At 47.7% G+C, this 70,911-nt stretch overlaps 1 protein-coding gene across 4 annotated transcripts; it reads right to left on the reverse strand.

Annotated features, from left to right (window-relative positions):
• Positions 1 to 28,481: 28,481 nt before the first annotated feature.
• Positions 28,482 to 57,592, reverse strand: RHOBTB2 (Rho related BTB domain containing 2). Of its 4 annotated transcripts, XM_044225152.1 has the most exons (12): positions 49,201 to 49,288; positions 48,793 to 49,068; positions 47,944 to 48,621; positions 43,705 to 43,906; positions 42,909 to 43,012; positions 42,213 to 42,398; positions 40,571 to 41,589; positions 40,155 to 40,273; positions 37,573 to 37,723; positions 33,518 to 33,606; positions 32,418 to 32,523; positions 28,482 to 31,236 (listed from the first exon to the last, which is right to left on the reverse strand). In XM_044225152.1, the coding sequence occupies exons 4-12, from the start codon at positions 43,894 to 43,896 to the stop codon at positions 31,019 to 31,021; spliced, it is 2,184 nt and encodes a 727-aa protein (XP_044081087.1). In that variant the 5' UTR covers positions 43,897 to 43,906; positions 47,944 to 48,621; positions 48,793 to 49,068; positions 49,201 to 49,288; the 3' UTR covers positions 28,482 to 31,018. The 4 variants fall into 4 exon arrangements, with proteins under 4 accessions (XP_044081087.1, XP_044081085.1, XP_044081088.1 ...); XM_044225150.1 differs by lacking the exons at positions 47,944 to 48,621; positions 48,793 to 49,068; positions 49,201 to 49,288 and adding exons at positions 51,481 to 51,559; positions 57,503 to 57,592; XM_044225153.1 differs by lacking the exons at positions 42,213 to 42,398; positions 47,944 to 48,621; positions 48,793 to 49,068; positions 49,201 to 49,288 and adding exons at positions 51,481 to 51,559; positions 57,503 to 57,592.
• Between the last annotated feature and the right edge of the window lie 13,319 nt (positions 57,593 to 70,911).

Consider the following 70,911-nt stretch of genomic DNA (forward strand, 5'->3'; position numbering starts at 1 on the left):
TGTCCTTCATGTTATTTCTTGTGTTCCACAAATAAATGAAACCATATGATAATTGACCTTCTCTGGTTGACTTACCTCACCTAGCACAATCTCCTCCAGTTCCAACCATATTGATGCTAAAGTTGGGTATTCATCCTTTCTGATGGTTGAGTAATATTCCATTATATATATGGACAACATCTTCTCTATCCATTCATCTATTAAAGAGCATCTTGACTCTTTCCACAGTTTGGCTATTGTGGATATTGCTGCTATGAACATTGGGGTCCATGTGGCCCTTCCTTTTACTCCATCTGTATCTTTGGGGTAAATACCCAGTAGTGCAATTGCTGGGTCATAGGATAGCTCTATTTTTAACTTTTTGAGGAACTTCTACACTGTTTTCCAAAGTAGCTATACCAACTTGCATTTCTACCAACTGTGTAAGAGGGTTTCCGTTTCTCCACATCCTTTCCAACATTTGTTGCTTTTTGCCTTGTCAGTTTTTGCCATTCTAACTGGTGAAAGGTGGTATCTTAATGTGGTTTTGATTTGAATTTCCCTGATGGCTAATGAGGCTGAACATTTTTTCATGTGTCTGTTAGCCATTTGTATTTCTTTGAAGAAGTGTCTGTTCATGTCTGCCCTTTTTTTTTTTTTTAACTTGATTGTTTTTCGGGTGTTGGGTTTGAGAAGCTTTTTATAGATCTTGGATACTAACCCTTTATCTGTAGTGTCATTTGCAAATATCTTCTCCCATTCCATGGGTTGTCTCTTTGTTTTGTTGACTATTTCCTCTGCTGTGCAGAATGTTTTTATCTTGATGAAGTCCCAAAAGTTTATTTTCACCTTTGTTTCCCTTGCCTTTGGAGATGTGTAATGAAAGAAATTGCAGTGGCCAATGTTGAAGAGGTTACTGCCTATGTTCTCCTCTAGGATTTTGATGGATTCCTGTCTCACATTGAGGTCTTTAATCCATTTTGAGTAAGAGAATGGTTGAGTTCATTCTTCTGCATATAGCTGTCCAATTTTTGCAACACCATTTATTGAAGAGACTGTCTTTTTTCCACTGGATTTTTTCCCCTACTTTGTCAAAGATTATTTGACCATAGAGTTGAGGGTCCATATCTGGGTTCTCTATTCTATTCCATTGATCTATGTGTCTGTTTTTGTGCCAGTACCTTGTTGTCTTGGTGATCACAGCTTTGTAATATAGCTTGAAATTAGGCAGTGTGAAGCCCCCAGCTTTGTTTTTCTTTTCCAACATTTCCTTGGTGATTTGGTATCTTTGCTGGTTCCATACAAATTTTAGGATTGTTTCAGCACTTTGAAAAATGCCTGTTGTAAAGATTTAATTTATTTATTAATGAGAGAGAGAGAAAAAAGAAGCTGAAGGAGAGAGACAAGCAAACTCAGCACTGAGAGTGGTGCCTGAGGCAGGGCTCAATCCACCACCCTGAGATCATGACCTGAGTGAAATCAAATAGACTTTTTATTTATAAGAGCCTCCCCAACTTCCTGCTTTCCTCTGGAAGAAGTTTCCTATGGCTTTGCCCTGACTTGCTTGTTCTGGATTACAATTCTCTTCTGCTCTCAAATAAACTCAGCTTTTGGTGATAAAATAACTAGGAGTTTTATTGTGAAGGTTAACAGTTTAAATTCTAAAATATGTTCACAGTGTCTATTTTTCCCATTGATTTTTACAGAAAAGCAAACTTCTCACCTCCCTTTGATTCAGTAATCCTGAGTGGCCACTGTGAGCAATTTACCAGATTTTTTCCAGTCACTTACATCCATAGAAACACATACAGGGCTCACAAGGTAAACCACCAATAATCACACAGCAGGACACCGGATCTATCTTTAGTTGAGGAGGCTGGTGTAAAGCTCCTGTTTTGATTTTGATTTTGAGATTGAAACTGGTAAGGGTGTACATCCTGAAGACACTTACAAAAATATACACTTACTTACAGAATTAATTTCCAGGTTAATGGATACTCCAGTCAATTACCCTTTCCAAGGTTACTTATATGCTACAAAAATAAAAACACCCAAATCGAGGTTGTAGGAATCACAAAATTGTAAATATTTTCATTGAACAAATTAGCAATAAATTAAGAAAAGCAATAACATTTCAGAATTTATTTTTAAAATATCTGTTTAGGGATGCTCAGGTGGCTAAGTTGGTTAAGCATCTGCTGTTGGCCCAGGCAAGATCTCAGGGTCTTGGAATTGAGCCCTGCATTGGGCTTCCTGCTCACTGGGGAAATCTGTTTCTCCCTCTCCCTCTCCCCCTTCCTGTCCCCACTTGTGCTCTCTCTCTCTCACACAAATAAATAAATAAATAAAATCTTTTAAAAATGCTAGTTAAGAATTTTAAAAGATTAAATAAATAAAATATTAGTCTATATTAGACAGGGCCAATGTTTATACTGCTTGATGAATGGCTTATTTTGAATGGCTTGTATGAGTGGCTTGTATGTCTCCAGGATAAATGTAAAGGATGATCTGTGTAGATAAGGTCAAAATCTGGATTTGATGGTTTGGGGAATGTAAGCCTAAGCTTTCTGGTATTACAAGTACCCCCATCAGCCTCCCATAAGTCTGTCTTTTTCTATGTATTTAAAATGCATAGAAATTTATTTTTATGAATAATTTTTCTAAAATTATAGAGATAATAACAAATTAAGTTAGGTGTTTTATTGAGATTTATCTTAATTTTTAAAATAATGATATAGTATTTTATTGCATGAGAGAAAAACAGTTTATTTTACATTTCCCTCCTGTGCATAGTTGCTTAGGTTATATACTGGTTTTGTTTTTTCTTTTTTTTTTTAAAGATTTTATTTATTTATTTGACAAGCAGAGATCACAAGTAGGCAGAGAGGCAGGCAGAGAGAGGAGGAAGCAGGCTCCCCACTGAGCAGAGAGCCCGATGTGGGGCTTGATCCCAGGACCCTGGGATCATGACCTGAGCCGAAAGCAGAGGCTTTAACCCACTGAGCCACCCAGGCGCCCCGGTTTTGTTTTTTCTAATTCAAACATCATAGCAGTAATTTGCCTGTGTCAATGTGACAAATGATTTTAGGATTTTGCTTTTATATCAATAAATCCCTTCTCCAAAAGAAGTTTGTGCCAATTTTATATGCACATCACAAATGCCTAAGTGTGGACATCCAGATCCAGGAACTACAGAGATCCCCCAGTAAAATTAACCCAAGGAGGTCCACACCAAGACACACAATTAAAATGGCAAAAGTAGTGATAAAGAGAGAATTTTAAAGCAGCTCTCAGAAAGCAGTTACATACAAGGGAAACCCCATTAGGCTATCAACTGATTTTTCAGCAGAAACTTTACAGGCCAGAAGAAAGTGGCATCATATATTCAAAGTACTCAAAGGAAGAACTCCCACAATGAAGAATACCCTACCCAGCAAGATTATCATTCAGAATGGAAGGAGAGACAACAGTTTCCTAGACAAACGAAAGTCAAAGAAGTTCATCGCCATTAAACCAACATTACAAGAAATGCTAAAAGGACTTATTTGAGTGAAAAGAAAAGTCCATAATCAGGAGTAAGAAAATTATGAAAGGAAAAAAATACACAGGTAAAAGCAAAAATATAATACAAGTAGTGGATTAATCACTTAAATAAACTAGTATGGAGGGCGCCTGGGTGGCTCAGTGGGTTAAGCCGCTGCCTTCGGCTCAGGTCATGATCTCAGGGTCCTGGGATCGAGGCCCGCATCGGGCTCTCTGCTCTGCAGGGAGCCTGCTTCCTCCTCTCTCTCTGCCTGCCTCTCTGCCTGCTTGTGATCTCTCTCTGTCAAATAAATAAATAAAATCTTAAAAAAAATGTTAAAAAAAATTAAAAATAGACTAGTATGGAGGTCAAAGCACAAAAGCAGGGAAATCAATTATGTCTACAAAAATCAGTAGAATCCACAAAATAAAAGGAAGTGAAGTGTGACATCATACACATAAAATGTGGGGGTAGTAAAATTCAGTGCTGTTTGAATGGGTTCAAACTAGGGTGGCCATCAACTTAAAATAGACTGCTATACCTCTAAGATGTTATATATGAACCCAAAGGTAACTACAAATCAAAAACCTGTAATAGATATGCAGAAAACAGAGAGAAATTAATCCAAAAACACAACACTAAAGAAAGCCATCAAACCACAAGGGAAGAAAGCAAGAGAAGAACTACAAAAACAACCATAACACAAGTATCAAAATGGCAATATATACAGACCTAATCACTTTAAATATAAATGGATTAAATGCTTTAATCAAAAGGCATAGGGTCACTGAAATGGACAGAAAATCCAGACCCATCTATATGCTTCCTACAAGAGATTCATTTCAGTCCTAAAGACACATGCAGATTGAAAGTGAAGAGCTAGAAAAACATTTGCCATGAAAATGAAAGTGAAAAGAAAGCCAGGGTAGCAAAAACAGACATTAAAATAAAGATTGTGATGAGACAAAGAAGGACACTATGTAATAATAAAGGGAACAACCCAACAAGAGGTTATAACATTTGTAAATACTTATGCACCCAACTTGAGAGCACCCAAATACATATAGCAACTATTAATAGACATAAAGGAAGAAATTGACAGTAATACAACAATTGTAGGGGACTTTGACATTCCACTTACATCAGTGAATAGATCATCCAGGCAGAAAATCAACAAAGAAATAGTGGCTTTGAGTGACACATTGGACTAGACGGACCTAACAGCTATATTCAGAACATTTTGTCTAAAAAATGTAGAATACACATTCTTTTCAAGTGCATGTTAAACATTATCCAGAATAGATCATGTTAGGACACAGAATAAGTCTCAATTTTTTAAAAAAAATGCATAAGTATGCCTATTTTCTTTTACCTTTGTTACACTAAACTTTCATTCTTTGTTAATCTATAAGGTAAAAATCGATGCTCCACAGTGTTACAGTTTTGATTCCTTGGAGCTATGAGAGATTTTTCTGGGGCCCATGAGAGTTCTGGGAATAGATGACCAGGAAACCTTGATTAAGTGGCAGGAAGACTGGAATCCCAGCTGTTCACTTGAAACTATGTTCCTTGGGACCAGTTACTGGCCCCAGTTCCACTTACATTGAGATGTCACCTCTCTCCTCAGGCTGTTGGAAGGATTACATCAGATGCTGAGCTCTTTCCTAACCCCACATTCTTACTCTTTATGTGCTAGAAGGGTCCACTGCTCTTCCAGGCCTTTCCCTTCCAGGTCCCTCTCTCTGTGACAGTAGAAACCGTGAGGTTCAGAGGCTTGGAAGCTTGTTAGGCTGTACTGGAGCTGGACACGGTGGCCCTGCCCTGCTTCTTTCCAGTGTTGTGCCCCTGGTTTGGCCCTGCTTCTTCATGTGTAAAGTGGAGAGGAGAAAAAAGCCAGTAGGACCCTTCGTAAACTGCTGAGAGCTGTGTGAGCACCTGTGTGAGGCCGTGTGGGAGGACACATCATATCCTTGAAGATGTGGGAGGCTCAGAGGGCACATGGTTTCCACCCCAGCAGTGGCTGCCACCTGCTTGTGTTGGCACCTTGGTATGGGCTCCCTGAGGGGGAAGCAGGAGCTTCTGAAAATCAGGGTGCAGAGCCCTGCTCAAGGGGGTCATGGAGGAAAACAGAGGAGCTCAAACATCAAGTGATGGCAGTGATGGCATAGCAGGGCCACAGGTCTGGTGGGTTCTGATGCTTTCGGGTGTCCTGCTGGTGAGTGCTTTGTAGAGAGACAGTTTGAAGAGTGAACAGCAGATGGGGCTCCAGATGGTTGGTCACCAATGTTGTGGCTGAAAAGTCACAATCTGATGCCTAGAGAACTAGCTAGAGAGCCAGGAAAGTGAGTTTAATTTAGTTTAGAGTTTCATTCAGTCAGAGTTTGATACCCTGCGAACCAGAGGAGCCAATACATAGATTCTCGTTTAGGTTAAAGGCCTGAGGACCAGGAGCTCCAAGGGCAGGAGAAGATGGATGTCACAGCATTAGTGATTATGCAGGAAGGGCTGAGCACTCCCTTCCTTCACCTTTCTGTTCTATTCAGGCCCTCAAAAGATTAGATGATGCTCTCCCACTTTAAGAGAGGGCAAACTGCTTTCCTGGGTCCACCAATTCAAATGTCAGTTCCCTATGGAAACACCCTCACAGACACACAGAGAAATAATCCATAGCTAGATATCTGGGCACACTGACCTGGTCAAGATGGCATAAAATTAACCATCACAGTGTGGTTTTCTTTATACATATATTGCAGTTGATTGCATTTCTTGACCTTTGGCTTTATAGTTTATATCCAATTTGGAAGATTTCTTTTAAAATATTTTATTTATTTATTTGAGAGAGAGAGCAGAAGCAGGAGGAGCAGCAGGCAGAGGCAGAGGAGAAGCAGGTTCCCCACTGAGCAGGGAGCCCGATGCAGGACTCCATCCCAGGACCCTGGGATTGCGACCTGAACCAAAGACAACTGTTTAACCCACTGAGCAACACAGGTACCCCCAATCTGGAAGATTTTTGACCATTATTTCTTCACATATTTTGGTAGTCTGTTCTCTTTAATGGGCCTCCAATTGCATTAATGTTAGAATCCCTGATACTATTTCAGAACTAATTTTGGATCTGTTCATTTTCCCCTTCTTTTTCGCTTTGTTTCATTTTGGACAGTTCCTGTTGCTCTGTCTACAAGTTCATTGATATTATGCAGTACTTCATTTGCTGAAACCCATCCAGTGTATTTTTCATTACAGACATTGTACTTTCTTAAAATCTAGAAGTTTTATTGGATGTTTTTAATATCATCCATTTCTCTCCTGATAGTGTTCATATTTTTTGTACATTCTTCAGGGCATTTGGAAGATCTAGCTTAGCCTCCAATGTTTTAAGTTCTTTGCCTAAATTCCATTATTTTGCTCATGTTCTTGACTGTTTCTATTGATTAAATTTTTTCCTGTTTATGGAGATATTTCCTCAATTTTTTTCATGTCTGATAATTTTTTATTAGATGATAAATAATAATCTAATCTAAATAATATAATCTACAAAATAATTTTTTAATAGGTGACTAGCTATTTTACTTTTTTGGGAATTGAACTTTGTAGTATTCATTTAAAGAATGTTGGGTGTTGTTCTCATCAAAGTTAAGAAAACTGAATATCAGTTTGATCATCTGATACTCCCTTTTAAACTTTATGCCTGGGCTGCAGTCAACTTACCTGGACTGATATTAACTACTAAGACTAATAATAAACTTGTAATAACCAGCCAGTAACCCTCTTATGCAATTCATCCATTTTAATGAATGGGAGCAAAACAATTCCCAGCCCTGAGCGAATCTCAACCCTTGTCCAGTCCACTGAATTTTTTTTTTTTAAGTAAGCTCCACACCCAGCATGGAGCCCAGTGCAGGGCTTGAACTTAGAACCCTGAGTTCAAGACCTGAGCCGAGAGCAAGATTCAGACACTTAACTGTCTGATCCACCCAAGCACCCCAGCCTACTGATTTCTGATGATCTCTCCTCAGTCTGGGAGTGGGTCCCTCTCATGCATGCACAGGTCAGCAAACACCCACCTGCTGGATGGGCTCCTCTGCACATCTCCAGAACAGTCTCTGTATAACTTCTTTTCCAGCTCACTGCCCTGAAATCAGCCTCTTGGAACTCTTGCCTGTGTCTCCTCAAGAGAAGTCACAGGGCTCCCTTTAGGTTCTCTCCTTTTGCTGCCCCTTGGAAACTGTCCTTGGGCACTGCGATGAGGTCATCGCTAGGCTCACCTTCTTTGTGTCCTAAGGGAGGGTGTTCTTATTAACCACCAAGCAGTTGATGAGCCCTTTACTCAGGGAAATCCAGGGTCTTGGGGAGGAGAACAAATGACCCATGTTTATCCAAATGACCTATGTTTATCCTGGTCCTGGGAGCTCACAGTCTAATAGAAGAGATGAGGCCAGGAACCTACATACCTAAAGGAAAATGGCATGGAGTCTCATCACCCTCCACTTATCTCACCTCCAGAAAGGCTGTGATGGTGACGGGGAATGTTATTCACCTGTATTTGGACTCTGACAGAGTTGTTGCAAGGCCCAGAGCTCTGATATCACTGGCCTGGAGGATGTGGTTTTAGTTAAAGTCAACCTCATGGCTGACGTTTATGTGTCACAGTGTGTACTTACAAACAACACTTAACATGTGCCAAGCTCTGTTTTCTTCATGCATTCCTCTGTTTTCCTGTCTCTTTCTTTTACACACACACTCACCCCTGAGTCCAAGTCTATAGGTTGGCACAGTCTAGATCTCCATCCGTGTCTCCAGTCTCCTCAAGCAGAGATGAAATGTCTCATCCTCTGCCCTGCCCATTACTTTGACCTCTCTTATTTGATTCTGTCTGAGTGGACTTTCCCCTCTATGTCCCCCAGTGTCCCTGCCATCCATGGTATTGTCACCTTAGCCTGGGAAGCCCTTCCAAGCCCTTTTCACTTCTGTCAACTGTGAGGAGATCTGTGACTCTGCCTCTCCCTGTGACCCACATCTGTCCTAAAGAAAGGAAGGGCCATGTCGTGTCACTGATGCTCTTTGTCCCGTATGGCTGACCAGGCTCCAGACATGCCTTCCCTGGGTGAGTGGATGACTTGGGTCCTAATTCCCTGTACTGATGCTGATGTGATTTTGTCCTGTTCTACAGTATGTTTAATGTGGGTGCTGGGAAACAGGACAGGCAGGCTGAGGACAGAACAGAAGTCAGGGAATATCATCCCAAGGAACTGCCCAAGTCCATGGGCTCCATCCAGGAGCCAGCTGTCAACTTTTCAGTGGGTCATCCCTGATCAAACTAGCTCTTGTAAATATATTTGTTTATAAAGAGAAAATCATTTACCCTTTGGGTGGTGGACTAGAGGTATGAACTCAAATGTGACCTGAAGAGCATTTGGAACAGGTCCTAGTGGTTAAGGTAAGTGGTTAGGTTGTATCAGCCTGAAGAGGAATGTGGCAGCAGACACAGGTGTGAGGGAAACAATGATAGCACTGGCAGAGGATGACTTGGGTTTGGTAAGAGGAGGGAAGGGACTCAAGGTGGATTCTAGGTTTTGTAACCTGAGTGCTGGCAGAGGTCATCAACAAAATCAAAGAGTAAATGGGTGGAAAAGGACCAAAAGGGTCAGGGCAGGTGGCGGGGAGGATTATCAAGGGGCAAGAGAAAACGTTGGGGGTGATGACCCGGCCATTAGCCTGACTGTGGTGGTGGTTTCACAGTTGCAGACGTATGTTATTGTGTGATTAAAATTGTGTGATTTTAATTAGGTGCAGCTCATGGCATGTCAGTTCTTCCTCAATAAATTGCTTTTTAAGAACCTTCCAATAGACACAAAGATTGTGTATTTTATTTACTGCCTGTACCTATTGCGTATTGCCAATGGAAATATTTGTAGGGGCACCTGGCTGGCTCCGTCAGTGGAGCATGGCATTCTTAACCTCAGGGTTGTGAATTCAAACCCCACATTGAGCATGAGGCCTACTTAAAATTTTTTAAAAAGTAGAGAGGGGGACACCTGAGTGGCACAGTCAGTTAAGCATCTGACTCTTGATTTTGGCTCAGGTTGTGATCTCGGGTTGTGAGATCAAGCCCCACATTGGGCTCCACACTCAGCCCAGAGTCTGCTTGAGATTCTCTCTCTCCCTCTGCCCCCCAAGCTTGTGCTCTCTTTTTCTTTCTCAAATAAATAAGTAAATCTTTAAGCAAAATAGAGCTGACAGAAATATGAGTAGATGAAAAGCAAATACACATATAAAATGCAATTCTGAAAGGTAATTAACATCAAATTAAGCAGGGAAGGAGGGATGAGGGGAAAAGACTGGACAAAGGAAATGGTTAACTTAGAGATCTGTTTCAACCATATTAATTTTTGTAATATAACACTACAATTCAAAAGTAGAAAAGATTAGTGGGGTGAGAGAGTGAAACCAGCCACATATTGTCGATTAAAGATGAAATATAGGGGCCCCTGGGTGGCTCAGTGGGTTAAGCCGCTGCCTTCGGCTCAGGTCATGATCTCAGGGTCCTGGGATCGAGTCCCGCATCGGGCTCTCTGCTCAGCAGGGAGCCTGCTTCCTCCTCTCTCTCTCTGCCTGCCTCTCTGCCTACTTGTAATCTCTCTCTGTCAAATAAATAAATAAAATCTTAAAAAAAAAAGATGAAATATAAAAGCACGACACAGATATTGAAAGTAAAATGATAGAAGAAGATATACCACGGAAATAGCAGGGGCAAGAAATCTGCTGGGGCCATCTTAATGTCAGATGATGACTTCCAAAGTATATCACGAAAAAAGAGGGAACTTTATTTGTTCTAATGGGAGGGAAGACAGAAGTTGTGGGCACTGAAGCAGGCCCATGGGGGGATTCCCTGAATGGAGCACAGTTTCTACTTTGTCCCCAAGGTTAAGAAGCAAGGTCATTGGCCAAGAGTGAAAAGCAGTCAGGAAGTGCTGGAGGAAAAGAGAAATTGGGAAATAGTTTTTACAAAGCAGGAGAGTGTCGGGTAAGGTTGAGGGACTCAGTGGCCCCAGAGCACTATGGTTGCTGGATATGTGGTGGGGGGGGTTTGTTTTGTTTTTTTAATTGAACTATAACTGACATATGACATTGTATTAGGTTCAGGTGTACAACATAAAGATTTTCCGTTTGGATAATTGTTAAGTGATGACCATAATAAGTCTACGTAACATCCATCACTACACATAGTAATTTTGTTAGCTGTGATGAGAACTTTCAAGGTCTACTCTCTCAGCAACTTTCAAAGGCAACTTTCATAGGCAAAATAGTATTATTAACTACCACCTGCATACTGGACTTCACATCCCAGGACTTACTTGTTTGATAACTGGGAGTTTGTCCTTTTGACCACCTTCACCCATTTCATCCATCTGCCTTCCCACCTCTGGGAACCACAAATCTGTTTGTTGTGTCCATAAATTTTATTTTTGAAGATTCCACATATAAGTGAGATTTTGAAGATTGCACATAAAAGTGAGATAATATGGTGTTTGTCTTTCTGTCTGATTTATTTCTTTTATCATAATGCCATCAAGGTCCAGCCATGTTGCCACTAGTGGCAAGATTTATACGTATACATGATATGTACAAAAAACAATATAGATATCACAATTTTGTATTCATTCTTCCATCGAATGCTTCTGTGTCTTGGTTATTGTGAATAATGCTGCAGCGAACAGGGTCGGGGTTAAGAGATATGTCTCTTCAAGTTAGTATTTTCCATTTCTCTGGACTAAGTATCCAGAGGTGGAATTGCTGAATTATATGGTACTTTTATTTTTAATTTTTAAAGAAATTTCCAGACTGTTTTCCATAGAGGCTATACCACTGCATAGTCCTACCAGCTGAACACAAGTGTTTCCTTTTCTCTACTTCCTTGCCAATAGTTATTATTTCTTGGGTTGGGTTTTTTTTTTTTTTTTTTTATAATAGCCATTCTAACAAGTGTGAAGTGATATCTCATTGTGGTTTTGACATGCATTTCCCTGATGAGTGATGTTGAACATTTTTTCATGTATCTGTTGACCTCTGTATCTGTTGACCTCTGTATGTCTTCTTTGGAAAAATAGTGATTCAGATGCCCTGTCTACTTTTTAATTAAATTGTTTATATTTTTGCTATTGAGTTGGATGTGTTTTATATATATATATATATATATATATATATATATATACATATATGATTTGTAGGTAGATTTTCTCATTTTGTAGGTTGCCTTTTCATTTGGTTAATCACTTCCTTTGCTGCAAAGAAGCTTTTTAGTTTGATGTAATCTCACTTTTGCTTTTGTTGTTTTTGTTTTTGGTGTCAGATTAAAAAAAGTAATTACCAAGAGTTATGTCAAGAATCTTACCTCCTATATTTTCTTTAGGAGTTTTATGGCTTTGGGTATCATAATCAAAGTCTTTCATCTGCATGGAGTTAATTTTTGTGTATGGTGTAAGAACCATATGGTGTATGGTCCATTCTTTTGCATCTGGTTGTCCAGTTTTCTAAATATTGTTTATTTTTTTAAAAGATTTTATTTATTTATTTGACAGACAGAGATCACAAGTAGACAGAGAGGCAGGCAGAGAGAGAGGAGAAAGCAAGCTCCCTGCTGAGCAGAGAGCCTGATGCGGGGCTCGATCTCAGGACTCTGGGATCATGACCTGAGCTGAAGGCAGAGGCTTTAACCCACTGAGCCACCCAGGCGCCCCTCAATATTGTTTATTAAAGAGACCGTCCTTTCCCCATTGTGTATTCTTGGCTCCTTTGTAGTAAATTAATTGGTCATATATGTATGGGTTTATTTCTGAGTTTTCTATTCTATTCCATTGATCCATGTTTTATGCTATGTCTGTTTTTATGACAATACTATACAGTTTTGACTTCTGTAGCTTTGTAAGAGTGAATTTTTGTAACATTAAGAAGATCAATTCATCAGGGAGTCCCTAATCATACATGTGTATGTGACTAATACAGTTTCAAACTACCTGAAGCAAAAATCTACAGGAAAGAGAGGTTATGACACCCCTTTATAAACCATTGTTGGAATGATTAGAGGAAAACTCATTAAAGTCACAAGAGATCTGAACACCATAAACCACCTTGATTTAACTGAATGCTTGAAAGTGTTCATAATAAAATACTGAGGGAAAGAGTCTGAGGAAGGGAAATGGGGAAGACAGGAGGGGAGCATTATGGGAGAAGAGAAAGGACACCTGCATTACCTGGACTCAGAGGAGGCCCAGCCTGGAACAGGGAGGACACGAGTGACACACAGGAGCTTCGCTGTCACCAAATGCTTGGCAGGTTTTATGCGGGAGTGGACTGCATTTTATCTTGTTTAGATACAGTCGATTGAAATGGGCTCCAAATAAGTTGTTTTTATTGCAAATTTTCCTTTTCTTTCTTTCTTTCTTTCTTCCTTCTTTCCTTCCTTCCTTCTGCTTAATTTAACTTTCTAATTTAAAACACTCCCATGTTAAAGAAAAGTTGCAAAAACTCTGCAAACATCCTTTTTCTGAACCATTTGCAAAAAAAGCTGCCATCATGATAGATGGCTGAATGAGTTAGGGTATGTTTTCCACATACGAGGACGTTCTCTCCTGTAACCGCAACACAACCTTCAAAACGAGAAGTTGACAGTGACACGTACTACTACTAGCTAATCCTATCATGTTTCTTTGGCTGTCCTCACGATGTCTTTTTGAGCAGAGAGAGTCCTGGCCCAGTTTCTGTATTCCTACTTCCTCTTTTTCTGTGTGACTCTTTGGTATTTTGTGAGACATTGGCAGGCTCCCTTTGGGGGTAGAGCTTGTCAAGTTAAAGTTAGAAGTTCATTATTTTATTTATATTTAACATGTGATTCCATATTTTGATATTTATTTATCCCAGAGATGAACACTTTAGTTAAAAAATTAGATGTCCAGTTATAGCTTTCAAAAAATTGGTTTTCCTTTTCTTTAAATTTTATTTTTTATTATTATTTTTTGTAATAGGCTCCATGCCCAATGTGGGGCTTGAGCTCACAACCTGAGATCGAGTCTCTTGCTCTACTGACTGAGCCAGCCAGGGGCCCCTCCATATCCTGATTTTTTTAAAAGGGTGCTCATAATTTAACCTTCATTTGTAAAAAGTGTATGTGTGTGTGAGAGAGAGAGAGAGAGAGAAAATGAGTTCACACATATGGTCAAATGAAACAATGAACAGGAACAAAATAAAGGCTGTCTCTAATTGAGGACATCACATGCGGTCTTATATTCTTATAAAAACTTTCCATGCCCATATTTTGTGGAATAAATACGCTTTATTGTACTATAAGAAAAAAGAATACTGGAAAACTTTTCTGGTGTCAGTCACTTGCTAGCACCAAAGGCCAAGAGATAAACACGAATGCAAAAGCAAGAGAGTGGGGGCACCTGGGTGGCTCAGTGGGTTAAGCCTCTGCCTTCAGCTCAGGTCATGATCTCAGGGTCCTGGGATTGAGCCCCGCATCTGGCTCTCTGCTCAGTGCAGAGCCTGCTTCCTCCTCTCTCTGCCTGCTTCTCTGCCTACTTGTGATCTCTGTCAAATAAATAAATAAAATCTTTAAAGAAAAAAAAAAAAAGCAAGAGAATGCAGAGCTGGAGGAAAGGTCCCAGTCTGGTTGCTTTTGTTGGCTGGGCTGGCGGGAATGTGAGAGGCAGCCTGGTGAGGGAGGAGAAACTGGCTGCCACTCACACCTGTTCTCTCTTTGTCCCCACAGGTCCCAGCTTCTTCAGTCACCACCAGGCTCCAGGAAAGACAGAGTTCAGCAGCATTTAGCTGGCCCACAGGGCTGAGACCCCAGTACCTGGGAGGGTTCACGTCCAGCAGGTACGTTTGAAGACGGATCTCCAGGCCTTACCCCACCCGTGTCTGCACGTCTTTCCAGTCTTCTGATGCCTGCAGATATGGATCTATTCCACATGTGCTTATTGGATGTCTTCTGGGTGCTGCGCACTGTGTCAGTGGACAGCAAGGAGCCACTGCCTTTTAGAGCTCATGGCATCCAGACAGACGGATGAACGTGTCCTTTAGTCAGAGACACGTAATAAGAGCCTCAAGGGTAATTGGGTGACAGATGGGGCAGAGACAGGTGCTGAGGTCCCCCAGGAATCGTGACTTTGATGCAGAGAGTGACTTCTGGTGTGGGGAACCAGATAGAGGTCCTGAGTACCTCCGCCCCACCCCTCGCCCCAGTCCCTGGCACTATTGCCTTGGGGTGGGGGTGAGGGGTTGGGCAGGGACTGGGATTATCTGAAGCTGCCCAGGAGGTTCTGGGCTGAGTGGGTAGGGGGTGAAGAAGTCAGAGGGACAAGTGCAGGCAGATCACATACCCTGCACACTGTGGAGAGAGCATGGGTTTTAGTTTTCGAGTGAAGTATTCGAGAAAATACCCCAATGTTTCATATTGATTCCATGGGGAAATAATATGTTGGTTATTTCAGGTTAAAAAATATATTGTTCAGGGCGCCTGGGTGGCTCAGTTGGTTGAGCAGCTGCCTTTGGCTCAGGTCATGATCCTGGACTTCCAGGATCGAGTCCCGCATCGGGCCCCCAGCTCCATGGGGAGTCTGCTTCTCCCTCTGACCTTCTCCTCTCTCATGCTCTCTCTCACTCATTCTCTCTCAAATAAATAAATAAAATCTTAAAAAAATATATATTGTTCAAACTAATTTGATCTCTTTATTTGTACTCTTCTAAGGTGGTAACTATGAATTTGAATTTCATGTGTGGCTTGTAATATATTTCTATTGGCAGTGCTCAGGTCTAATGGACAACCTAGTTGCAGGACTGAAAAGACCAAGCTCAGGCGGAAGATTAGATTTAGATTCAGATTCTGTTTTAGTTCTGCTGATGGCTGAAAGCAGAGTGTCCAGCCTCCACTGCCAGCCCTGGGACATCCTGCGAGCATTCATTCCCCAGCTTTCTACCTCCTTCCAGAAACCTATGAGGCAGAAGAGAAGAGAGATTACAAGCCATGCCCATAAGGAGTGGATTTCACCAATCATTCGAACACCCCCTTTTCAGCTTACTCTGCAAAATATGTGACTCAGGTACAGACCCTGTGGAGCCCCCAGAGGTAGCTGCAAGGAGACTATTACATGGCAGTCACAGCCAATGCGCAGTCGGAAAGCTGGATTTCAGACCCACTTGGTCTTCATCACACCTTGTCATACAATTATGTATTAGGTCAGTAAAATAAAATAAAAACAAAAATTGCTTTTATAATGCATGCCACCTGGTCAGAGAACCTTCTAGAACATCCACTGGAAGAAGGGTAAAAATCTATTCCTCCTTGTGAGGGGTGTATAGGTAGAGCATGGGAGAGGCCTGCCTGAGTGGAAGTTTGGAGTCGTGAGGTGGATATAGGCCTGGGCCAGGCCCCACTTAGCCCTGGGCCGGGCCCCACTTAGCCCTGAGCTCTGGACTTTTGGCAGGTGCTGGGCTTTCGCAGCCCTCACAGCCCAGGGCCCTGTCTTTCCATCAAGTTTGGAGAAGCCACCCAAGACCTCTTCTTCATCCAAGGTCTCTCAGATTACACTCCACCTCTTGCTACTTATCCTGTGATCTAATGGATACTTCCTCCTGATCTGGAAGTAATAAATAATGAATAGTCAACCTTTTCGTACATCTGTTAGTGACTAGTGAATCATGGCCATCCTTTGTGGGCTCAGTGTGTGTTGCTGCAGAAAGTGGCCCCCCAAACTACTTGGTCAACTGAGTTAAGCTAGTGGAAGGGGGGTTGAGTGGTGAAGGATTGAGGGTCACGAAGGAATCACGTCACCAAATCTTTATCCTTTGTCTCCAGATCAGGAGGAGGAGGTAATCCCACGCACCAGGACGAGAGACAGGGAGCATTAGTGCAAACCTGGTTCTGTCCAGGTTCTGGACAGGAGAAAAGGAGAAAAGGTTCTCCTGAGTTGTGCCAGAGTGCCTCCCTAAGTGAGACATGGGAGCCTAGGGAGCTCCTCACCCACACAAGACCTGACTTTCCTTCTACCCCTTTCTCTGTTCTGCTTTCATGCAGCCCTGCCATCCTGTCAGCACTTCCCTGTGCCCATGGGTCTTTGGAGCCCACAGTGGCCCTTCCACATCTGTCTACACATCCCCACTCTGCTCCCTACAGAGGCCCCTTCCCATACCTCAGTGCCTTTTCCTCCCAGCCATGTTGAGTTTTCCACTGGGCACAAGAGACCACTTCTTAGGGTGCCTAATACTTTTAGGGACCCATAGAAATTCTTCCTTTTGAAATCTGAGGAGATGAAATGGAATAGAGTATGACCCGGGTTATGTTATTTTCATTCCGTCATGAAATGCATTTTTAACACTGTATTTTTCAGGAAAAGGCCAGTGAAGACAAAAGAGGCCACAGCCTACAAAGTCCTAATAGGACCTAGCCTGTAGCTCTTAAATCTTCCTCACCCCAGAACCCTGTTCCCTCTCTAAGATGCCTCTTTTCCCTACTTTTTGGATTTGGGGGCCAACTGTAGTTGTTGTCTGACATTCCAGTGCTGGCTGTGGTAGTTGGAACAGTCGACAGGTGGAGGACAAGAAGTTCCTTGTGCCTGAAGGCTGATGGGTGGAGAAGGCTCAGCTTGGGGACAAATGCACTTCTGATGCTTGGTCTGGAGAGATTTCCCCTTAAGGGTTCCCCCGCAGCCCAGGGAAGTTCAGTGCAGATCTTGAGAGAAGGCCCATCTCCCAAAGGTGCGACTCTGAACACATAGCAGGGCCCTAGGGACGGAAGCGCACAGCCTCAGATCCTTCCCCACCCACAAGGGGGAATGAGGGGACCTGGCCCTACGGACGGGAGGAGCCTGTGCTTCCTCCACTCTTGTCAGGATACTGCATCAGAGTTGGCTCCCTCATTCTCCTCATCTTGCCAGCTTTTCCTCACAGGCCCCCTCCAGGTACTCCCTCTGTGGATTTCTAGGCTAGTCCCTGCACCCTCGAGGGTGACCTCAAGTGCGTCAAGCAAGAGGCAGGTCCCCAGGCTGGTGGGGAGGCTCTGGTTCCTGGAGAGCCAGTGATCACTGACTCGAGGCTGCCCACCACTCCCTCTTCCTCCTCAGGCACCCTATGCTGGTGACCCTGAATGGAGCAGGGTGCGCCATGTTCTCCTGCACTGGGGCTGACTGCGTATCTTCACAGGAGGTCCATCCTTCAAGGTCAGGACAGGGGAAAGGAGTAGCCACTGTCACTCTCTACCACCTCCTGCACTCCCTGTTTGGCTTCTCCAAAGAAGCCCTCCATTTCCTAAATCCTCTTGGTCTTTCGGATCTGACTCTGGTCTTGGGCTCTGTGGTTGCTGCCCATGTCTCACCTCATCTGTGTCTCTCGAGGGCCAGGTCCATATCAGCCCCTATTTTGGGCTGAGGGTCATTTTATATCCCTGACCACTTCCAAGAGGGCACCCAGTTCTTCAGGTCTTCAGAGCCCCCAGCTGGGGTAGAGAGGTGGTCAGCATCTGGAATGAGTGACAAGAGTCAGGAGGAGAGGGTCGGGGGGTTATACAGCTTTGGTCAGAGAAGAACCCAACAGAGATTTGATGTGTTTATTTTTACTTCATTTCCACCCTTCTCTACCCCCTCTCTAAGGGTTCCCCAGAGTTGGAATGGCCCCTTCCCAGTTGCCAGGCCCTGGGATACACTGCTCAGTGTCTGAGCCCCCAGGCCATGCCCTGCTCTGATACCATCCTTGTGGAGGGAGGTGAGGCAGAGAGGAGTCCATCCATGTCATTGAAAATGGCAAGATTTTATTCCTTTTTATGATCGAGGAATGTTCCATTCTTCATCCATTCATCAGCTGATGGACACTTGGGCTGCTTCCATATCTTGGCTATTTTAAATAATGTTGCCATGAACATAGAGGTGCATGTATTCCTTTGAATTAGTGTTTTCATATTCTTTGGGTAAATAGCCAGTAGGGTGATTGTTGAATCATAGGGTAGTTCTCTTTTTAAATTTTTGAGGAACGTCCATACTGTTTTCCACAGTGGCTGTACCAGTTTGCATTCCCACCAGCAGTGCACAAGGGTTCCTTTCTCTCCACATCCTTGCCAATACTTGTTTCTTGGGTTGTTGATTTTAGCCATTCTGACAGGTGTGAGGTGATATCACCTTGTAGTTTTGATTTGCATTTCCTTGATGAGGAATGATGTTGGGTATCTTCTCATGGGTCTATTGGCCATCTGTATGTCTTCTTTGGAGAAATGTCTATTCATGTCTTCTGCCCATTTTTAATTGGATTATTTGTTTTTCAGGTGTTGAGTTATATTAGTTCTTTGTATATTTTGGATACTAACCCTTTATCAGATATGTCATTGGCAAATATCATATCCCATTCCATAGACTACTTTTTAGTTTTGTTGATTGTTTCCATTGCTGTGCAGAAATCTTTTATTTTGATGTAGTCCTATGAGTTTATTTTTGCTTTTGTTTCCCTTGCCTCAGGAGATGTGTCTAGTAAGAAGTCACTATGGCCAGTATCTGAAGTTACTGCTTGCACTCTCTTCTAGGATTTTTATGGTTTCAGATCTCACATTGAGGTCTTTAATCCATTTTGAATTTATTTCTGTGTATGGTCTAAGAAAGTGGTCTAGTTTCAATCTTCTGCTTGTTGCTGTGCAGTTTTCCCAAAACCATTTGTTGAAGAGACTGTCTTTTTTTAAAGATGTTATTTATTTATTTGACCCACAGAGAGAGAGAGAAAGAGAGAGAGAGAGAGAGCGAGCACAAGCAGGGGGAGCTACAGAGGGAAAGAGAGAGAAGCAGGTTTCCAGCTGAGCAGGGAGACCCATGCTGGACTTGGTCCCATGACCCCGGGATCATGACCTGAGCCGAAGACAAATGCTCAACTGACTGAGCCACCCAGACATCCTGAAGATACTGTCTTATGCCCATTGCATATTCTTTTCTGTTTTCTCAAAGATTAATTGACCATATAATTGTGGGCTTATTTCTGGGTTTTCTTCTCTGCTGTATTCATCTATGTATCTATTTTTGTGCTAGTACCTTACTCTTTTGATGACTGTAGCTTTATAATATAACTTGTAGTTTGAAATTGTGATGCCTCCAGCTTTGCTTTTCTTTTTCAAGATTGCTTTGGTTATTCAGGGTCCTTTGTGGTTCCATACAAATTTTAGGACTGTTTGTTCTGGCTCTGTGAAAAATGCTTTTGGTATTTTGATAGGGATTGCATTAAATGTGTAGATTGCTTTGAGTACTATGGACATTTTAACAATATTTGTTCTTTCAATCCATGAGCATGGAATGTCTTTCTATTTCTTTGTGTCATCTTCAATTTCTTTCATCAGTGTTTTATAGTTTTCAGGGTACAGATCTTTCACCACTTTGGTTAGGTTTACTCCTAGGTATCTTGCTATTTTTGGTATAATTGTAAATTATATCAATTCCTTGATTTCTTTTTCAGCTGCTTCATTATTGGTGTATAGATATGCAACAAAAGATCTCTGTACATTGATTTTGTATCTTGCAACTTTACTGAATTTATCAGTTCTAGCAATTTTTTGGTGGAGTCTTTTCTCCTAAAATATTTCACTTATTTATTTCAGAGAGAGAGAGAGAGGAGGAGGAGGAGCAGAGGGATATGGATAAGCAAACTCTACACTGAGCATGGAGCCTGACTTGGGGCTCGAACCCAGGACCCTGAGATCATGACCTGATCTGAAACCAAGTCGCATGCTTAACCAACTGAGTCTCCCAGGCACGTCTGGTGGTCTTTTGGATTTTTTTTTTTTAAAGATTTTATTTATTTATTTGACAGACAGAGATCACAAGTAGGCAGAGAGGCAGGCAGAAAGAGAGAGAGGAGGAAGCAGGCTCCCCATGGAGGAGAGAGCCCGATGTGGGGCTCGATCCCAGGACCCTGGGATCATGACCTGCGCCGAAGGCAAAGGCTTTAACCCACTGAGCCACCCAGGTGCCCCTCTTTCGGATTTTCTATATATAGTGTCATGTCATCTGCAAATATTAAGAGTTTTACTTCTTTTTTACTGATTTGGATGTATTTTGTTTCTTTTTCTCATCTGACCGCTGTGGCTAGAACTTCCGGTACTATATTGAATAAAAATGGTGAGAGAGGACATCTTTGTCTTGTTCTGACTGTAGAGGAAAAGCTCTTAGTTTTTCCCCACTAAGGATGATGTTAGCTGTGAGTTTTCGTATACGGCCTTTATTACGATGAGGTACGTTCCCTCTAAATCTACATTGATGAGAGTCTTTATCATAAAGAGATGTTGTCTTTCATCAAATGCTTTTTCTGCGTCTGTTGAATGACCATATGGTTCTTATCTTTTCTCTCATTGATATGATATATTGAACCACCCTTGCAACCCAGCAATAAATTCCACTCAACCATGGCGAATGATTTTTTTAATGTATTGTTGGATTCGGTTTGTTAGTATTTTGTTGAGGATATTTGGATCTATGTCCATTAAAGATATTGGCCTATAGTTCTCTTTTTTTGGTAGTGTCTTTATCTGGGCTTGGTATCAGAGTAATGCTGACCTCATAGAATTAATTTGGAAGTTTTCTTTCCCTTTCTTTGTTTTGGAATAGTTAGAGAAGAATAGGTATTAACTCTTCTCTCAACCTTTTTTTGTTCAGTGTTCCAAGATTCATTGTTTATGCATCACACCCAGTGTTCCATGCATTACATGCCCTCCTTAATACCCACCTCCAGGCTTGCCCATCCCCCACCCGTCTCCCCTCCAAAACCCTTGGTTTGTTTCTCATAATCCACAGTCTCTCATTCTTTGTCTCTCCCTCCAATTTACCCCACTTCATTTCTCCTTTCCTTTTCCTAATGTCCTCCATTTTATTCCTTATGCTCCACAAGTAAGTGAAACCATATGATAATTGTCTTTCTCTGCTCGACTTACTTCACTCAACATAATCTCTTCCAGTCCCGTCCATTTTGATGCAAAAGTTGGGTATTTATCCTTTCCAATGGCTGCATAATATTCCATTGTATATATGGACCATATCTTCTTCATCTATTCATCTATTGAGAATAATAAAATCTTTAAAATAAAAATAAAATCAATAAAATCTTTAAAAAAACCCTCAAAATAGAAAGGTGTATCCATAATAAGATTTTCTATATGAAAAATAGAGTCAACATCATTCCTAATCATGAAATATTAGAGATCTTCCCAGTGAAATCAAATCAAGACCAGAACACCTGCCTTTTCTAAGCACACTGAGCATCATTCTTTTATTTCTGGATGAAGCAACAATGCTTGAAACAGAAGTGAGGTAAGACCAGTGCAAGGGGATAGAAATCATCCTTACTGTAGGTATGACCATAAATTTAAAACACTCTAAGGAGGGCATCTGGGTGGCTCAGTCAGTTAAACATCTGCCTTCAGCTCAGGTCATGACCCCAGGGAACTGGGATGGAGTCCTGCATCAGGCTCCCTGTTCAGCAGAAAGTCTGCTTCTCTCTCTCTCTCTCTCTCTCTGCCCCTCCCCCCACTCATTCTCTCTCAAATAAATAAATAAATAAATAAAAATCTTTAAAAATAAAAATAAATATAACATCCCTAAGGTTTAAACTATAATACCTAAAAGTGAATATATGTCTTGATGAATGTTAAAAACATAGCAGGAACCTCTTTGACCTCAGCTGCAGCAACTTCTTCCTAGGAACATCGCCAAAGGCAAGGGAAGCAAGGGCAAAAATGAACTACTGGGATTTTATCAAGATCAAAAGCTTTTGCACAGTAAAGGAAACAGTCAACAAAACCATAAGACAACTGACTGAATGAGAGAAGTATTTGCAAAGGACATATCAGATAAAGGGCTAGTATCCAAAAACTATAAAGATCTTAGCAAACTCAACACCCCAAGAACAAAATATCCAATTAAGAAATGAGCAGAGGACATGAACAGACATTCCTGCAAAGAAGACATCCAGATGGCCAACAGACACATGAAAAAATGCTCAACATCACTCGGCATCAGGGAAATACAAATCAAAACCACAATGAGATACCACCTCACACCAGTCAGAATGGCTAAAATTAACAAGTCAGGAAATCACAGATGCTGGCAAGGAAGTGGAGAAAGGGGAACCCTCCTACACTGTTGGTGATAATGCAAGCTGGTACAACCACTCTGGAAAACAGTATGGAGGTTCCTCAAAAGGTTGAAAATAGAGTTACCCTATGACCCAGCAATTGCACTACTGGGTATTCACCCTAAAAATACAAATGTAGTGATCGAAAGGGGCACATGCATCTGAATGTTTATAGCAGCAATGTCCACAATAGCCAAACTATGGAAAGAACCTAGATGTCCATCAACAGATGAATGGATAAAGAAGATGTGATATATATATATATATATATATATATATATATATATATACACAATGGAATACTATGCAGCCATCAAAAGAAACGAAACCTTGCCATTTGCAATGACATGGATGGAACTAGAGGGTTATTATGCTTAGCAAAATAAGTCAATCAGAGAAAGACAACTATTATATGATCTCCCTGATATGAGGAAGTGGAGATGCAACGTGGGGGGCTTGGGGGGCAAGAAAAGAATAAATGGAGCAAGACGGGATCAGGAGGGAGACAAACCATAAGAGACTCTTAATCTCACAAAACAAACTGAGGGTTGCTGGGGGTCGGGGGGGTGGGAGAGGGTGGTGTGGTTATGGACATGGAGGAGGGTATATGTATGGTGAGTGCTGCGAAGTTTGTAAACCTAGCGATTCACAGACCTGTACCCCTGGGGCTAATAATACATTATATGTTTATAAAAAAATGATAAAACTTTAAAAAAAGATTTTCTTTCTCCCCCTCTCTGTCCACCCTTCCCTTCTTCCCACCCTTCCCGCTCACCCGTGTGCACACTCTGTCTCTCTCTCTCAAAAAAAGAATATCGCCTGTTTTTTTCAAGGCAACAACCAGAAAATATATATACTTTTCTTCAGTACTCACCTTATATATCTGTGAATGGTGGTGTGCCATGCATTTCACACACATCTTGTTCACAGGTGCAGGTGTGGGCAGCCCTGGGCCCCCCTCTCATGATCAGTGAGGTTTTTCTCCTCTGAGGTTCTGCTGTTCCCACAGTCTGTCCCACCCTCTATCTCCTACCTCATACGCGTTCGCCCTCCATAATATGTCTATCCTCCCAGATGGGCTATCAGCCCTGCCTTAGAGCAGGATTCTCTGCTGAACCTTGACTCCCTCAGTGCTTCTGGCTCTAGCGAGGCCCAGGCTTTTCCACCTGATTTTCTGGGGATAGGAAACTGACAAGGGCTGCAGAACAGCGAGTTCACCAGCAGGGGGAGCTCATCAGGGTCCACTCTAAGGTAAAGGCCTGATAGCACACCCTCTGCCCTTTCTTTTTTTTTTTTTTTTTTAAGATTTTATTTATTTATTTGACAGAGAGAGATCACAAGTAGGCAGAGAGGCAGGCAGAGAGAGAGAGAGAGAGGAGGAAGCAGGCTCCCTGCTGAGCAGAGAGCCCCATGCGGGACTCGATTCCAGGACCCCGAGATCATGACCTGAGCCGAAGGCAGCGGCTTAACCCACTGAGCCATCCAGGCGCCCCCCCTCTGCCCTTTCTTAAGTGGCTCCCAACTCACTATGGCTTTCCCCCAACCTGGGCTGAGGCTGTTCTTTCATTACTTTCCAAACATTGTGGTCTTTAAGTCCTGGAACCTACTTATCTGGCAGATGGGCCTCACGGACCGTGAGATCCCTATGGCCAGAGTTCATGCTCTGGGCATGCAGGACGCCTTGTATGAAGTGCTTGTGTCAGGGCTCAACAAGACAGGGTAGGGTACCTCAGTCAACACCTCACTGGATGTCTTGGAAATGTGAGGGGAAAGAAATGGAAAGGAGTGAACTCAAGACTACCTCATGGGCTCTGGAAAGTGCATCTAAGAAGGTGGGACCGGCTCTCCTGTATCCTGAATGGAAATAATCTTTTTAGGGGTCTCAGCTTCCCTTGTTTACCTTTCTTCTTTAAGGGGAAGCATGGGTGGACACCAACCTGGGAGAAAGAGCATATACTTAATGGATACTTGAAGAAATTCGAATTCAAAAACCTACAGCTCTTGGAAAGTTCTAGAACTTTTTCAATGCTTTTGGAATTATTTTTTGCAAAATGCTGGGTGTGATAAGTGAATTGTGGAAAGATTCTATGTTGATTATAGTTACGGGACTATGTCATTTTATTGTGTTTCACTTTGTTGCACTTCAAAGATATGGCATTTTTTATAAATTGAAGATTTGTGGCTACCCTTAGTTGAACAAGTCTGTTGGTGCCATTTTTCCAACAGCATTTGCTGACTTCGTATCTCCATGGCACACTTTGGTAATTCTTGCAATAGTTCAAACCTTTTCATTACTATTATATTATGTTGTTCTGTGTGATCAGTGATATTATTATCGTAATTGTTTTGCGGTACCACAAATTGGGCCCATATAAGTTTGTGAATTTAATTGATAAATGGTGTGTGTCATCTGACTGGTCCACTAGCCAACTGATAACCTCAAAATGGCCACTTAGTGTTCAAGTGAAAGGAACAGTCACATATCTGTCACTTTAAATCAAAAGCTAGAAATGATTAAGGTTAGTGAGAAAGTCACATCAAAAGCCAAGACAGGCCAAAAGCTGGGTCACACAACGAGCAGCCAGATTGAGAATGCAAAGGAAAAGTTGTTGAAGGAAATTCAAAGTGCCTTCCAGTGGACACATGAACAGTAAGAAAGCAAAACAGCCTTATGGCTGAGGTGGAGAAAGTCTGAGTGGTCTGCATAGACGAGCACACCAGCCTCGACGTTCTGTTAAGCCAAAGCCTGATCCTGAGCAAGGCCCCGACTCTCCAGTTCCTCGAAGGCTGAGAGCGGTGGGGAAGCAGCAGGAGAAAAGGCAGAAGCTATGGGAAGTGGGTCTGTGGGGTGTAAGGGAGGAAGCTGTCTCTGTGACATCAGAGTGCAAGGTGAGCAGCCAGTGCTGGTGTAGACGCTGCTGCAAGTTCTCCGGGAGATCCAGCGGGGTTAGGTGAGAAAGGAGGCTACACTGAGCGACGGATTTCCAGTGTGGATAAAACAGCCTCTCTTGGGCGCCTGGGTGGCTCAGGTCATGATTCCAGAGTCCTGGGATGGAGTCCCGCATTGGGCTCTCTGCTCGGCGGGGAGCCTGCTTCCTCCTCTCTCTCTCTCTCTGCCTACTTGTGATTTCTCTCTGTCAAATAAATAAGTAAAATCTTAAATTAAAACAAAACAAAACAAAACAAAACAAAAACTGCCTCTCTTGGAGGGAGACGCCAGCTAGGACTCTCACAGCTGGAGGGAGGAAGTCAACGCCCAGCTTCGAAGTTTCAAAGGACAGACTGACTCTCTTGTTCCGAGCTCACCCCGCTGGTGACTTGAAGTCAAAGCCAGTGCTCATTGACCATTCTGGAAATCCCAGAGTCCTGAAGAATCGCGCTAAATCGCACTCTGCCCGTGCTCTGTAAACAGGACAATGAAGCCTGAGCGAAAGCACTTTAGATTACAACATGGCTTCCTGAATATTTTAAGTCCACTGTTAAGACCTACCCCTCAGAAAAAAGTCTCCTTTTCCCAACACGACTGCTCCCTAACAAGGCGCCTGGTCGGGCACGAGCTCCCAGACTCCATTCTGACACACAGACTCCATTCTGCAGCCCATGGATCGAGGATCACTGGACTCTCAAGTCTTACTATTTAAGAAATACATTCTGTAAGGCTGTGGCTGCCACGGGTAGTGACTCTTCGGATGGATTTGGGCAAAGTAAATTGAAAACCTCTTGGCAAGGATTCACCATTCCAGGTGCCATTAAGAACATTCATGATTCCTGGGAAGAGGTCAAAATATCAGCATGAACCAGAATTTGGAAGAATTTGATCACAACCTTCACGGATGACTGTGGCGGGTTCACGACTTCAGGGAGGAAGTGTGGGGAAAAGGGCGAGAGAACTAGAACCGGAAGTGGAGCCGGAAGATGGGACTGAATGGCCGCCCTCTCATGATCACATAACAGATGAGGAGCTGCTGCTTGTGGATGAGCAGGGAACGAGGTTTCCTGAGGTGGAATCTGCTCCTGGGGAGGACGCTGGGAAGATTGTTGAGAGGAAAACCAAAGATTGAGAGCGTTGTGTGAACATAGTCGATAGAGCAGCGGCCGCAGGTTGGAGAGCACCGGCAAAGAAGTTCTACTGGGAGTAAAATGTATCAGACAGTTTGGGGTGCTACAGAGAAGTCATTCATGAAAGCAAGAGTCCATCCATGTGGCCAACTTCACTGTTATCTTATTTTAAGAAATTGCCACAGCCATTCCCACCTTCAGCAACGACCACTCTGATCAGTCAGCGCCACCAACATGGAGGCGAGAGCCTCCACCAGCAAAAAGACTGCGACTCCCTGAAGGCTCAGATGATGGTTAGCAGTTTGTAGCAATAAAGTGTATTTTAATTCAGTACATGGTTTTAAAATAATGCTATTGCACATTTAATAGACTACAGTGTGGTGTAGACGTAACTTTTGTATGCACTGGGAAACCGAAGGATTCATTTGACTCGCTTGATTGTGATATTTGCTTTGTTGGGGTGGTCTGGAAGCAAACCTGCTGTGTCAGGTTTGAGGTGCCTGTATGTGTTCATATGTGCACTGAGAGTTGTTTTAGGAGGTTATTTTTTTCAGTTCATGAGACTTCTTCATCCTAACAGAATTGCAGTTTTTACTTGTATTTGTTATATTGTAAGACACACTCAAGTTGGTATGTGTGCTTTTAGTTATATCTAACCATTAATGCTACAAGATGTGCATCTTCCTACTTCTCTATTTTTGTATATATTTCTATGAGCATGTAGAATCTTTTGAAATGTGTTTTTTTTTTTTTAGTTCAATTGCATGGGTTACCTGGATGGGAGCCGGAAACCACAGAATGAGTAGGAACACAAAGGGGGAAGAGGAAAACACCTGCCTCTAGCGATGGCCTGGGTGGCTTGAGGTTCTCCCTCAAATGCAGCTTCAGCTTTCCAGCATCCAATGGCCAGAAGCTTCTAAAGTGCCCACTCTTTCCAACATGATAACTTTATGGGTGTATGAATATTTATATTACTTATAGGCAGATGTTTCCAAGTAGGGAGAGTGAAGAGAAGGGGTGTCCCTGTACAGCCCTGTGTTTGGGCAGGTGCCCCTGAATGGGGCAGTCATACAATGGAATTGGGTGGGGGTGGGAGATGGGTCAGAGCTGAGGAGGCAGATAGGGTCTATGTCATGTGCCATTGCATTGTGGATCACGTGCATGGACCTCTGGCCCCATCATCTGCAGCTCCCCTCCCACACCTATGTCCCTGTTCTGGCGGGATAATGGCATAGAGCTTATTATCAGGGTTTTTGGGCTTCCCCAGTGCAAAGGTCTGTGTGTGCCCAGACTGGTAGGGCTCAGTTCAAATGCCTGGACACTTAGGTATGTTCAGGGAGTTGATGTTCTAGCGGAGTCTGGTGGGGGCACATCCTCATGGCCTCGTTATTTCCCTCCCTCTCCCACTTGCTTCCAGAGGTTCCCCCCCACCCCCAACCTTCCCATTCCTGGAAGACTCTGGGTTTCCTGCCTCTGCCACACCTTGCATGTGGGGTGCTTGCATCTTCAGAAGGAGCTGTGAATTTTTGCCAGTCGGCCTTCAGCGCATCTGCACTCCTCACAGGACCTGAGTGCCCGTCTGAGGTATTAGCCTATCGGGGCCGGTCAGGCTTCCTCATTTAAAGTCAACTGCATCAGAGCATGGAGCCGATCCAATCCTGCAGGCACTTGGCATTGCGCTGGCGATTGGTGCCCTTTCATGCTTCGCCCCAGGGGAAGGTGCCTCCTCTGGAGAGGTTGTGGGACATATCAAACAATACGAGGCAGGACATTAGGTACAAAATACTCATGTATTTATGAATTCATGACCAAATTAAATATGAAACCTTATATAAAAAGAGGTGTGTGTGTTTTTTCTCCCCCACCCTCCCACTCTCCTCTGAAGCAGCTTGAGTGACAGGGGTGTGTGTTCTTGTGACTTGTCCTTCCTATCACCCTGCCTTTCCAAATGCCAGGTTCTTGGGGGACTGGAATTCAGCCCTCCCTCCTCCTTCCTCTCTCCTGGGAGGTCACTAGCTCTGGCCTGGCTGCCACATAGCCTCTCCAGGTGGTCTCTCTGGCTTGCACAGGGGCCTGCTCGGCCCCCAGAGTGCAGCTAGGAAGGGGCAGTGGGTCCCTGAGGGGTGAGCCCACCCTGGTCGCTGGGATGGTCCTGTGGGTTCTCTCCCATGGGCTCCCTGCACCTCCTAGACCACCCTGACTCTCCCCTTGGCCTTTCTGCATCCTCATCAGTGGGCCACACTGCCCAGCCCCCCGACTCCCCCTCCCCCTGGAGTGTAGGTTTTTGCTCTCCCTCCCTCTCACCAGGAGTTCCCGGGAGACACCATGGCCCCACCTCTGGCTCCCTTCCCCAGAGCGAGGGTGCTGGGTGCAGAGCCGCACCCCCTTGCGAGCGGCCTCCTGCCCTTGCCTGCTGGTTCCTCAGCCTCGCCCTGAAGCCAAGGATGAGAACTCAGTGGGCAGGAGCACATGTCTGGCCTGCCAGCTGGCCAGGAGAAACACTTCCCGCCTTGGAAAGTCCGTGGCTCAAACATCAGGGGGTGCAGCCACCCCAGACCTGCCCAACCAGTCACCTCCTGCTTCTTCTCTTGCTGGGGACTTACCATTCAATCTCTAGATCTCTGTACTGCAAAACTGTTGCAGACTTTTCCTGTTTCTGGGTTTGCCTGACCCCAGACCTGAAGCCTGGGTCCTGCTGGTGGAGCCCAGCCCAGGGTTCCACCCATCATCCGTGAGACACTGGCTTTTAAGTCGACATAACCATGTGGGGGGTGAAATATGGGTTAGGATCACAATACCGGGAGAGGTAAAATGTGGCCCAGCTTTTCCCCATGGGGTCACAAGCTGCTGTCTTACCCCCCACAATCCTCTAGTCTGGTTCCCCTCTTCCTGGGGCTGACTTTGCTTTGCCCTTGCTCATGTCTCTCCTTCTCCCCCACCCCCCAAACCCCCTGCCCACCAACCAGCACTAAGGGAGCTCATGTCCTGTGATCCTTCATTACAGGGACCTGTCTTCCTAGTCATTGCCCTTTCCCCTGACCTTTGACCGACTCCCTCCCCCCATTCTGGGAATGGTCACTCTCTGAAGTCCAGAACTGATTCTAGTGATGGGCAAAGCTGGGGTCCAATGCCACGTTCAAGCCCTGAGAAGCCCCGGCCCTGCCCCCGAAGCCTCGATCCCAGCGTGCTAACTCAGAACTCGTGCTGTCCTCAGAGCCGGCCAGCAAGGCCTGTGCATCCCCAGCTGCAGTGGGTGAAGAGTCCTTTCCCGAAGGCTCTGGAATTACTTTACAGTCTCTACTGTTGTCTCCTCAACATGGAAGCCCCTGTTTGTAAGCTCTACAGGGTCTTTTTCTGTTGTTGTTTTTCTTTGAGGGGATAAAAGCCAACATGTTTTTGTTGGGGTGATTTTGCTGCTGTTTGGGATTTCGGTTTTTCTGTGTTTTTTTGTTTTTGTTTTTTGCTCATTTTGCCCCACCGTGCTAAGAAGCCGTGCTAACCAGAGGCAGGGGGAGCAGCCCAGAAGAGCATGGGGTTGCTGCACCCAAAAACCACCCCCCCCAACTTTCTCCTCTCCTGTTCCAGCTGTTTCCTTCAGTTCCCATCTCTGGATCTGAGTGGTGCAAGGACGGGGAGGAGAAGTTTCTCACTGCTCCAAGACCGAAAGCTCAGACCAGGCTGTGCCATCCTTGATCGGGCCTGGACACTCACCACCCAGGGAGGAAGGGCCTTCCCACCCATGGCCTCAGCAGCTTCACCCCAGGGTGTGGAAGCCTCGAGTTGGGTCTGAAAATTTCATTTCTACCCTGACCTCTCCAGCAAGGATCTGAGTAGGCGCCCCACAAAACATCTGCCACCCTCAGGTCCGTGGATGGAAAAATGTGGCCAAGAGACAAGACCCTCTCTGTGAGGGTGGCCAAGAGACAAGACCCCTGGGAGGGGGCCGCCTCCACAGACGGAACCATACAGCTTCCAGGCTGGGAGAGTTTCCCATGGACCCCAGCATTCTCCAAGCCAGAGTCAGATGCCAGAGCTCTCTGCGCCCTCCCTGCCCCCTGCCTCCCTGCAGCTGTCAGCCTACCACCCCGCTCTGGAACTAGGGTCCCCTGCAGGGGGTCCCTGCACTGATCCACAAGGCCCCCCTCCTCTCTCGCTGAGCTACGTCAGCTGGTGAGAACAGCTCTGCCCTTGGGGTCCTGGTTACTTGGGTCCCCTTGTCCCTGGAAGGTGGAGGGGCGGTGCAGAAGAGCAGAGGGGCAAAGGCGAGTGGGGGGAAGAGCAGCAGGGTCAGAAGAGGATGGCAGCGTCTCAGACCACAGCCGAGGAAGAAGATGGGGATGATGAGGAGGCTGCAGAAGAGGATGGAGAGGATGGACTGTTCCAGAACAGCCACCGCCGCTTGGGCTGCCGTTTCAGGTGGAGATAGTCCTCCTTCTCGCGCTCCTTCCGTGCCCGCTGGTAGTGATCCTCTTCCTTCAGGTACCAGACGGGCGGCCACCGGTGCTTCTCGAAGTACTCCTGGTTTTCTGGGGCACAACGCCAGAGAGCTTGGTTAGAAGGTGGGTAGGAGATGGGCGCAAGGAGTCTGGGACATGGAGGGCATCCAGGGGCCACCCCCACCCCCACGCCCCGGCCCTGGGGACCTGCTGGGGGCCTCGAACCAGGGCATGCCCAGTCCCAGCGCCAGAGTATCAGTCCTGCTGTCAGAGCCCTCCGTGTAGCCACAGAGCTTCTTCTAGAAAGTCTGCACCAGTGCCAGAGAAAGGCACTTCCACTCTGCTGGGCTCCATGATGGAGGGACAGCCTGGATGGGCCTCACTGTGCTGGGAATGAACTGGGCTGGGGCCGGGCGTGAAGAGGGAGAAGGGCCGCGAGAGGCTGAGCTGGCTTCTGTGAGAAGGGGAGAAAGGGCTGCAGAAGGACAAAGAAGGTCAGCCTGGACAGAATGGCTAGGCAGAGGGGTTCAGACTGATTCTAGAAGGCAAGGCAGGTGTGGAAGGTTTGGACCAGGGCAGTGATGCGCTTGAAGCTGTGGTTTGGAAAGAAAATGCCCACAGGGGTAAAGGAGACAGCGGGGTGCCCAGTGAAGTCGCGAGGGACACAGAGTGGCAGGAACTCGGGCAGGCTACCACACCGCTCCTGGGAATCTGTGCGGTTCCTGCTGGGCTCCAGGACTGGGGACATTAATTAAGCAGAAGTGGAACTGCAGGGACCTCTGAGGATACCTGGACCTGGGTGGACCAAGCTGTGCCCATTTCTAGGTTGTGAAATCCATGTGTTGGGTCATGAGCAGCATTAAAAACAATGGACATGGTTTTTCTACGTGCACTGGCTCACAACAAAATCTATTTCTTATTGTGGAATCCTGTCTGAAAAATGCCAACTCTGAAAAAAAAAATACACCAAGTCTGAAATACCAAAATGCACCCCCACCCCCGGAAAAAAAAAATACCAGAAGCCCAACACCTTCTTTGTACTTGTGAGAAACAGATGCCCAGAGAGGTAAAGTGGATCACCTGAGGTTCCCAGCTGCCCTGCTGATTTCCCAGGTCCCCTCTGTTTGGCCTGATACACCTTTGCCAGCTGCTTGCCCCACCCAAGAGCTCAAGTGCAGCTCCAGGATCTCCGGCTGCTTCTGGACGCCCTGTGGCATGGGGGGCGAGGGGGGTAGTGGGGAGCACGGGCTGGTCTTGCAGGAGATGCTCACCTGGGGACATGGCCTTCATGTCTCGGGGGAACTTGCGGCACACGTTGTTGTAGTTGGTGCAGATGTGGTGAAGACACCAGTCGGCCAACTGGTATGCGCAGTGGAACTGGGGACAGAGAGAAAAGCACCTCTGCTGGAGCCCTGGGGTGTGGGTTCTGCATGGTCACCCACAGCTGTCCGCAGAGCCAAAGCTTTCGTGCAGAGGGGCAAAGCCCTGCAGCTGTAATGAGCCCATCTTGGGAGGCAAACCCACACAAAAGCGTGAGAAAACCCTGAATTTGCTCCTTGCCCCACCAACGCCACTGTCATGTCACCGCGGTCCTATCCCCAGCACCCACAGAAATCCACAGATGTGAGTGGTGCCTTCCATCTGTGCCTGTCCTCCTTAGAATCCCCGCCACCAGATGTCCTCCTCCACCCGCCACGCGGCCTGCACGGAGGGGCAGACAGCCAGGCTCAGAGAGCCCACTTCCCCAGCCGCATCTGCGTGCCTCAAAGCCACAACGTCTGCTTCAGAAGCTGGCTTCTAGGGACAGAATTCTGCACTTGGAGGGCCGTGTGGGACGCGTTGCTCGTCTGCTTGGGAATAAGGAAGTGGGCAGCTCCTTTTAGATGAAGAGTTCTCAATGACCTCAGCATGCTGCAACCATGTTTACACACAAGACTGGGCCTCTGTCCCCTGCTCTATGGTCCTACGATGCCTCAGGACCTTCCCACTATGGCCAGCCTCTCCTCTCGGCGTGAGATAGGCCCTGCTCAAGAGACAAGGGAACCAAGTCTAACAGCAGGCTCCCTTCCTACCCACCACCTGCCAGCCTTCCTCAGTCACTACCAGTGGGCAGACAGGGCCCAGAGTCAAGAATGCTGGAGAGAGCAGTGCCTGGGTGGCTCAGATGGTTAAGCATCTGCCTTCAGCTCAGGTCATGATCCAGGTCCTGGGATCGAGCCCCATGTCGGGCTCCCAGCTCAGTGGGGAATCTGTTTCTCCCTCAACTCTGCCTGTGCTCTTTTTGTCTCTCTCTTTCTCAAATGAATAAATAAAAATATTTAAAAAAAAAAAAAAAAGAATGCTGGCGAGAGGTGTTCCCTTGCCATCATACCTGAGCCAGTTCTAGGAACACGAGGACGTCCCCGTCAATGTCCACCATCATCTGTGTTGCTTCCATCAGCCCGGTCACTGTGTACTGCTCTGTGACACACACAGTCAGGAATCAGCTGAAGAGTCACATGAATGGACATGCCCTCACCTATCCCTCTGGCCGGGCTCCACTGCAGGGCAGAGAGAGAGAGGAGGGCCAGTGGCAAGTCCCAGCAGGCCAGGAAAGCCCACATGTGACTGAAGTCTGATCCACCAGTGGGGAAACTGGGATTACAGCAAGACTTTCCCAGTAGACTGGGGATGGGAAGTGGAGGTAGATATTAGTTAGAGCCACGTAGGAGAACTGTTCTGTGCATTCGCTGTACCCAGTGGTCTGGTATATGGAGGGTGAAAGCCCTAGGCAGAACCAGCTGTTGGTACTGACGGGAGAGGGTGTAACTCTCAGGATTGCTGAGAACTGTGAATTACAACTATGGAGTGAGTCTAGCTATTTGTGTTCATTGAAACCTGACCACAAATCGTGAACAAACCTTACATTTTGTTTTTAAACATTTACATTAAAGAAGTAAATGCTTTTAATCCTGAAGTTTGATTGTATCAGTATAAACTCATGAGGCATTTTATCTTCACGGGGGCGCCCGGGTGGCTCAGACGGTTAAGCATCCGACTCTTGATTTCGGCTCAGGTCATGATCTCACGGTCATGAGATCGAGCTCCGCGTCAGTCTCTGCACTGGGGATGGAACCTGCTTAAGATTCTCTCTCTTCCTCTCCTTCTGCTCCCCGCCTAATGTGCTCTCTCTCTCTCCCTCTCAAATAAACAAACTTTAAAATCTATTTCCCAGCTCCAGAGACAATACAGTAGTAATGTGCATCCCTAGTGCTCAGATTACAGTCTTGAAATACCATGCCCAACTATAAGAAACAGACTTCTTAGAGAAGTGACTGATTCGAGGTTTGGGGCAGGAGATGTATGAAACGAACCAAGAAATTAAAAAAAAAAAAAAAAAAAAAAAAAAAGAACCAGGAACATCTCGTTATACCACATAACCAGAAAGCTCACTCTGGTGCCAGCTTGAAGACTCTCTGCTGGCAAAAGGTACAGTGTGGTATTTCAGTTTCACAGAAGATGACTGTGATTATTTGAAACCAACTGAGTATGTTTGTAATAATACTTAAAAGCAAAAACTAATTGGGCACCCTCAAAGGGTGAAGGGAAAAAAATGAATCTCGAAAACCAGTAAATGAAAGGATACAACCAAGCATTCATTCGCTCTTCCTATATGAACCATACCACTGGGTAAGCAAAGATCAGGCAAGGAGAAGCTGCTCTTTTTCAGAGTAGTCCAAAAGATAAGGAATGACTGAATTGGAATATTATCACTTTATGCCTCATAAATCAATGGATCCAGGCAATGATGCTCAGTGGCTGCTAACATCACAAAAAAATTGCAAAAGGAGAAAAGGCTTCTGGATGAAAACCAGAAATGGGGCGCCTGGCTGGTTCAGTTGGTGGAGCGTATGACCCCTGATCTCGGGGTTGTGAGTTCAAGGCCCACACTGGGTCTTGAGATCGAGCTGAGATTACTTAAAAATAAAATCTTAAAACAAAACAGAACTGGAATAACCTAAGAAGTAGTTTGGGCAAAAGAAAATTGAATATGATTCTGATCAAGCCCCTAGATCCAATGGCCAATCAGAGAAAAATCTAGATTTTTCTGGAACATCAGTGGGTTTCTTCCAATAGATAAATTGCAAGGGGAGAAAAATTTTAATGGACAAGCACTTTTAGATTAGAAGAAATTTGAAAGGCTTTTAAAAAATAAGACCATGTTATGGTGTTTAAGGATTCACACACGGAAGATAAAACTATAAGGAACACGAAGTGAGGCCAATAAAAAGTCTACCTGACAAAGGAGCAATAGGCAAAGTGTTCCTCCTGAGGATGGGGAAGGACCTGTGATTGGCGGGGTCAGGCAGAGGGCTTCTGCTATGGCTGGCAAGGTGCCAGCTCCTGATCTGGGACTTCGACTCTGTAATAATTCGTAAAGCTGAACATAAGCTTCCTACACTGGCACTCTATTGAACAATGAACAAGTTTTAAGCTTGAATCGATAACTTCATAGAAAGCCTATCTCCCAAAACCTAGAGCATCACCTATTATACCATGCTCAGCATTTCCTGCCGATCCTTGACAAGGTACGTGCACGACCCACATCTGCATGCTTCATAGTGCAGACGGACCGTTGCCCAGGAAAAGTCCTTCAGTGGGTATTTTCTATAAGCCTCTCCACGCAGCGGCGCAGCTGAACATTTGTGACAGCTGACTTGTTTCTAATCGCCCACTGTGATAAAGCAAACTTACAGAAACATCTTTATATGTATTTTGCCTTTGGGTCATTTCTTTGGAGACAGTCTTTCAAAAGTTGAACTAGTCGGTCCAAGAGTTTGGAATTTGTCTGTGCTCTGTGAAGACCACACCACCTTCCAGAGGCAGCTCTGGTGGACATACAGTTTCAGCTGTGATCTCTAGAAGCTTCTCTCTTGCTCCCCACCCTAAAGCCCTCTGTGTCTCCAACTAGGGCCCCTGGACTCTCTCTGTAGGCTCAGCTCTTCACATTCAAATTCTGATCAATGATTTTTCTTCCTTCTTCCTACGACCAAGCACCATCTTTTTTTTTTTTTTTTAAAGATTTGATTTATTTAAGAGAGAGAGAGAGATCACAAGTAGGCAGAGAGGGAGGAAGAGAAAGGGGGAAGCAGGCTCCCCACTGAGCAGAGAGTCCGACACGGGGCTCGATCCTAGGACCCTGAGATCATGACCGGAGCCGAAGGCAGAGGCTTTCACCCACTAAGCCACCCAGGCGCCCCCAAGCACCATCTTAAAACTAATTTCTTGGGGTGCCTGGGTGGCTCCATCATTAAGTGTCTGCCTTCGGCTCAGGTCATGATCTCGGTTCTGGGGTCGAGCCCCGCGTCAGGCTCTCTGCTCGGCAGAGAGCCTGCTTCCCCCTCTCTCTCTGCCTGCCTCTGCCTACTTGTGATCTCTCAATCTCTCTCTCTCTCTCTCTGTCAAATAAATAAATAAATATATAAATCCTTTAAAAAAAACCAAAAAAACAAAAAAACAAACAAACAAAACGAATCAACTAATTTCTCATCATGGTATTGCTGTTTTCCTCCTATGTGAGTCCCAGTCTTAATCATCGGTCTGGAGCCCCAGCAGCTCTGATGCTAGGTCCTTCCCTGAATCCCAACTCAGTATCTAAGGCCCTGCTCTCTGCACCTGACCTGCCCAAGAACACAGACCCCAATATCAACATGGGGACCAACACCAACACCTACACCATGCAAAGACTAATTCCAACATCAACTAGAGTCTTCTGCCTGCCCGCATCGCTGGCCCCAGACTCCCTTCATCTGGATGGCACCATTCCTCTTCTCCAGCCCCTTGGGCCCCTGACCTGCCCCTCCTTGCCTGCTGCTTGGTTTCCCTGTGGCTTCAGGTCCTGCTCCTCCCCAGGGCCTCTGCAGGTGGCCTGATCTAAAAGCTGCCTTCTGCCTCTCACCATCTCCCGGGCTTTTCAAGGACCTAGGGGTGGCGGGTCAATGTTTATTGTCTGCTTTTGGAAGAAGAAAGAAGCAGAGCAGGAGAAAGAGCAGAAGGAAGAGAAGGAAGAGGAAAGAAGGCAGAGGAGGAGGAGGAGAACCAAAGGGGAGCAATGAGAATGGCATTCAATTCCTGTCGACTTCAGCTCGCCCCACTGCGGCCAAGCAGACAGAACACCAGTGCTGTCGTCAACTGGAGACTGCTCTTTGGGGCTCAGAGCCCTTTGCAGAGAGCCTATCACGTGACACCATCCTGCCTCTCACATGCACTTCTTTATATCTCTGTCCTCACCCAAACCCCAGTACTCATCGACTTATTTCCCTTTATGTTGACACCATCCCCTGCTGCTTGCAGCCTGTCCCTTGGAGGGAGGCAGGTAAGAGGAGACATCAGGACCTGGGGGGGGGCGGTTTCCAGGGCTTCTCCCCCAGAGGGGTCCCCGTGTACCTGTGAGGGCAACCAGGTGCGGCAGGCAGAGGCGGTTGGCCAGGATGATGAGCTTCATGTCATCCAGGTCGGGGCTGGAGGTGAACATGCCCGTGTAGAGGTACTCCAGCACGGCCCTCATGCAGCTCTTGCTCGTGTACGGGAACACCACCTGCGGGGAAGGGAGACACAAGGCCCAGGAAGGCCCAGCTGCATGGAAGGACGAGCTCAGCCTGGGGAAACTCAAAAGGCCCCCTGCCCTCTCGCTGGCTCCCCTGCATGGGCAGCTGTCCCTGAGCCGCCCTTGTACCAGCTCCGAAGGCCCCCCGAGGCCTGTCTCCCAAGGCAAAACCTGCACCAAGCCCGTGTGCTGACCACCCCAGTCAGCGGCACTCTGACATTTCAAAAGGATGTTTTTCAGGGCGCCTGGGCGGCTCAGTGGGTGGAGCGTCAGACTCTCAAGTTCAGCTGAGGTCGTGATCTCAGGGTCGTGAGATTGAGCCCTGCATGGGGCTCCACGCTCGCTCAGTGGGGAGTTTGCTGGAGACTCTCTCCTTCTCCCTCTGCTCCTCCCCAGGTTCACTGTGTGCACTCCCTCTCCCTCTCTCTCTCTAAATAAATACATCTTTAATAAATAAATCAAAGGACCTGGATTCTCACTGGCATGCTTCCAAAGCCGTGCTGGCTTGCAAGGTGTCTGAAGGAATGCTTCCTGCCCCCTGAACCCACCCTGGGGCCCCCTCCTGGCCTTGCAGAGGGCAGTGCAAGAGGGCTATGAAGGAGCAAAGCCAACCCCAGCTGGCTTCTCCCGGGCTGCCTGGGCCCCTGGGATCTCTTCCGAGCAGTACTGCCACAGAAACTGCTTTCTCATCAGACACGAGTCTCTCCGGGCTGCATGGGAGTCATCTGGAGCTTGAAGGCTGCTTCTATGGTACCGAGAAGTGCCTAGGGCAGGCTGGCCCCTCGGGCTCCAGACAGCGCTTCGTCTCACACTCACAGAAGGCAAATCCACTCATGCTTTCAGGATCAGAGACCAGCTCATAGCTCAATCCTCCACTGAGCTTTCTGGAAGGACTTTATTCCCAGAAATCTTAAGAAACTGTTATTCTAAGGGCACCTGGGTGACTGTGCGTTAAGCCTCTGCCTTAGGCTCAGGTCATGATCTCAGGGTCCCGGGATCGAGTCCTGCATGGGATGGTGGAGGGTCTCTGCTCAGCAGGAAGCCTACTTCCCCCTCTCTGCCTGCCTACTTGTGATCTCTCTCTGTCAAACAAATAAAAATCTAAAAAAAAAAACAAAAACAAAAAAAGAAACAAGAACCTGTTATTCTATGTCACAGGATGCTGTCCTGTGCTGTTTGTCCTCCCATCTTTCCCTCAAGTGTTTGCTGAGCTCCTACTAAGGGACCAGCACAGAGCGGAGCTGAGAAGAGGTGGGAAAAGAGAAATCCCAGACCAGGTGAGGAAACAGTGTGCGGACCCTCAGAACCTCAGGGAGTTGCACAAAGTTGGACCTTGGCAACTGTGAGGCTGACTGTGGACAACCAACAGTGCAGGAGTTCAAGGAAAAAAGAGACAAAACAAGGGCTTCAGCCTGAGCCACCCTGCTCGGCCACGAGAAGGGAAAGGACAGAACACAGTGAAAGAATATTTCTAAGAATGCACTGACATGCCCCTTCCAGCTCCTAGTTTCCAGTCTCAGTGCCTGAGAAAGTGGCTGAAACAGTGACAGAATAGTCGGGTTGGAGCAGTGCGGATTAGAGGGAAAGGTGAATGAAGCATCTTTTTTTTTAATTGCCTTCTGCTGCTTTGACATCTGGGGCCATGCTGACCCCATGAGGGGCTGCCCCTCCCAGGGTTAGCCGATCTTAGCATTAGGAAAGGGGGCAGTCAGCATGCCTCTCCTGTGCAAACAAACCAAACCCAGTCCACACCCCAGCCATCTTCTTTATCAGGCTCCCCCTCTCAGCCACTCTCCCCTGCCCTAGTCACCCCAAGGCCAGGTACCAGACCATTTGGGACAGCCCCAAAGCCTGCTGAAATTATTCAGACGAGCCAGTCCTAAGCCTGCTCACCCTGCCTCACTCATTCCTTCACATAGAAAATGCAGTGACAACTCCTGTTCGCTTTTCCCTTTGTTCCCTCTGCCTCCAGACTTACCCTGGTGCTTCCCTGTTTGGCCCCCTATGCCTGAGAGTACAAAAATCTCTCTGCCCAATGGCAATTTTCTCCTGATCTGTGGGCTTCACCATACCTAAGTAATAGTAAGACCTACATTTAAAACAGTGATGGATTCATCCTTCCTCATAAGGTGGGAACATGAAGCCATGTGTAGAAGTTGTGTGTGAGATGAGATATGAGACAATATATCAAAAGTGCTTTCTACACCATGAAGTGAAGATGTCACTATGATCCCCCTGTCTTGAAATATCCTAAGATCCTTGGCTATGGGACCTAGCTCATAAACTTGTCTTGAGTTTAGCACTCCACGGTGGGCAAGCACGCAGTCAGTGCTGAAGAAGTACCAGTAAAAATGGCAGATGCCTCAGGTGGGAAGGGTGAAGATCTCTTTCTCCTTCCCACCTGTTTCCCTCCTAGCCTTACCTCCCTGGTGGAACTCTCCACGAATGGTCCCCCAAACATGGCGGCCATCCAGTCACAGCTGGAAATCAACAGGGGCTTATGGGCGCTGATGGTGCCATCGTCCAGGATGAAGGTCACATCTGTCAGGGAGAAGAGGCATCCTGTGAGGATGTGGTGAAAGAATGAGGGAGAACCCATCCCAAAGACCAACTGTGCCCAGACAGCCCACTTCCTTCTGAAGCCGCTCATGGAGAGCGCAACATGACCACACTCCCGGACTTGGGGACGAGGCTTTAGGAGCAGGGCCACCGTATCTCAAGGACATCAGCAGCTGAGATGACTCAGAATGCTGAGGGGACCGACCTGGACTCTTCCGAAGGCTAATAGGAGGGAAGGCCCCTGCCCTCTGGCAGTCGCTTCCTGAGCACAGTCCATACCTGAAAAGGTGCCTTTTGCCAAGCACTCCTTCACCCGGTTGGTCCGGCGGACATGGAAGGCCTTAGTGATCTCTTGGTTCATGAAGGCCTCGTTGTTGAGAATGTTGGCCACCATCATGCGCAGATCAAAGACCTCAAGCAGTTCGGCAATGTGGGCGATGTGCATGAGGTCGCGCTCATTTTCGTCCAGCTCCCCAGTGTACAGGTACTTCAGAACAGCCCGGAAGGGCCCCGGCTGGATGGAGTTATCCATCTTTACCACCACCATCAGCCGGGACTTGTAGGTCAGAGGATCTTCTGCCATTTCCTCCTGGATGCTCACAAAAGCTCGGCTCCAGGAAGATAGTACCCGGCCCCTCCCAGGCAGATAACCTGTTCCATTGCCACGTAAGATCCCATCGCTGGTAGAGGCACGGAGCCCAGCAGGCCCCGAGCCCCCACCCTCCTCCACGCTCTCGCATACGTCAAAGCTGGCCGCCCGCAGCAGGAAGTCCCGGCCATGGTGGTGGTGGTGATGGTGGTGTTGGTGATCGGGGTGACCCCGGTGGTCCTCTGGGCGGGGGCCCCCGGGCCCCGAGGGGCCCCCCAGCTCCCCCTCACTCAGGTCCATGAGAAATAGGTCGTAGAACTTGGAGGAGGAGGTGGAGAGGTAGATCTTGTGGGCAAAGATGCGCACCCGCTCCTGCAGCACCAGTATGACATCCGCGCACAGCGGGTCCTCCAGGAGGTGGGCGGGGCACTCCTCGCTGCTGGAGGGGGGGTCGGGCACCACAATGATGGGGGGAGGCGGCTTGGGAGGCAAGAAGGGCGCCTGCAGCAGAGGCCGCTGCACGTTGCGGAGGTGGGATTTCCAGAACTGCAGGTGGCGGCGGGAGATGAGCGCGGCGCGGATGGCATTGTCAAAGACGTCCTTGATGCCAAACTGGGCCACCACACTGGTCTCATAGTAGGGGATGCCCAGCTCCTTGGCCACCTCCCGACCCTTCTCTGGGGGAAGGATCTCATTGGGCTTGATGGGCCTGGCAGGTTCAAGAAGGAAAACCAAACATGTTGCGGGGGAATTGGAGAAGAGGGGAGAGGCAGGGAGAGGCAGCTCTCCAGAGCCTGCCTGTTCTTCAGGGGATGGCTCAGGATCTGTCTCTGTCTGATTCCTGCCCTTTCTCCTCTGTTTAGTCAAATCTTACCAGTCTTTTAAGGCCCACTTCCAATCCCTCCTCTTGCAGGAAGCCTTCCGTACTTATGCCAGCCACCTGCCCTCCCTAGCTCAAAGCAGTGGCACCTCCCTCTCTGGCAATTAACATGCAGTGTTCCACGCTGGTTTTTAACACAGCCATACATGGAGTTCATCTTCCAGCATGTTCATAGCCCCTTTCATGCAAAGACTACCACCTTTTCTCCTTCCCTCCCATGGTGCTCAGCCCAGGATTGCCCACAAAGGGTACAACAGATGCATGGATGCACAGATGGATGAGTGAATAAATGAATGAGTGGACACTCTTTGGGCCCCCGCATGGCTTGCTTCAAATCAAGGGTGAGATGTGAGGCCGAGTAGACTCCATCAGGGCTGAACAGGGAGCCATGGAGATGCACCCCCTCCCTCTGTCTTCCTCCTTCCCCTTCCCTTAGCAATGGCACCCCCTACCTAGCCAAGGGTCTCCTGGCCCTATTGACAGCCTCCAGGTCCGCATAGCGCAGGTCCAGCTGGCACCCCACCAAGATGACAGGTGCTCGGGGGCAGAAGTGCTTGATTTCTGGGTACCACATGGTCTTGACATGGTGGAGGGAATTGGGGTTGGCAATGGAGAAGCACAGAACCACCACATCAGATCTGGGGGTAGGAGAGTGGGGTTACAGGCAGGGAAAGCTTATGGTCAGCTGTCTGCCCTGGGAACAAGGGCGAACACACATACCCACCCCACCCTATGCTACATTCCACATCAGTCATAGGCATCCGCTCACAGAACGTATACTAATAGGACCCCTAATTTACAGACCTCTAATTCAGCATTTTAGAGCTTTTGAAAACCCTCCTTTTGACATCATGGCTATCTTACAGGTTAGAAATCACCACTTTACAATCCATGGCTGAGGAAAATCAATTCAGAACAGTTCCCCTAATTGTGCCTAGTCACAGAGCTGACAGGTAGCAAGGCTGAGAGTCCAATCAGGCCTCCTGACTCCAAAGCCGGCTCCTTCCACGGCCCTGGACTGCCTCCCCCGTGAGGTCTGCCAAGCTGCCTTCTCTGCTCCCTCCACCCAGCTGAAATTTCCCAGCCTTGCTCTTCCCTGGGAAAGCGGGGGAGACCCATCCGCCTGGCTCCCCGAATGCATTACCCACCTCCCATAAGCAAAGCGACGGTCTTTGTGATGGTCTCCAAAGGTGTCCCAGAGGCGGAGGGAGACGCTGACATCATCTACCACATCTCTGGAGCGTTCCAGCACCTGTGGGGTGTGGTGGGGAGGGAGAGGAGCGGGAATCAGGGGCGATAGTTCTAGGGGCCTCAGCATGTCAGCTCAGGGCAGCGCCGGCTTATCCCTGGGGGTCCCAGACAGCATGGGGGTGGAGGGATAGAGCTGGCTAGGGTCCAGGCAGCTCCCTCTGTGTGCCGTGCCCAGAACATCCCTGTCTGGGTGCCATCTCTGCAGATCCAACAGCAGGAGTGGGCTCGAAGCTGGCCAGAAGCGAAGAGCCTCGGAGAGGGCAGACTCTCCTGGGGTGGAAGGGATCTCAGGGGGCCTGCCCTGTTCCCCGCTTCACCTGCCTCTGGTTTTGGTACTGGCCAACAGCTTCTTTCTTCCTCTCTGCCCTCATCTCTCCAACACCTCCCCATTACCGGGGGCTGTGATTGCACAAGATTCCCGCCCTAAGCCAAGCCTGGGTCTCAGGCACCATCTGAGCCATGCAAAACACAAATGGTTAAGGATACTTCCCCTGGGGTGGGCTCCCCTCAGTCCTCTCTCCTGGGGCTCCTTCCTCTTCAGCTGCCCCCACCCCATCCCCAGGGGCCTCTGTGAGTGAGCTCGTGAGCTCGGCACAGGCAGGCCAGCGGTGTTTGCACACACTGAGCTGTGGCTTGGGGAAGAAGCCCAAACACACGGGGCGGACCCCCAGCCAAGCAGCCTTGCAGCCTTACCTCCTGGCACACCCGATACTGGTCGATGGCCCAAACCGTGGGCACATGGGTGGCGAGCAGCTGGTACTGGGTGAGGGTAGCATTGCAGGCCCGGGCACAGATGAGCCTGGTCTTGCCCACCGCGTTGTCTCCCACCACAACGCACTTGATGGTCTCTACGTTTGGCCTTTCATAATCCATGTCAGAATCCATTAATTGGGACCTGAGGGAGAGGAGCGTCGTGGTCAGGACAGCTCCGCTCACCAGCTCCCCAAGGGCCGGGGCCAGCGGCTCTCCTCAGCCAGCATCTGAGTGGAGAGGGGGCGAAGGGAGTGGGTAGCTTTCCAGGCGCTTGTTCTGCGGGGCCTGAGAAGCTGGGGGCCCATTCAGGCTGCAAGGAGCGGCTGCACCACGTGAACCACTCGTGGGCCTTCTGTTGCCACCATCCTCCCACTGGACTTCTGGTTGGGGGAGGCCTGTGAGAGATCCCGAGGCAGAACCTGCTCAGGACTGTCCCCACTCTCCCAGGAAAAGGACAGCCCGCCTGGAAGGCTCACTCCTCACCCACACTCTCCTCCTCTGGGCAGCAGAACAACAAACAGCTGAGAGATGCAGAGTCCCGGCCAGGTCCCCACCCCTTCCCAGCAAGCCGGAGGGCAGGGCTACTTTAAAATTTAATGGACTTGTCCGAGCTGGGGGGCAGCTCTCCTGTCCTCTACCTTTGCCTCCCTCCCTTCCTGGTGGTGGATTTTCAAGCCCTAGCTTGCCTGTGGCTACCCTTAAATGCTAGTGTCCTCTCCCCACCCCCACCCGCAGCCTCCTTCAGGGAAATGCCAGAACTTTTCCTCCCAGTCCCTCTGGAGGCACCTGAGTAGCCCAGGGCCATCCCCTCCCCTCCTCTGAGCCAGTCATGCTGTCTGGAGGGCTCACTCACGTACAGGCCCAGTTTTGAGATGGCAGTAGAGATAAACAGGCCTGTGACTTATTCACTCCATGTCCAATGGGCCTTCCCGCCCCTACTCAGGCATGCCCTCTAACCATCCTGCATGCAGCCCCAGGGAGAGTGAGATACTCCCCCCTTCCCCCTTCAGAACTTCCCATTCCTAGGGACAAGGATTCTCAGGCTGAAACCCCCAGACCCCTGGCATTCCTGGAAGGCTGCTCACTCAGTTGACTGCATGGGTAATGGGGCTGCTGGGGGAAGCAGAGGGTCAGAAGCTGGGGCCCGAATTTCTGGGCAAATGCTTGCCTCAGTTTCCCTCTGTGCTGAGCAGAGAGGGAGTGCCCTGTCCACCCACGGAAGGGGATGGCTCAAATGAACAGAGAGTCCTTCTGTAGTTGAAATGTCATGTCAGTGTTTAAAAAGCTGTCACAAGGAAGGGACCCTCAGCTGGAGGGCCAAGGGACTTTCGGGAGCAGTCTTTCAGCGGCATCCTGAAAGGGTTGAGGGGAAGAGGTAGGGGTAGTGCAAGGCAGACAGTGGTAGGGAACTTGGTTTCACCTAGGTCATGGGCCTGCTCCTGCTCTCACTCCCTATGAGCATTAAGTCAGCGGGGGTCTGGAGAGGCCCGGAGGACCCCTTCCTGGGCCCAGGAAGGCTGAGCTCCTAAGGGTGCTGGAGGCGCCCTCACTGCTGAGCCATCCAGCCAGAGAGCCAGGGCCACCAGCAGTGCTGAGCAGCTCCATTCCTGCCGGGCTGTAACTGGATGCCAGCATGCAGGAATGCAGAACTGAAATACCCAAGTAACATGGCAACTGGGATTTGCCGAGTAGGTACATCTTAGCAACCTAAGCAAAAAGTGCAGCAAGGACTTTTCAATGAGACAAGCACCTCCTCCTTTTTGGAATTTTACAGGATCTGAACTCCAAACAAGGGGTCTCCTTGCAGCTCCTCCCCGGTCTCCAGAGCAATTGTCTGCAGGATTCCTCCGGTCTCCTCTACCCTCCTCACCCTCCCTGGTGGGGCATGTCCTAACCACCATCCTGCCTCCTCCCTGCTCTCTCCTGAGCTGAGGACCAGGAACCCCACTTCGATGGCTCCTGGTCTTGAGTCAGGCAACTGGGAAGAAATCACCTGGGCTGTAGTCTCCTATATATGCTGAAGAACAAAACAGACTCCCCACTATGAATATGGAGAGCTGGAGGTGAAAGACTATACCCACTGGCCAGTAGAACTTCCTTCTCAAATTCAGATTCGAATGGCCTGTGAGTGTGGAAGCAGAAGGGGCAATGAGGAGACGGAGGAGGAGGGGCGTCAGTTTGTAAATCCAGGAGCATGTGGACCGTGAAGAGGATGCCAGAACACTAGTAGATCAATGCTGCTTCAAAATCAGAGAGTTTATGATTAAAATACCCCTGCACAGCTCATGCGCCTCTGTGTTGAAGGAAGAGAGAGCCAACCAACAAGTAGGAAGGTAACAAACACTGCCAGGGGTTTGGACAGCAGCCCTGCTGGGGGGGTCCTCTGGCTGAGCAGCCCCTTCCCATCTACTCTTCAGCCCTCCACAGCCCTCCCCTGCTTGTCCTTGGACTTCCCTCCCTATTTTTATCATTCTCACCCACTCCACCCCTGTCCCAACCGCCTGACTTCAGATCTAGGAAATTTCAGATCTAGGAAAGGGCAAGTCAATTTGCTTCTCTGGGCATCAGTCTGCCCTTCTGGAAAATGGGTTTGAGGGCTTTGGAAGAAAGTTTCCCGAATCTTGGTAAATTTGTGCCAAGAGAGCCTGGGCAGAAAGGAGGTATTTGTCTTCTTATGTAATCTGGTATTATATAATGCTAGATTACATATCTATATATGTAATTCTATCTCTCTTTAAGATACAGCCTGGCCCAATTAAGCCAGCAGGCAAAACTCTTTAGTCGAAATAGGCCTGTCTTACACGAGGATCCTGGACTGGAGATAGCGTGCCAAAGCCAGCAGTAATATAATTTTTGCTCTAGAATATTGCTACTTTACTGTATCCTTGCTGATGTATGGTGATACAACCCACTCAATGAGCTTCTCAACTTCCCCTTCCCTTCTGGCACTCTCTCCTTCAATGACTCTAGACTTTTCCGCACAATTGCCTCATCCTCATTCGTTCTGAGCCTCTAGACAAACCTCCATACACTATGGCTTCCTGGCCATCCTGCCCCGGGAATCACAATCTCCAATTCATTCCTCTCCATCAGTGATCCCAGAGTCCCATAGATGCTCCCTCCCCACCCTGCCCCACTGATCCCTGTCCCCCTGTCCACAATCAGCCTCCGGCCCACTGCTCTCCCGGCTCTGTGTACTCAGGCCAGGCCAAAAACCCAGGTGTGCTCAAATTAGCTATAACCCTCAATGGGTACCATTTCCACCCCCACACCCCTACACACACGCTTTGCAGAGCCCAGAAAAGCCCCCCTTTCCCTCCCACAGCTGATAGGAGGTTGTTCATCTGTGGCTGCCCTAGTCTGGTTGTCAAGGAAACGACAGAATCTCCCTGGGAGCCTGCTTTGTCTCCTAGCAACCAATATCCCACATCCTGCATCTCACAAAATGCAAAAGAGAGGAATATCCTCAAAATGAAGGTAAAAATCGAGGAGGATGGAGAGGAAGGGGGAATCGGGAAGAGAAGACCAGAGAGGGTGGCTTTTCGCAGGGCTGGCTGACATTGTAATATTGGGGAAGGCGGAGAGATGAATCCCTCCTGCAGATCCAGTGGACCGCAAGGCTCAAAGGGATCTTGAATGATCAAAATAACAAAAAGTGCAAACCCAAACACACAAAAAGAACCTTCTCAAACATCAACAAACAACACTAAGCATCTCTCCCATAGTTTGCCAGAACTCTGATGCAACGGAGTTGGGTTGAAAGAAATCTCTCCGGAACGGCGAGCAAAACATCCAAATTCCATTGGTTTTCAACAGAAATATTTCCACCACTCTGGACCTTTATTCCTGACACGCTGCTCTGCACACGCACACACACACACACACGAAATAAAAATATATATATTTTTTTAAATGAGGAAACAGGAGGGCCACGACATGTCAAGGCAATCAAGTCATCTTCCTTTCCCTAGAAAAACCCAGAAAAGGTTAGTCCCCCGCCCCCTGAGACCCCAGCAGCCAAAGCTATAGCCAAGGGGAGAGGGGGTTGCAGGGGTGGTGGTGGCTGGGGAAGTCCTCAGAAGGGGCGCAGATAGGGCCGGGGAGGGCACAGGAGGGCGAAGCGGCGCGTTTCCAGGCAGCTTGCAACCCGGCCATAATAGAAATTAATCATTTACTTACACCACTACATGTGACGGGGTAATTTCTAGTGTAAGGAACACATTTCTTCCTGCTAAGCACGCTCATTTTAGTGAAATGTCTGGGGTCACTCCGCGCGTGCAAGTTAGGTCGATGCCGGCGTCGCCGCCGCCGCTGCTGCCGCCGCCGCCGGTGCCGCTGCTGCCGCCGCCGCTGCTACAGGCTCCGGGCCCGGGTCGCGCTAGATCAGAGACTCTGACAGAGCAGCCCAGGCCGGACGGCGGGCCGGGAGCGGCCGCGCGCGCGGCACTGCAGCCATTGCCTCTTCCGGATCAGCATCTCCCCGCGCCCCGGGCGCCCAATGTCATGGAGGCACGCTGGAGTGGGCTGCGCGCGGCCGCCGACCTCCCGCGGCTGGGCCGCGCCGCCGCCGCGGGTCCTCGGGCTGCGGAGGCTGGAGGCGACGCGCAGTTGGGGAGGAGAGGGGCGAGGCCGCCGCCGCTACGCGCCCGGCCAGCTCCGAAGGCGCGGCCGCAAAGACGCCTAGCGCTGCAGTCCCGGGGACCGCTCGCGACCTCCCGTTTTCATTCACAAAAAAAGGAAAGGGAAAAAAAATAAAAAAAGAAAGAAAGGGAGGAAGAACGGGGGGCAAAAATCTCACCCAGGCCGGCGGCCGGGACAGGCTCCGCCCACCGCGGAGCTCCGTTGGTGGAAAGGGGTCTGGGGGCGGGGAAGGGGCGGAGAAAGAAGAGGATTGGGCGACCGGCGGGCCCGACCCCGGCCCCGCCCCACGGCGCCGCTCACTCCCTCCCGTCCGCCCTCCCTTCCCCCAGCCCGGAGGGACGAAGCTCGGAGGGTCTCGGCTCACCACCGGTGGTGGGTCTCCTCTACCTGGCAAGGCGCAAGACATCGCTGGACTCACACAGGTTTTCCCCCTTTCCTCCAGGAGGCTGAGTAAGACCTCCGAGACGCATCATAGCCCTGGAAGGGATGCGAGTTAGGGGAGGAGAACGTGACATATTTTCCTTCCCCCTTAAACCCAGGCCTCCACCCCTGGCCCCCCGGGGAGAGGAACACAGACTTTTCACACAGGCCCTCCTCTGCCTTGAGAGTTTTCCTGGCACCTGCGGGCCTTCCTTCCTTGATCACCAGCTCTTCAGCTACAACCTGTGCCAGGAGTTTTAGAGTGGGTCAGTCTGTCACCTGTACCTTCGCTCATCTAGGCCTTCTCCCTCTCCCTCCCTCTTCAGCAGTCTCTGTTTCCATCCCACACCCATCCTGTTGCCACCTGGAGTTTACCAACATCTTCCGGCCTCTTAAAAGAAATGCCATGAAGACACTAGTCCTGGAGACGGAGTCCAAGACACTTTGGGGCTCCCTGTCTCGATTTATTCCCCTGTAAAACAAAGAGGTTATAAGGCATGACATCTGTAAATGAGCAGTCCTCCAAAGAAGTTTCCATGTTCAAGGCTACTTTGATTCTGATGATCTTGACTACCGGTAATTACAGTAGCCAGCTCAGTCTGGTTTTATCCATCTTGTCAATTACCTCTGGACAATTTTTTAAGCCCAGACTGACATGCGTTCCACCTAACCCCCTCAAGCTTGCGCTCTGAGAATGCAAATCCAGCTTAATGCTAGTTTATGCAAAAATATAATTAGGAAGAGAAATGCATTGCCCCCCCAAAGCCAAATAAAAATGAATTTTGTATTCTCTGAAGTATGCTTTCCATCTATGAATGCATGTAATTGGAAGTTGCCCATTAAGGTGCTCGTGATAAATGTGCTTTCTGGCCTGGTCTATGTTCAAGAAGTGCCTGATTAGTGGAGAATGCTTCCCCCACCTCCTTCTGAACCTGCCTAGAGCTGGAAAAGAGGTTAGGGATGACTGAGTGTGCTGCTTCACTCTTCTGGTTAGGAATTGGTCTCCTAAGAACAGAATGTATTGGTTTGAATACATGCATGGGGGAAAAAAAGGACAGGTGTGTCCTTCCCACATATTTGGTATTGAAGAGCCTCAGCCTATCCTCTGTGTGCCACAGGTCACTTCCCCAGAGAGAACCATAGCATGACATCTCTGCATGGGTGCCCCAGGAGGCCATAGCCTCTCCCACTGATACCCAGTTGCCCCCAGCCAGGTCCAGAGCCCTCGATTGTTGGCTTCAACTTTCACACAACCCAGCAGCGGGGATGGCACCAGGACAGCACGAAGCAGGAAAACAGAACTGCCCCCAAATCATGGGGCTTCCAGGTCTACTTCTGTGGAGTCTCTGGGAAAGAGCCAGCTCAGCCTGTGAACCTCACTGCCCAACCAGGCTGCACTGTTGTGGTTCAAAGGTATAAGTTTGGCAAAATGAAGTTGTACCCCCTGCTCACATTGGGTAAACTGTCTCAGGCAGAGAGAGCCAGGTGCTCCGCCGGGGGACAACACCTTAATTACCAGTGCCACTTTTGGCACACAATCATTGCCTTTTTCAGCTTTTCTTCAAACCAGAGCTCTTCCTGATCACATCACCTCTCAGGCATTCCCAGTCAAGAGTCTCTCTTCTCTCAGAAAAGCCTTCTCGTGATTCCTCCTTCCCAGTGATGTAAACCCCTTGAACCTCTTCCCACAAGGCACCCCTACCAATGATGCCCATATCCACTCTCGTCAAGGACATCATGAGCTGCCACTTTCCTGAAGACTGTGAGCAGGAGGCCTCCTCTGGGGAGAAAACTCTCCAACCCGGTCCTCAAGAGAGCACCTATGTGGCAGGTTCGCACAGCCAGCACCACAAGCGCCCCTCTCCCTGATCTCGAAGACTCCTGCCCAGTGCCACTCAAGCTATGTGGACCTCTCTCAGTGTGTCCTCCTCTAACCTGCACGTTCCATTTGTTTCACACACGGTTCCAGCTTATCTCCTCTTGGCAGGTTCCTAATCTCTCTTTTCTCTACCCTCAACCAAGCCCACCCCACAGGCCTTCCGACACAAAACCCTGCCCCTCTCCCCTAGGAGAGCAGCCTGTGGTCTGGGACACGTGGCATTGCCACGCTGTGTCTGGTACCAGCTGAGAGCAGAAGCAGGGGTTTCTCAAAATGCAGAGCTCTGTCAGGGTGAAAGAGCCAAATCTGGAAAGTCTAGAATCTCTCAGCCTCCAGGTCTAGGACTCAAGGGGCACCACCAGGTCTTCATAAGAGACAGAACCCTTCTGGGCCTTTTCTCAAACAGTTCTGTCAGAACATTGCTCTTCCCACCCCTTCAGTAAGAAGAAAATGCTTACTCATCCTTCAAGTCTCAGCCTAGATGTCACTTCTTCCAGGAAGCCCACCAGGAATACCCCGTACAAAGTTGGCAAGGTTCCCTGCCCTTCTTTTGTGCACCCCTAATAATACCAATCACCCTGCTCTGTCACTGGGTCTCTCTCTTCTTCAAAGTCCTAAGAACTGTTTAGAGAAGGGACCATGCTTAGTTGACTTTCCTTCTTCCTGGTCTTGCAACCAGTACTCAACAGGAGCTCAATAAACACTTGATGGATGAATGAATGTTTGGGTGGAGATCTTGGGAAGGAGGGAGTTGACACCACCCAGGGGCTACTCACATGCTGTCCAGAGAGGTCTTCCACAGGCTGTACCGGCCTTGTCTTTGGCTTGCCATGGCTCTGTGTTCCCTCCAAGAGGCTGGACAGAAGTGAATGGGGCAGGGCAGGGGAAGACAGTGAGAGAAGGAATAAACACACTGTGGGTTACCCAAAGATATGCCACCAGCTCAGTCAGCCCAAACAGAGGGTCTACTCAGGGCAAGAGCATGGCTCCTGCTGCCCAGGCCCACAGGGCTGAAATGCTCAGCCTGGAGGTCAAGACAGAGTCTACCTTAGAAAATCAAGGGGCTCCTTAAGGGTAAAGAACCATGCTGCAGGCATTTGCACCTTTCTGAACTTGGTAATTTGAAAAGAGCAGTCATTTTTCCATCAGGAGGCCTGGATTCTGTCTTCACCGAGGTGGGTGACAGTGGGCAATTCTCTCTCCTCTCTGGGCTTGTTTTCTCCTGTACAAGGGTGGGGTCCAGCTTATCCAGCACGGATATCTACTCTGGGTTTCTAGCACGGAAGGCCTATATTTTATTGGCCATCCTTTTCACTGAAGATGCTCCTGATCCAAACTAGACCCAGCAGAAGATGAGGGGATGGCCACCAAGGCTGAGAATGGAAGAAGGAAGTATCTGGGGGCAGAGTGGGAAGGGATTAGAAACATAGTAAGAGGCAGAGATCCCCATCTTTAGCTTCCTTAAAAGGTTAATCACAGTCTTGGGACCAGTTCAACCAAAGAAAATTCTAGAACTTCAGGAGAGAGAGGGAATGATGAAGGAAGGGCTTGAAGAGGCCTGGTGGATTCCTCCGGAATCAGTTCATACTAGGTAGTGAAAGGGTAATGGAGGGGCATCTCTGTGACAAGCCTCCAGGGACAGGGGACAATGAGGCAGAAGAAAGCTAAGGCAAGAGCAGCCCCGCACTCCCCCCGCAAGCCCAGTGGGCAGGGATGTGGACAAGAAGAGGCCTGAGAGCCCGGATTAAAAAGAAACCAAAACAGAGGAGCAGCCATTGCAGTAATTGGCACCAACCTCAGTTCTAGTCTCTCCTCCACCAGGAACTGGCTGTGTGACTTCGGGCAAGGAACCTAATCTTTCTGGTCTTCCATTGGGATAATAATAACACGACTTGCCTGAAGACAGGGGGTGACTAGATGATCTTCTCATGACTGCTTCCTGGGCCGAGATCAGAGACGGTGTGATCCCTCTCACTCTTCCTTCTTTTCTGCCTTTCTCCCCATCGTGGACTTATGCCCACTGGGTCAAGGGGGACCCATCTCCCATCTGTGCCCCGGCCACCTGGGCTGCCTATGGCGAGCAGTCAGCACAGAGGGTGCGGAGTTCTGACAGTCTGACCTACCAGGGTTGGAAAACCCCATGCCCACCTTGGCCCTGGCACCCCATGAGTAAATGAACAAGCCAGTGAGACAGTGAAAGGAGAGCAAACGAGAATTCTGCCTGGATCTTCAAAGCCCAGCCGGCCCCCTTGCAGCCTTCCTACACCACACTGCGGGGGCTGGCCGGGTGGCTGAAAGCAGAAGCTGAAGACGCCACTCCTGGTCTGGCCTGGCCAGGCTCTCGCCAGCCCCAGCTCTCGCCGGCCCCTGCTGGCAGAGATCTGAGCATGCAGACCCCTCTGCCCAATCACCCAAGACCCACCACCACCCTGGCCCTGCCTCCTCGGGAGCCACAGTGAGCTGGGGCCTCCATACAGAGGCCCTGCGGCCTCTCTTCGCTCAGCAGAGATACCGAAGCGCTTTTTGGCTTGGATCTTTTTAGAGCTGCAGGTACCACCACCATTAATGCCACAGGGGAGATGCCTGATCCCCCACCCCAAGTCTCCTGGGCTGTTACTTCCCAGGACAGTACACTAGGAGCCGCCATGAGGAAGGCCTCCTGCAGAAAGAAGCTACACAGTATTACTTCTCTGGGCTTTGTAGACAGAAACATTATAAGCCGGGGGCAAAAATGCACCCCCTTGGCCAGTGCATCCAAAGCCCAAGATCCTTCACTTCAAGCAAGCTGCAGACCTTCTGAGAGAGGACAGGCTCATTCCTGGAGCCCCGCAGAGCTGCAAGTGAGAAGCTCAGAGGAGGCTGATCACCCCAAAATAGACTTGTTTTTTTTCACAACTTTTTCATGAGGCCTTGGCATCTCTTGCAAGCACGGAAAAAAAATAGCCTGAACTGTTAACAAATAAAGATTATAAAAAGCCCCAACTGTTCCCCATGGCTTTCCATGTGGCTGTGTTGTTCTGGGGGGGCAGGGAGGAGGCTAAGAGGGAGGCCTGGGGAGATGTGTGTCCAGGAGTCCCCAGTCCCCTTTCCTCTGACCCACTGTTCCCCTTTGGTAGCTGGTCCTGCTAGAGCTCGTAGGGGTAATAATCCATGTTAGGGCTGGGAAAGATTTTTGCTGACCCGCAGAGGTGGTCCACTGTTGAGTGTGTATTACTGTTTACTGCTTCCAGATAAAGGAATGCACGGCATGGGACCGGGAATCTTAAAAACGGAGACAGGGACAGGGTTTGTTTAGTAAACATTTAGCGGCCTCAGTGTTCCTGTCAAGGTCAGCTTAGTCTGAACTTGGACCCTGCCTTCAGCATCGCCACATGTCAGTAACCAGACACGAGTTTCAGGCTATAGCTACTTTGGGCCCAGGTTAGAGGATTGTGTGGGGCTTCCCAGGAAGGGGCCTGGCCCTCACCTGCACTCCGGGCTCCTCTTGCAGGACTCTAGGCCAGACCCTGTAGAGCACCCCACACCCCTTTGCTCTAGCCCTGGAGCCTTTTTGGTACTCGGACCTCCAACAACACGATAACGGAAGGGACGCAAAAGGCTGGAGCGCATTCTGGAACTGGGTTCCCATCCCTTCGGGGTTCTCAGGAAAATCAGGCGGTTGACCTGGATGATGTCTAAGGAGCCTCGGGCCCTGACTTCTTATAATCAGAATAAGAGAGCTCCTCCAGCTCCCCGAAGCGCCACGTCCTCCACAAAGTCTGGGACCATCCACAGACCTGCTCCATCCACCATGAAGGCTGCCTTTCTCTTCTCCTTCTTTCTTCCTTACCTCTCATTCTCCCTTTTCTTAGCCACTCCCCTTCCCCTGATTCTTCCCTCTCCTTTCCTCTACCTCCTGGGCAGAGAGATCTAGAAAAATATCTGCGCATGGCTCTGGCTTGGTCCAAGGGAGGGGGGCAGCTGGCGGGCAGAACTTTCCTAAAGTGGTGAGGGACCAACAGGACAAGTCTGTGGACTTCTTTGGACCTGAAACTCCTCCATTAGGCTCCAAACAGCGCCAGTCAGTAGCCAGCTCCCTGGGGAGATTCAGCCCCTCTCAGGGTCAGGGTACTGCACATAGAATCCAGGGCCCCCAAGTCTCAGGAGGCGAGGCCATTCCCAGATTACTGGACCCCCAGGGCAAGGCACAAAGTGAGGCAGACAGAGGGTAGAGGAGCTGGTCTCTCAGGGTTGGAAGCTTCTCACAGAACAGGTCGGTCCTTTAGCAAGCCAGCCTGTGGCACTGGTCCCCCGGCACAGTGGCTGGGTCAGCAGGGTGCTGTTACGCAGGCTCTTAGAAACTCAGTCTGGGCACCTCAATGCACAGCTCCAGTTCATTGGGTGGTTTGAGACTTACCACATGCCCGGAGAAGCTCACCCCTGTTCATCCCACCTTTCTCCTAACCCACCCTCTTCTTTCTCCTAAGCAACACGTGCTGAGCTGCCTGGGAGCATGAGCCCATGGGTGCAATCCTGGGGCTGGAGGAATGCCCCCCGAAAGGAGAACATCCTCGCACCACAGTCTCCACAGCCCGAGAGGGAAGCCTGGGAGCGGCAGAGCAGTTTCGGCAGACCTTGGTTCACAGCTGTCCCAACCACTATCCTGTACAGGCAGAACTGGGACCGCGGGGCCACAGGCCTGAGAGGACTCAGAGCATGGACCACACTCCGCCTCTCCGGGATCTGCATCCCCAGCAGCCTGGCCGGGCCAAAGGCGATCGCAACCGGTCCATGCGATCCCAGGCACATCGCTTACTCGCCCCGAGACCCTGGGGAAGAAATGAGGCTTGTTTGCTCAGTCATTCATTTCCCTTGTGTTTTGCATATCACAGACATGTGAAACTCCTACTAGTGCCCAACACTGTGCTAGAGATGACGGCAATTCTTAAAATAGTGATGCCATCCCCATCATCCAGAAGCTTCAACCGCATCATCATAATCCTCATTTATCAGAAGCCTGTTATATGTCTGGTATTGGGCTAATGTCCTGCTTCATTTACACTTCAGAACAACCCTCTGAAGAGGGGCTCTGACGCCCGCTGGGCAGGTGGGGAAACTTCAAGAAGCCACATGACTTGCTACTGTCACAAAGTGGGCAGGCCCGAGGCTCTCAGAAGAGATGGCACTGTCCCTGAGCCTCCTCCAACCTTGGGCCCCGATTTTAGAGCTTTAATGTATTGTTCTGAATTCATACAAAATGACTCTTTATCAGGGAAATCCGATGGTGGAGACTACAGCATGTGCCAAGTCACACGGGGAGTCTGTGGCTGTGTGGGCTCTAGGGCTGGGGCCCCTTCCCCAGTCTCGGTCTCTGTGGGCTTCAGTTTGCTCGTGAGTGAGACCAGTTGGTACTGGTGATCCCTGCCGGTTTTGAAATTCTGACCATGTGAGGTTATCATGAGACATGGTTTCTGCCATCAGGGAGGGTCGCTATAGGGAGACAGAGGGCAGAGAAGCAGGAATGGCTGGTATCCCTCCCAGCCCCCACTAACCCTGCAAACCCGGCCCCAGAAGAAGTGGAGAATGTGGGAAAGTTTTCATGCCCTGAGGAATGGTCTTTTAACTCAGTTGATGGGAGACACACACACACACACACACACACACACACGTATATATATACACACACATGTATGTATATGTATACACGTGTGTATGTGTGCGTGTGTGTATACATATATACACACATCCTGTCTATGTCAGAGAAATGGACAGGTCTTAAGAGCTGGAAAAAAAGAAGTATGCCGTGGAAGTGGAGGCACAAGGAGGAGAGAGAATTAGAGCCCAGGGCAAAGGTCACCCAGAAATAGTGACAGCTAAAGCCTTAAACGGTCACTTCACAGGGTCCCTCAGCTGGTCTGACTCCATGGGCAGGGCTGTGCCTTTCACCTTCGCTACAACCCACAGCCACCCACCTCTCAGCATCTGCCCTTTGTCTGAGTGACCTAGCAGGACATCCTCGGACCCCAAGAAGCCTCAGTGTCAGCCTTGTCCCTTCCGAAAGGAGGTGACAGCAGGCTGGCTGGGGGCTCTCTGCTGCCCTGAAAGGCATTTTGCTTCTGCTAGCCTGAGTTCTTGGCCAGGTGCGACTAGAAAGACGTGCCCAGTCGGGTGGGCGGGAGCAAGAGAGGGTGAGGATTAGAGTCAGGGATGCTGATCCATTTCTTTTTGGAGAAACAGATCTTCCTGCTGCCAGGATCAGGTGGCTCCTGGAGTGGGGAGGGACATGGAGGGGCTGCGCAGGATACCGGAGTGAGGGGTAAGGAGAAGCCAGGTGCAGGAAAACAGGCAGAGCCGAGCTATCTGCAGAACTGGCAGGAGCCACTGGAGCTGGAGAAGGGCAGAGGCAGAACGGGCATGGGGGCTGAGCTTGTCCCAGAAGCACAGGGTGCCACCGCACTCCATCCTGGTCCCTGGCCGCTGATTGGGTAGTATGAAAAGGGCTCTTGGAGGAGAGAACCCTGATCCCCTTCCCTCCTGGTGAGATTCCAAGGAGAGAGTGGAATCCAGACCTGCCCTGGCTCTTGGTCCCTGTAGATGCTGACCCCTGATTCCTTAATGCTCCTCTCCTGCCTTCACATCCCCCTCCTTCTCAGGAGATCACATTCTGAGAACTGCTCATTGTCCTGGGTTCTGGAAGCGACCAGGTCCTTGAGGACAGGTAGAGCAGCCAGAGCTGGAGCTCCTCATTTTTCCCCTAGGCACAGAGAAAGGGTCCCAGGGGGTGGTCTCAGGATGGCAGGGCCTGGGTCATAGACTTACCTGCTGTCTTCCCTTTGGGGCCCAGCTGGTCTGTCACTGCTCCCTGTCTGGAAGCAATGTCCTAGGCCAGGTCAGGGGGAGGGAATGTGTGAGGAACAATACACAGATTTAAGGGCCGGGATCCCAAGCCTCGGCCTATGGGGAGCCAGGTAAGGGTCATGGTTACTGTATCCAGGGGTGGGACTAGCAGGCCAGCCTCCTGGTCATTTGCCTCCCCATCCAGGTCTGTGTAAAGCCCAGAGATAAGCCACTTGGGCCGGAGGCCCCACTCCCAGCTTTGGACAGGTGAGCATTCTTGGTATCTGGGCCCAGCCCCTGGCCCCCAGGGCCTTTTTTTTTTGGTCTGCCCTCAGGCTCTCATTCTGACTTCTGTCTTGGCCTCTCCCCCTCCCTGGTGACTCACATTGCTTTGGAATTTCACTCACTGGCTCTTTCTGACGCACATCCTGGGAGCCTGGCCTAGAGCCAGGGAACAGCGGGGTGGCTGCAGCCCCACCCGTGATTAATTTTGGCAACCTGAGCTGGAGGCTCCATAGAGGCAAGCAAGGCTGGAGAAGCGAGATGGGAGTTGGGGAGTGTTGCTGGGCAGGAAGCCTTTCTTTCTGCTTCTGTTCCTTTGCACTCAGGTAGGAAAATAAACAAGGGGAAAGCTATAAGCTTGTAGCAGTCAGACATTACCTGTCTGGCCAGCCAGGACACTCGAGAAGATTGAGCAACTGAGTTCAAAACCTAGCCTAGCCACTGTGCTCCTTGGAATGGATTTCTGGACCTCAGTTTACCCTTTTGTGAGTCTTAAAAGTTTGAGATCCCTCCGTGTGAACACCAAGAACAATGGCCTTGAACTCGGTTGATGTAGCCTCATATCTCTTGCAATGGCTTGGACTCTGTTATCTCCCTATTTTGAGTATGATGTGAGGGGCTGGTGCAGGCTGGGGCTGAGGAGAGGGACAGGGGGAGTTGACCTGACAGTGCACCAGGCTGGGATGCGTTCTGCCCTCACCCCAACTTGTCCCCATCAGATGCCTCAGCAGGGAAGGGAGAGGATCCTCACGGCCTTTGCAGCACTTAACTCCCTTGGGGCCCTGGTGTGTGCTTCGGGAGCCCTTAAGCGGCCCCCTGCGTGCTATCCTCACTCCTCCAGAAGCTGCTTGCTTTTCCCATCTCTTCCCCAGACTGTTCTCCACCTCTCATCTTCCCCAGCTGCCCAGGGCTCAAGGATTCACAGTTCCAGCCCTGGCCCTTCCAGCTCCTCTGCTAGGTAAAGGGCTCTGTGCCAGTCTGATCAGCTGACCCCTGGGAGCACCTACACAGGGCAGGGCTGGGGGACACCCTCAGTGTATTCAGGAAACAAAGCCCTCAGCCCCATTGTCTAGCCCTGAAGAGTGACTGTGAAGAGTGACTGTGGTGAAAAGAACCATGGGCCAGTTTCAGGGGAGTTGGCCTCCCAGGGTGGAGATGTCCTCACTCCTCTACCTCTGGAGTCTGGTGGATGCCCTACTTACTGCTAGGATAAATCTGGTCTGTAGGGGGCGCTAGAGAAGCATACGTTGGGCACTCCTCCCTTTCTCCCTCTTAGCCACACTGGGGAGACCATGATCATTTGGGAAGAGGCAGAGAAGTAAAGGGTATAGTATAGTCAAGGAGATGAGTCTGTGCCTTGATACCCATACCAATGATTATAATCAGGGCTCTTTTTTTTCTTTCAAATTAAAAAAACACTGTTAATAAGGCAATACATCATGACCAGGTAGGTTTAAGAGTTTGGAAACTTGAGTCAGATTGAGTTCAAAGCAAAAGAGTTCCACTTATAGGTTTTGGATGTCCCACATATTTCCTTCTGTCGTCATTAATATTTTTAGGTGATATAATATATGGTCCACGAAAGTATTACACATATCCAAGTCATAAAACATTAATAATAAGGACCCAAACAACAGTGAACGCCTCACTGGACTTAAAAAGTGTGACACAAGCAACACACAGCATTGCTGAAGCCACACGTGTGGGACTCTTCTCTCCCCTCTCTAACCTCTCGAATCAGGGACCCTAGTTGGCATCGGGCATTTGTCATTTCCCTGAATTTAAAGTATTTTCTATCATGTTGTGTGGACCTCCCTAAATAATATACTGTTTAGGTTTGCTTGTTTTTAAGCTTCGAGAAGTGACATTATACTGTATGCGCATCGTCTTGCTAGACTTGTCTCTTCTCAGCTTTGTGCTACTAAGATCGGGCCACTGTGCTGTGTGTGGCCTGGAGGCCCTATCTGCTGAGCCATGGGGTTTCCAGAGCCACAGTGGGTTATTCTGCCTGCCAGTCTTCGCTAGCGTGAAAACCGCCCCTTTGAATGTTCTCGTGCTTGTCCAAGGACACATGTTCAAACATTTCTCACTGGGTAAACACCCAGAAATGGAATTGCTGGGTTACAGGGTAAGTGCCTGCTCCAATTTGACAAGATTGCACTGAAGGATTTTCTGAAGTGGCTGGAGCCCCCCCCCCCCCCCCCCCCGCAGTGAAGGAGAGTCCCAGCTGCTCCTGATTCTAATCTCCACCCCGGTCTCTCTGCTGGTTGCCTCCTGGTATCTCAGCAGTAATGGACCGGGTTTCTCTAATGACTCACAGTGTCAAGCGGGTATCTTTCAGCATTTTGGTACATTTGTGTTTCTTCTTCAGTGAGGTGCCTGTTCATGTCCTTTGCCCATTTTCTGGACACCATCATTCTCTTATCATCAGCAATTTGTAAGAGTTACGTACTTATTCTGAAATGAATATTTTTCAATTATATGAAAATTATGATTATATGAAAAATATATGAAAATTTATATATTTATGAATTATATGAAATTATATGAAAATATGATATGAAAAATATGAAATTATATGAAAATATGATATATGAAATTATATGAAAAATATGATAGATATTAATTATATGAAAAATATGATAGATATTAATACATATCTTAATACATATTTTAATATATAATACATTAATACATATTTAATAGATAATACATCAATACATATTTTAATACATGATACATATTTTAAGTATTAATGTATTTAATATGAAAAAAGCATTTCTAAATTTTCAGCTATGCCTGTGACAAATATTTTTCCAGGAGTGTGGCTTCTCCTATGACTTTCTTTATGATGGCTTTGGGTGAACGCATGTTCTTAATTATATTGCAGTAGAATTTACCCAGGTTTCTTTCATGGATAGTGTGTTTTGTATCTTAAGAAATACTTCCTTAGCCTAAGGTGATAAATATAATTTTCTATATTTTTCTCAAACATCTTAAGCTTGCCCTTCCTGTTTAGAACGTTCTCTGTAATTGGTACTTATCAACTGATGTTTTGGCTAAGAAAAAAGTTCCAGTACTTTATTCTAAAAATTCTCTGTTTCAGGGGTGCCTGGGTGCCTCAGTGGGTTGAGCCTCTGCCTTCGGCTTGGGTTATGATTTCAGGGTCCTGGGATCGAGTCCCAAGTCGAGCTCTCTGCTCAGCAGGGAGCCTGCTTCCCCCTCTCTCTCGCCTGCCTCTGCGTACTTGTGATCTCTCTCTGTCGAATAAGTAAATAAAATCTTAAAAAAAAAATTCTCTGGTTCTATAATTAACAAATGTTCATTAACAAATATTGATGATTGGGTGCCTGGGTGACTCAGTGGGTTGAGCCGCTGCCTTTGGCTCAGGTCATGATCTCAGTGTCCTGGGATCGAGTCCCGCATCAGGCTCTCTGCTCAGCACAGAGCCTGCTTCCCTCTCTTTCTCTGCCTGCCTCTCTGTTTACTTGTGATCTCTCTCTGTCAAATAAATAAATGAAATCTTTAAAAAAATTGATGATTGCAGAAAAATAGGAAAAATTAAGAACCACTAAAATTTTTACCACCAATCAATGTAGATATCTAAAATACAGAATTGACATGTATCATGTCATATAGCATCATCTTCTTTTTTATGTCTTTCTTCTCTGATTTTACAGGTTTGTAGTAGAACATTTAGAAGTAGAAGATAAATTTTAAAAAGTGAGTGTGTGTTTCGCACTACTCTGAAATTGTTCTGTGTGCCTCCCGAACACCCAAACCGATTACTCAGGAGCAGAGTTCTCTCCTAAAGATCACGGCCATCACCTGCCTGTAGAGATTCTCTAGGTGTATCCTTGGCCTGGAAAAGACTCATGTGCACCCCTGAAAAAGCATATCATGAGGGGGTCCCTAACAACCCGACAAAATTCCAAAAGGGCCCACTCAAATACCAGAAAAATATTGTGAAATGAGTTACTTCACGCCTCTACCAAAAACCTTTTTTCTGTAGGGCAGAAAATAAAAATATAGGTTAAGATTGCTTTGGCCAAAATGATCCACATTTTACTTCAGCTTTACTATGGTCAAATGATCAATCTGAGCATGTCAGCCCTTTAATAGAGAAACTATTTGAACTCTGTTTCACTGGGTTGCTATAAATATAGTCTATATGTTGGTACACACATGTCTACATGGTTGTCTATGTGCCCGGTCACGGATGAGGCAGGGAGAGCTAAACAATTGAGCTAAGCATGGTACTCACTATCTCTTTCTTTTTTTTTTCTTTTTTTGTTTAACATGTTCTTTTTTTTTTTTTTTAAGATTTTATTTATTTATTTGACAGAGAGATAGCACAAGTAGGCAGAGCAGCAGGCAGAGGGAGAGGGAGAAGCAGGCTCTCCACTGAGCAGGGAGCCTGATGTGGGGCTCGATCGCAGGACCCCAGGATCACGACCTGAGCTGAAGGCAGATGCTCAACCGACTGAACCACCCAAGCGCCCCAGGTACTCACTATTTCTAAACAGAGACCAGAAGGTGCCTCACAAGAGAGATGGTGCCTATACCAATGGATTGGAGTTTGCACAGAATCTAAAGTCTAGTTCACGAGGTATTTCTACCTTGCTCCATCAAAAAGACTTGAGAATGAGGGAGTGGCAGAAAGGGGCCGTGGACAACTGGGAAGGAGCTCTTGGAGCAGAGCCTTCCACCAAGAGCTGGAAAGGCCAGGAGGCTGGGGAGAGGTTTCAAAGCAAGTATTGCCATCTTGCCCAGGCCCCCTTTGGCTTGCATGATGGAACAGAGATAAGAACCCCAAACCAGTAGCCTCTAGGTTTTCCTGCACGTGGGTTTGGGGAAATGGTGAGAACACAGATTTAGGGATCCCTTGGAGCAAGGGAAGGCTTCGCTCTTCTAGTTCTGCTGCAGAATGCCTGGGTAGGTCTCAGTGCTTAGCCTCTGACATCACTGTTTCTAGACTGGGGCCACTGAGAGCCCCATGGGCAGGACTGGGGTTGGGAGAGTGGGCAGAAGGTCCAGGCGTACCTGAGCATGAAGTGGTCCAGGTCCTGGGCTGCGTGGGGCTGCTGCAGCTGGAGCTCAGTTGCCTGGGCTCAGGGCCAAGTTTAGGCTCCTTTGGAGCCCTAAACGTCTCTGGAGGGCCCGAACTTTCCCTTAAGAGCATGGCAGCCAGAGGATGCTTACTGCTCATTCTGCAACCCCAGGAGAGCAGACGAGAGTTGCTTCAGAGGCAGGTAGGAGGAGAAAGGGGCTGCACAGATGCTACCTACCTTTTGGCCCTTTTCAACCCACCCGTCCTTCCCCCCTCTGGTGCCCACCAACCAAGAGAAGGAGACTGCATCAGCTCTGCTGTGAATTCCTGGCAGGGACAGTGGCTAATTCAAATGAACCTGGTTGGCAAAACACCCAGCTCTGAAAACCAGCCTACTTGGAACAATCTCGAAGGGCCTGCCCTAGTGAGGAGAGCATCTCAAGGCTCCATGGAAGCCAAGAAGAGAGTGGGGGTGAGGAGGTCACTGCAGCTCCCGCTGGGCAATGAGGTCTCTTTCTTTCAGTCAGCCATCCAGCTCAGCCTAGGTTTAAAAATCATTGTCATGGGGCACCTGGGTGCCTCAGCGGTTAAACATATGCCTTCGGCTCAGGTCATGATCCCAGGGTTCTGGGATTGAGCCCTGCATCAGTCTCCCTGCTCAGCGGGGATCCTGTTTCTCCCTCTGCCCCTTCCTCTGCTTGTGTGCCCTCTCTTTTTGTCTCTCTCTCTATATCAAATAATAAATAAAATCTTTAAAACAAAATCATTGTCAGCACAACCAGAGTTGAAAAGATGGTTTGCTTTTACCAGTGGAATCAGCTCCAGTCAACATTTATTGAACTAGTTATGCCAGGCACAAACAATTAGCTTTAACAATAGGAAATGAGATCGGAAGGGAAAAATACATTTCCACAAGCAGATCTTTTATACATGCTGCAGTCAAATTCCGAAAAAAACCAGCTCTGATTCTCCAAGGAAAATCAGTAGGTAGTTTAAACTCGGAAAAGTTACGAACAAATTTTTTTGCTTTACTTGAAAGAAGCAGCTCAGAGCAATTTAAGTGTTTTGATTACCTGTGGCTAAAAGGGAAAGTTAAAAATAGATTGGGATGAATGCTTGGTGTTGTTTTGGGGTCATAGCTAAGGGACGAGATGCACTTCATGTAATCAACCAGAAACACAACGTTGTAATTTGGGATTTCAAAAGTATTCGGGACGTCACACAAAGCTGTGAGAAGATTGGATTCCTTGGAATTTGGAGCTCTAATTGTAAATATCCACAGAGTTTGTTTTTTAAAAAAACTTGGTATTGGACATTAGTTCAGACTTTCACTTTGAAGACAGCTAGGATAACAATCAAAATTGTCCTGATGAAGTGAACTGACCCTTCTGTTTTTCAGAATTATTAAGGAATTTGACGATTAAATGAATTCTCATTTCTCTTCACACTGGTAAGATAAATACACAATTTTTTTCATTGTTTGGCCTCATAAATATTCTAATATAACAATTGGGCATTTAAAACTTGAAGGATTTTAATTTACCAGTAAGTTTTTTTAGCAAATAAAATAAGCAAAGAACACTCAGATACAATTCATTTTTTAAAAGGAAAAAAATATGGGAACATTTTTAAAAGGCTTAACCTCTGTTATTTTTAAAAACTGACAATTAGAACAATTTTTAATCTATCGAATGACTAAGAATTTTTTTTAAATGATGATACTTGACTCCTGCTGCTTGATGGAAATATAAATTAGTACATTTCTGAAAAATGATCAGATGGTGTATGTGAGGACCCATGCAGAGCCCCCTAGTTGGTATAAAGATTATTGTAAATAAAAGATTATTTAATGTATAAAGACATCTGAGAGTCAATGGTTACAGAAAGAAGGCTTTTCAGAGCTTCCCTTATCTGACTAAAAGCAGCAAGTTCTGGAAAGTAAGTCTGCCACAAAGTCTTTCTTCAGGGCGGCTCAATTCCCAGAATAGATCAAATAAAACCTACCCCAAATCTCTTCTCTGAGGGATCTGTATCACCCTAAAGGAGATAGAAAGGCAACTCATACTTGACAGACATCATCACAAACTTTTTATCTCTGAAAGAGATTGTTCTGAAAATCCATTGTCTTTCCTTAAAAATATCCGTTTACTCTTCCTATAGAATCCTTTTCTCCCCCCCCAACCCTTTTCCCTAATAAGTTAGGTAATAAGCCTTTAACTTGAACCATTTTAACAAGCCAGCTGTTTCACTCATTGGCTCCCTTGTGTACCCCCTTTTCCCCTTGTTACTCTGTCTTTTGTTGGTTTAATTTGCAGGCCTCCAGCACTAAACCTAAAAGGCAAAGGCAAAATTTCTTTCCCCTCTTTTGCATATGTATGAAGAGTCTTAAAAGAACACATACACTTTGACCCAAGAAAATACTAAGAACAAAATCTAAGGAAAAAATCAGAAGTCAGGAAAAGATTTATGTAAAGGATGATCACAACAGTAGTAATTTGGGGGGAAGGGAGAGATGAAGATAAAAAGCTCTTAGTCCATTTGGCTGTTAGAACAGAATACCATAGAATACTTCTCATGGTTCTAGAAGCTAGTAAGTTCAAGACCAACATGCTGGGATATTCAGTATCTGGTAAAAGTCCACTTTTTGGTTTACAAACACCAGTCTTCTCTCTGTCGCCTCACGTGGTCAAAGTCTGAATGGATCTCTCCGGGGTCTCTTTTATAAGGACACTCGTTCCACTCATGAAGGCCTCACCCTCATGACTAATCACCTTCCAAAGGCTTCACCTCCAAGTATTACCATATTAAGAATGAAGTTTCAACGTATTCATTTGGGGCGGGTTGGGGAGAAAAACATGCCGTCTAGAGCCCTAAGGGCCCTACAACAGGGGAAGTTTTAAATAAATGATGGTATTTTCGTAAGATAGAATGTGTTATTTCCTGGGCACCCAGGCACACATGCTCGCATGCATGCGTGCGTGCGCACACACACACACACACACACCCCTCATACAGACACGTGATTGTTTATCAGTCTGATCTCAATTAATCAAGAAAAATCCATACAGGAGAAAAGGGGTGGAAAGAAATATCACCAAATGTAAACTGGTTATTTCTGGATGTTGAAAATAAGGGTCTTAGATTTTAATATTTTAATATTTTCTAGATTTTTGAAATAAGTATGTTAATATTTTTGATAGGGGATGAGGGAAGAGAAGCCAAAAGCATAATTGTTTTTTAAAAGATTTTATGCACTCATTTGATACAGAGAGAGAGCACAAGTGGGAGTAGGAGTGCGTGGTAGAGGCAGAGAGAGAAACAGACACCCGACTGAGCAGGGAACCTAATGCCGGGCTTGATCCCAGGACCCCAGGATCATGACCCGAGCCAAAGTCAGACGCTTAACAGACTGAGCCACCCAGGTGCCCTGCCAAAAAAGTAATTATTAATCAAAATAAGAAACAAATTAATTAATGTTGTGGGAAGAAAGGTAGGACAGAAGGAAGGAAACATTTTGCTGGGTCTTTTCCTTCAATTGTAAAATGTCGCTAAAGCAATAAATGTGGGTAGTTTTTTTTTTTAAGGTACAAACAGTTTTTTAATTGTTTTATTGCATCCCAAAGGTCAGTGATAAAAGCAAATGCAAAGTAGCAACTTGGTACGTTAAATAACTTGGTGTGTAAAAGACTAATAAAGTAGGTATGCATGTATACGGATATATCATGATGATATATAAGACTATAAGAAGTTAGGCAGTGACTTACTTATTGCAAAGAGCTTTTACACAAGCTTTTCAAAGACAACAAAACATAACAGGTAGTTAAGTAAAAGAAATCTTCCATAAATTCAACATTAGAGCAGCAGTTCTTTTCAGTTCTATTATCTCTACGTTATACGCCTTTTATACCTTTTTTGCTTATTTATCAATCTTAGTTTTTTTGATTCCAGCCCCATGTTGTGTGATATACATATTTTTTAAATTTTTACTGTACATGTTTGCAAACATCCAGAAAAACTGAAAAGAAATAACCCAATAAATACTCATTCCCGTTACCTAGACTTTACAATTTGTTAACATTTTGCATGCCTTTTTTTGTGTGTGTGTCAAAATTTCTCAAAATAACTTGGAGATGTTGGAGAGCAACATCTCCAGGGTCCTTCTAGTTGGACTAAGAATTAAATTGACGGGGTGCCTGGGTGGTTCAGTTGGCTAAGTGTCTGACTTCTGAATTCAGCGCAGGTCAGGATTTCAGGGGTCACAATCTCAGGGTCTTGAGATCAAGCCCTGCATGGTGTGGAGCCTGCTAAAGTTCTTTCTCTCCCTTTGCCCCTTTCTCACCCCACATGGAGGCACATGCTCGCGCTCTCTCTCTCAAGGGAATCCACACAGACATGGAATTCCAATGATGGGCAGACAAAAAGAGGAACAGATGTCACCTGAACTTAGAAGGGGTAGGTGTCTGGGATGTCAAAGGAGAGGAATGCAATTCACAGGAAGATGAAAAAGAGCAAATATTCGGCTGAAGAGTGTTTGCTGGGCCCCTGGGAAATAATGGACCACAGGACTTGGATCAAACAGGCCTTGCTAGGTTCCTTTCTGTCTACCACACCCAGCTCGCATCAGAATGGAATTCTCTATGGTGACAGCTCTCTTCTTGGAGCAGGTCCTCTAAATTCTTTTTAGGCAGTTGAGGGGGAGTTGAAGAGCTTTTCCTGAATCTGCTGGGTTTTGATTGCTTTTAACTCAAAATAATCTTCATGCAAAAGTGGCCCATCTTTGGTGGCAGGGTGTCCCCAGCCCCTACGTAGACATTATGACACTTACTCCAAAATACTTCAACATTCGTGTCCTCCAAAAGGACACTGTCCTACATAAATAACCACAAAATTAGCAATACCCTTGAAGCAAATTAACAAAAATTCTCTACTATCAGGGCACCTGGATGTCTCAGTAGGTTAAGCATCCGACTCTTGATCTCAGCTTGGATCTTGATCAGGGTTGTAAGTTCAAGCCCCACACTGGTGTGGAGCTTACTTTTTCTTCTTTTTTTAATATTTTATTTATTTATTTGTCAGAGAGAGAGAGAGAGTAAAGCAGCGAGAGCAGCAGGCAGAAGGAGAAGCAGTCTTCCCGCTGATCAAGGAGCCCGACTTGGGACTCTATCCCAGTATCCTGGGATCACAGCCCGAGCCAAAGGCAGACACCTAACTGACTGAGCCACCCAGGCATCCTGGTGTGGAGCCTACTTAAAAAACAAAAACGAAAATCTTCTAATATCATCTACTACCCAGTTGGTACTCATAGTTACTGAATTGTCCCCAAATATCTTTGATAGCTGGTCTTTTTATCCATACCTTTTAAACAGCTGCCTAATATTATCATCAATGGCTAACACCATGATGGTATTAACCAGTTCTTCTAGAGGTGATCTCTAATTGTCAAGGAATTTCTTTCTTTGAAAATTTGGTCTTCCAGCAAATGTTTATTGAGTGAAGTTTTGAGTGCTAAGTGTTATGAGGTGAAAGTCATTTCCCTGCCTTTGAGTAGCATGTGCTCAGTGCACAAGGAGCCTTTATTTCTTCAGTGGGACATTTCTAAATTAGCTGAAAGAGGGAAAACTGAGTCAAAGAGTGAGTGCTTGCATTTGATATGTATTTTATCTATGAGAAAAGTGTATTCTACTGATTATGCCATATCAACAGATATGCCAAATGCTTCTGGCATTTACCCCAACTGAAAATGACAATATCCCCTCTGGGGATTTCATCCGTCCTCACCCTCTGTTATTTTTCTTTTTAGTATTTGAGTAGAGAATGATATTGCCTTCTCTTTATTCCTTAATGAAGCAAAATGGATTTTTCTTCTCAAATCCCTCCATGACTTGTATTTGACCATGCTTTCAGGGTCTTTTCCTTTGGTTCTTTTGTCCTGGCTTCCCCAGTTCCCAAGTATTCCTGTCCTTGGAGAGAGAGGCCTTGCCCTGGGAGACCTGTTGGGTGGTCTGCAGTCCTCCAACTGCCTCTGTCTCTGCCTCAGCCTACAGAAGAATGTTTACTGCTTCCATACTCCCACCCCAAGACCCCCCTGGGCTGATGGGGTGGTCAGGACTTGGGACTGGAAAGAGAGACCAAAAGAAGGATCTCTGGCCAGGATTTGGGATTAGGAAGAGAGATCAGAGAAAGGGGCCACCCAGCTGGAAGGATACCTCTGAATTCAAGCCTCCTCAGCCTGGTTCCCATTTTTTTCTATCCCCTCTTCACTGTGTTCTCGGAGCATCTCATAAGCCCAGTGTGAGAGATGTGTTTTGCGTTATCCTACCTGTGTCCCTGCCTAGAATGCACTACCCATTCTCTCCACCATCCTCCATCCCTCAAGACCCAGAACTCAAGTTTTCCAAGTTCCTTTCACTTGTGCACGTAGCTCACACCTCAGCTCCCCTCAGCTGCCATGGTCTCTCTTGGTTCCTCCCCTTCGTCCCAATGCCATCCACCAGCTTGCCCAGGGCAATGGCTTCCCCACTTCCTTCGCTGCTTCCAGCCATCTCTGATAGGGATCATGCGGTCACTTTGGTCATGACACACTCAGCCTCTCAATGAGAGCCGTTCGCTCGCTGGGTCAAAAAGGGTAGGAGCAGGAGCCCTGAGGTCTGTGGCACAGTACAAAGCCAGGATTCTCTTCTAGTTGCTCCATGGGGATGCGCCATCACATCTCCCCAGCTGGCCCGAGAAGTCATCATCCGTGTCCATCCTGCCCTTCAATGGCAGACACGGTGTGGGACACGTGGAAGACCAGGCCAACAGCCATGTCCTCCCCAGGGGGGCGGTGGGGGAGCTGCTGATCCCAGTGCAGAGGGGGCCTGCAGGTCTGCTTTGAATTTTTGCATGTGACAGATCAGCGGAACAACCGTTTGGAGACGTGGGCCTAACCCTCAGGAGAGTCAAGGTGCCAGAGATGTGGCTTTGGGGCTCACCTGTGTGGGGCAGAGCGTTAGACCCTGGAACTGAGCCTCTGCTTCTAGGGAAACTAAGAAGAGCCCCAAGGGAGAAAACAGTGATGCAGGAGATGTCTCCACTGAAAAGGGGCCAATGGGACACTTAGTGGGTTGTCATTTTCCCCACAGGCCCTCATAGTGGTGGGGACCCCAAGGAGTACCTGTTTGCGCACATGACTTGGGCCTCCTGGCTCCCAGCAGCCCTTTCTCTCCCCCTGCTGGTCATGTGATTTAATTATTAACCCAGGAAAGACAGGGGCTCAATGGCCTATCAAAGGTCTACCAGCCGCACTTTGCAGGCCCGGGCTCTTCCCGGCCTGGTAAATTCTGAGCCAGCTGGGAATGTCAACGTTTCCCTGACCAGTGCTGCAGTGAGTACAGTGCTGTCTTCAGGGGGCCTCAGGGGCCATGAACCAGAACTGTGGGATTGGGGAGTGGGGGCAGCCTGGGCCTGCGCTGTTACAGGTGGGCTGTCGGAGCCTAGAGCATTCCGTGGCCGGACGCTGTGGGGAGTTCCAGGGGCCCCTCACGGCTCAGGTCCCGAGCTCTAGGCACCGGCTTGCCTGGTTTTCTCACCCGTGACACTAAAAAAGCACAAAGAGCAAGCAGGCCACCCTGCACCCTGCAACTTGCCTCTGCCTTGTGACTGTGCTTAATATAGGTCAAATGAAAACAGCTCCCAAAATAGACCTTCTCTGAGAAGCAGCTGCGCCTGTGAAATGCTCCACGAAAGGGAAAAGGTGTGGGTGACCGGGGAGTGTGGTTCTCCTCAGGTGTTACATAAGCCGGACCTGAAAATTGGGGCCAAATATCTGTGGAGGAAAAGTGAGTGTGCCCCTGCCCCCACTCCTGCCCCCCACCCCCAAGCGCAGAGAGCAGCCCAACCCTTACAGACATCAGCAGGCTTGCAGGGAGCTCGTTCTGTCCTGGACCACAAGGTCACTCCTCAAAGCATCACTCCGGGGAGCTTGTCATGCACACCAGAGCAATCACATGACTCCCGCCAGAGCTGGCTGGAGGCCCCACACCGGGTGCAGGAGGGTTGGGGGGTGACTCCTCTGGGAGAG

The sequence above is a fragment of the Neovison vison genome, chromosome 11 (assembly GCF_020171115.1).
Source record: "Neovison vison isolate M4711 chromosome 11, ASM_NN_V1, whole genome shotgun sequence".
Lineage (NCBI taxonomy): Eukaryota > Metazoa > Chordata > Mammalia > Carnivora > Mustelidae > Neogale > Neogale vison.

Excerpts from the sequence above, each read along its gene's own strand:
- RHOBTB2 (XM_044225150.1), bottom strand. The coding sequence starts at position 51,536 with ATGGCAAGCCAAAGACAAGGCCGGTACAGCCTGTGGAAGACCTCTCTG. Across the intron at positions 43,013-43,704 it reads AGTATCGGGTGTGCCAGGAG|GTGCTGGAACGCTCCAGAGA; the intron begins GTAAGGCTGCAA and ends CACACCCCACAG. Across the intron at positions 40,274-40,570 it reads GGCAAAAGGCACCTTTTCAG|ATGTGACCTTCATCCTGGAC; the intron begins GTATGGACTGTG and ends TCTCCCTGACAG.